The sequence below is a fragment of the Helianthus annuus genome, chromosome 10 (genome assembly GCF_002127325.2).
Source record: "Helianthus annuus cultivar XRQ/B chromosome 10, HanXRQr2.0-SUNRISE, whole genome shotgun sequence".
In the NCBI taxonomy this organism is placed as follows: domain Eukaryota; kingdom Viridiplantae; phylum Streptophyta; class Magnoliopsida; order Asterales; family Asteraceae; genus Helianthus; species Helianthus annuus.
In genome coordinates this window covers 116,406,807-116,478,895 of record NC_035442.2, presented here as the reverse complement: position 1 = coordinate 116,478,895, position 72,089 = coordinate 116,406,807, and the positions used below count along the sequence as shown (strand labels likewise).

General features: G+C 38.7%; 2 non-coding genes across 2 annotated transcripts; both read right to left on the bottom strand.

The window, feature by feature from the left end:
* Positions 1 to 49,356: 49,356 nt before the first annotated feature.
* On the bottom strand, positions 49,357 to 49,463 carry LOC118483492. The gene has a single exon (XR_004870781.1). It is a non-coding gene; the product is annotated as a small nucleolar RNA R71 (small nucleolar RNA).
* Positions 49,464 to 55,457: 5,994 nt separating this feature from the next.
* Positions 55,458 to 55,564, bottom strand: LOC118483411. Its single transcript, XR_004870699.1, has one exon. It is a non-coding gene; the product is annotated as a small nucleolar RNA R71 (small nucleolar RNA).
* Positions 55,565 to 72,089: the final 16,525 nt, after the last annotated feature.

The following is a 72,089-nucleotide window of genomic DNA, read 5'->3' as shown; positions in this document are numbered from 1 at the left end:
CTTATCTAATACTCATAGTAAATGATTACGCGACTAAGTGGGAGAATGTAAGATTAAATATATTATTATGTTGTATTTAATCTAGTAGCGATTATAATCATTTACATTATATAGATCAAAATATATAACAACCTATTAAATAATTAGTTGGTAATTGTTGATGGACCATATTACCCATATTAACTAATTAGGTTTCCTATTGGGTGCATATATAAGGAGATTATTATAGAGGTTACAAGTTTAGCAATCTTGATTACTCAATAACATCATAATATCGCCCCTCTCTCCATCCGAATTACCCTTTATTCATTTCTTCATCACCATCATTAGTTTGCACCCTAAGGAGGAACCAGATCAAGCTGACAATCATGTCAAACTCTATTACTGCGTCTCCATCTAAATTCTTTGCTGGCCAGCTATCTGCTGCATTAGGTATGTTATTCATGTTTTCCATTATGTTTAAACAGAACTGATCAACAAATCTATCTCGCCATAACAAGACTTGATTTAACCTATTGGTGTGCTTGATCTCTAGTTTTATGGCAAAACCAAAGGAAGAGCATATGCAAATTGCAAAACGGGTTTTAAGATATCTTGTGGTTGGTTTTATGAGATAAGCTTAACAATGACGCTTAAGGCATATGCCAATAGTAATTGTGCATGAAACGACGAAGACGTTTGATATACATAGGGATATGCTTGCTTATTCATTAATGTAACAATACGTTGGAGTTCAAGAAAGCAAGACATTGTTGCCCTATCTTCAATGGAAGCAAAATATATAGTTGCAACTTCTTGCGTGTCACTATGTCTGGTTAAAAGGATTATTAGAAGACTTAAATGAAACACTAAATGTTTAGGTGACATTAGTTTAAGGGAAAAATTGTTGGAAATGGTCTTACCGAATATTTGGATTTGAGACCATGTTTAGGATTTAGTTATAGTGAACTTCTTGAGTCCAGTATGTTGAATCAGTTTTATGTTTGTTCTTTATCTTATGCTTTTTGTTGGGTCTTTCGTTGTGTCATGTAGCCTATTTATAGCCATCATTTTTAGTTAGGGATGGTAATAGGCGAGTATGAGTTGAATATTGTTAGTTTCAACCCCATAGACACTTGTAATAGCATGTCTCATATCCATCCAAGTATATGTCGGGTATTTAATGGGTAATTATTGTCAGGTATCGGGCATACTCGTAGATATCAGGAATACCCATTAGTTTTAAAAAAAATTACTAGTTGAGTTTTTCAAGTATTTTTTTTTTCCTTTCCATTCTATTATTTATATAATTTTATGTTTTTAAAAACTACAATAAATTAAAATATGATAAATTACATACATATCGTCACTAAAAAAATATTTGAAAGATCTCAAATATGTAAATTTCAAACTAATATATATCTTAAATAATAATTCTGTATCTCATAGCATACGATTATAAATAATTTTCTCAAAATATGTATATATAGAAAAGTCTATTTTCCAATGTGATGAAACTACAAGCATAAAGGATTGCTAAACAAGGATAAGTAAAAATAATTTAAAGATTCGTGTATAGTTTCAGATAAACGGGTGTATAATTTCTGATAATCGAGTCAGGTATCACCTAATCTGAACCTATGATTTCTTGTTCAGTCACATACTTGAATAGACGTCCCAATACCCATCTTAAATGTTTGAGACATTCCCGTTGAGTCAGGTTTTTTCCAATCTCTATTTTCATTAAATAAGACAACACAGAATATTTAAGAGATTCAATTGATACTTGCTTTGAGTTCATTCTGTTTGTGATCTTTGTGACTTTATCTGATTTCTCTAATTTTGTTTTTATACTTCTACTCCCTTCATTATGTCTATGTGTGTATACCCTTATTTCGTCACCAACACAGTGGCTGAATAAAATAAATAATATTTTATTACTACACAAACTTTTAACTTTGAATTTTGAAATTAAGTTTAAACGTTTTAACCACCTTCTTTTCTTTGGACTAAAGAATTATATTCCACAAGTGACTTGATGTTTGAATTTAAACCTTTAACAAGTATCAAATAGTTAAGTATTTAATATGAATTTTAAACAACTATGCGAGTGTTTAATTGGAACATAGCTATGATCATAATCTGACCTTAATTAGCTACATTATAAGTGATTGGGACGCCCATCACTTATCACTTATCACTCACTCATAGCTTCTAATCAAGTTACGCTATGTCATCAATCATTATTCCATCACTAGTGATGGATTTTAGTGGAAATGCCCATCGTTCCAATTTTTAATTTGAAACGATAACATTAAAACGGTCAACAACCCACAACGTTCCAATTTTTCAAAGTTTCACGCGTGAAAAACTTGACGCGTGATAAGATCCACGCGTGAAAAAATTGACCGGCGGCGGTGCTTTGTTTCCATCCATGCGTGATGGGGTGGTGACCACGGGAGCCCCGTCCCCCCTAAAACCAGTTTTTTCACCCGTTGCGCGTTGTGGATGCGCCATACGTGACGTGATAAATTATAGACTACAATCAACATGTCTCATTTTCGAACTAAATTTACGTTGAAACGTAGAGTAATCCAAATGCATACCGTTGAATGAAAATGTATTATATTTGACCCAACTTGTTTTCAAACAAAATTTACGTCGAAATGTGTCACACCCCCAAAATCCACACGCGGAGTATCACCGCTTGGGAGCGTGACCGACCAGGATCAAGCCACCAATCATATTGAACATGTAATTAATATTAAGTAAAATAAATGTAAACCATCCATTCAATACGATAGGTGTTCAAAACATAACCATAGTTTCAAAGTGTAGCGGAAGCATAGTAAATAAACCAACAATAGTTAATAGTTTTAAATGTCATAATAGTTCAACGTAGAAACCACGATCCTTGCCCACAACGACCCGCTTCTCCAGTGCAAGCTCCAAGTACCTAACGATCTGCAAGGCATGTAACAGAATGATCAACAAACTAGTTGAGCGAGTTCACAGTAAGTAAATGCGTAACAGTAAGTAACGGGTGGCTCTACAGGGCCAATAGTAGGTTATACAGGTGGGGGCTTCCCATGTTATGTGACCACTAGACTATTCGTATTATCCCTGTTCTTCGTCCGAGAACAGTAGCGCGTATGGGGTGTGCGTAGGTTTTACGCACGTATCCTTCATAACCGAGGATAGAAGTAAGTAATGCGTACACGTAGGTTTTACGTGCGTGCCTGACATCCGAGGCAGTAATTGGCATGTGACCACGTAGGTGTTATCCCAACCTACGGAACCGTCCTGACATCCGAGGACCATGATAGGTGATAGTCTAGGAAAAGCATATATATGTTCTTAGTCAATGATAACCTTTAACCCATTCCCATGACCCGGGAATCCCATGCCTTAGTAGGAGTGTGAACTCACCTTGGTTTGCTCGGTATGCTAGGTTATGCACTCACAAGTAATTAATCACGTCCTATTGTATGCACGTATAACAAATCAGTTCATGTTCGCAATGATACGCATGCAATCTAATGTCACATAGTGCTTGAAAGCCAATATCATGCATCAATCATGTATCACATAACAGTCAGTTTGCATATCGGTACAACACGTATCATTTCACATTTAATCATCAGCTAGTGTACACGAATACAAATGTTAACATTCATCACCAAGCATGGCATGCCAAATAAATCAAGCATACATTCCATCATTCAAAGTATGTTTATAACCCCCCATTATCTTTCGACCCAACTGTTATCTTTCGACACAACAGTTATCTTTCGACATATTAGTTATCACAGTTATCTTTCGGACCAATTGTTATGCTTCGAACCAAATGTCATCTTTCGACCACGCTGTTATCTTTCGGTCAACACTACTATGGTTCGGTCAATGCTATCCTTCGGTCAACACTACTATGGTTCGGTCAATGCTATCCTTCGGTCAACACTACTATGGTTCGAAGGACAAGTATCTTTCGGTCACAACAACTATGTTTCGACTAACAAGTATCTTTCGGTCACAACTATGTTTCGAATAACTAATATCTTTCGATAAATATCAGTTACGTTTATTCAAAGTTTCCAAGTTTATCCGTGATTATCAATTAACACAAATTCAAGTATTCAGTTACCTCAGAATCGATCAAACAGGGAGTTTCATATTAAACCTCATGAACCCTAATTTAACCACATGAACAATAATAACACTTAATCATATTATGTTCCGGTTCCATGAACAATAAAAATTCCGAATTGCATAATATCACAGCCGATCCACAAAACATTATCATTAAACATCATCACAACAGATCCGATTAACATACACATCCGATTAACATCCATATCCGATTAACATACATATCCGGTTAACATCCATATCCGATTAACATACATATCCGGTTAACATACAAACAACATATTGCAAGACAATTGATAAATCATGAAATCATATACACTCAAAGCATCATCTATTAACATAAACAACATCACACACTAACCGGAAAATCTGGATTACGGAACGAGATCTTCGAACAGAGAATGGGTCTGCTATGCCGTCACACACACACAATGGAACTAGGGTTTTTTTTTTTTTTGAAATCACTGCCGACTTACATGCATTCACGTATATAAAACGTATCACAGGAATGGGCCAAGCCCATTAGAAAGACTGGGCCGAAAGATGTCGAAGGATCCTATCTTTGTTCGAAGGATAGAGTCCTTGGTCGAAGGATATGTTTCGTGATCCTTCGAACCGAAAGTTGATCCTTCGAATCGAAGGTTATCTTTCGTGATCCTTCGATCTGTAAGTCATGTTTCGTGATCTAGACTAAGCGTTTTAATAATAATTCTAATATTATTTTCTACCACAGCAAGTAATCACATATAGGCAAAACGACAATACGTTTCATTAAAACACAACGCGTACAATTTCAAGTCCACAATCCAAACAACTAAACAGTCAAAGTCAACGCGCATCTAATGCGAAAGTGAAAGTCAGAAACTCGAGTTGTCACATTATCCCCAACTTAAAAGAAATTTCGTCCCGAAATTTGGTACGCACTCACTGAGGAAGCTAGGTAAGTTACATCGTTCACTGGTTTTCCTGGGGTGTCACATCATCCCCCCGTTGATTTGGAATTTCGTCCCGAAATTCAGTAGTAGCAGCTTCAGCCTCAGAAGTGGATGCATTGGTTTCGAATAGCTGGGGGTACTTTTCTTTCATCTGGTCTTCGCGTTCCCAGGTATACTCTGGGCCACGCTGGGAGTTCCAACGAACTCGAACAAGAGGGATTCTCTTGTGTTTGAGGACCTTAACATCCCGGTCCGTGATTTCAACTGGTTCCTCGACGAACTGCAACCGCTCGTCGATAGTGAGTTCCTTAAAAGGAACTATAAGGGTCTCATCTGATAGGCACTTCTTCAGATTCGACACGTGAAATACATTGTGAACTGCACCGAGTTCAGCTGGTAGGTTTAATCTGTAGGCTACTTTGCCAATCTTTTCTAAGATTTCGAATGGTCCGACGTACCGCGGATTCAGTTTGCCTCGTTTACCAAATCGAACCACACCCTTCCAGGGTGAAACTTTCAATAAAACCCGGTCCCCGACCTCAAATTCCAATGGCTTTCTACGCTTGTCCGCGTAGGCTTTCTGACGGTCGCGTGCTGCCGCCATGCGTTGTCGTATCTGCGCAATCTTTTCTGTGGCGTCCACTACAATCTCTGGACCCGTAATTTGACTATCCCCCACCTCTGCCCAACAGAGAGGTGACCGGCATTTACGTCCGTACAATGCCTCGAATGGAGCGGCTTGAATGCTGGTATGATAGCTGTTATTGTATGAAAACTCCACTAAAGGGAGGTGCTTTTCCCAGCCGTTGCCGAAATCGATAACGCACGCTCGAAGCATGTCTTCTAGAGTTTGGATAGTTCGCTCAGACTGCCCATCCGTCTGAGGATGATATGCTGTGCTCATGTCTAGTCGTGAGCCGAAAGATTTGTGCATCGCTTGCCAAAGCTCTGACGTGAATCATGCATCGCGATCCGAAATAATAGAGGTGGGCACTCCGTGCCTCGAAACAACTTCTTTAAGATAGACGTCTGCGAGAGTGGAGAACTTGTCCGTTTCCTTGATCGGCAGGAAGTGTGCAGACTTGGTGAGTCGATCAACTATGACCCATATTGTATCGTTCCCACGCTGAGATCTAGGTAGACCTGTAACAAAATCCATGGAAATTTCTTCCCATTTCCATTGCGGTATCTTAGGCTGCTGAAGTAGACCAGCTGGTTTCTGATATTCAACCTTGACTCTCGCACAGGTTAAGCATTTTCCAACGTACGTAGCGATGTGAGCCTTCATACTAGGCCACCAATAAGTAGTGCTGATGTCGTGGTACATTTTATCCGACCCTGGATGTACCGAATAGCGAGACTTGTGAGCTTCATCCATTACAAGTTCGCGTAAACCGCCATAAAGTGGGACCCAAATACGCCCCGTTACATAGTAGGCGCCGTCTTCCTTTTGTTCCATGCGTTGCCTTGAGCCGCGTAAGGCTTCAGCTTTGACGTTTTCGGGTTTCAGTGCTTCTAACTGAGCAGCTCGTATCTGTGCAGGAAGACTGGACTGAATAGTAAGCTGTAGCGCTCGCACGCGCTTAGGTAGAGTGTCTTTCCGACTGAGGGCATCCGCCACAACATTGGCCTTGCCTGGATGATACTTGATGGCGCATTCATAGTCGTTTAGAAGTTCAACCCATCTCCGTTGACGCATATTCAAATCCTTTTGCTTAAGAATATGCTCGAGACTCCTGTGATCGGTGTAAATCGTGCACTTGGTACCGTACAGGTAGTGTCGCCATATCTTAAGCGCGAAAACAACAGCTCCCAGTTCTAAATCGTGCGTCGTGTAGTTCCGTTCATGAACCTTGAGTTGCCGCGAAGCGTAGGCAATAACTTTATCCCGCTGCATCAATACACAACCAAGCCCCTGTATCGATGCGTCACAATAAACCACGAAGTCATCCGTGCCCTCTGGCAATGAGAGAATAGGTGCGCTGCAAAGCCTATCCTTTAAGTACTGAAAAGCGGTCTCTTGCGTATTACCCCATCTGTAAACGACACCTTTCTGTGTTAGCATAGTAAGTGGTTGCGCGATCTTTGAGAAGTCTTTAATAAATCGCCTGTAGTAACCCGCCAAACCCAAGAATTGGCGTATTTCTGTCGGTGTACGTGGTGCTGGCCAGTTTCTGATCGAATCAACCTTGGATGGATCGACATGAATCCCATCCTTGTTCACCACATGGCCTAAGAAGTGGACTTCACGAAGCCGGAAGTCGCATTTTGAAAACTTTGCGTACAATTGCTCTTTTCGAAGAAGTTCCAAGATAAGACGTAAGTGCTGCTCGTGTTCCTCCTGACTCTTGGAGTAGATCAGAATGTCGTCGATGAAAACAATGACGAACTTGTCGAGATAGGGTTTGCACACCCTGTTTGTCACACCCCCAAAATCCACCTGCGGAGTATCACCGCTTGGGAGCGTGACTGACCAGGATCAAGCCACCAATCATACAGAACATTGTATAAAGTAAAAGTAAACACATTATAATCCAAACCATTTCCATATGAAAGGTGTTTCCAAAACATAAGTAAGTTAACATTGTTTAGCGGAAGCGTATTATTGTAAAACCCATAGCAAGTAAGTATCAAACATCAAAAGTGTTTAACAAGGTGATCACGATCCAAGCCCCACAACGACCAGCTTCTCCGTGTGCAAGCTCCAAGTACCTAACGATCTGCAAGGCATGTAACAGAATGATCAACAAACTAGTTGAGCGAGTTCACAGAAAGTAAATGCGTAATAGTAAGTTCGTTTGTAACAGGTGGCTCTACTGGGCCGTAATAGTGATCAGTATAGGTATCCTGCACATCCGAGGATAGTGATCAGTATAAGTATCCTTCACAACCGAGGATAGTGATCAGTATAAGTATCCTTCACAACCGAGGATAGTGATCAGTATAGGTATCCTTCACAACCGAGGATAGTGATCAGTATAGGTATCCTTCACATCCGAGGATAGTAATATAGTAACCTAGTCATAGTGTCAGTAGTATATCTATTCAACCTTATCCTTTCAATCCCATTCCCAACACCCCGGGAATCCCATGCCTTGGTAAGAGTGTGAACTCACCTTGGTTTGCTCGGTATGCTAGGTTATGTACTCACAAGTAATTAATCAAGTCCTATTGTATGCACGTATAACAAATCAGTTCATGTTCGAAATGATACGCATGCAAGTCAAGTGTCACACAAATACAAATGTAAACATTCATCATCTAGCATGGCATGTCAAATAGTTCAAGTATACCTTCCATCCTTCGAAATATGTTATAACCCATTATCTTTCGAAGGATGTCTATAATCCTACAATATCTTTCGAATCCAGCCTTATCTTTCGACGCACATCCACCTTTCGGTTCATGTGTCATCTTTCGGTCAAACAGTTATCTTTCGGTCTCAACTATGTTTCGTATACTAACATCTTTCGGTCAAAGTTATCCTTCGGTCAACACTACTATGGTTCGAAGGTCAAGCATCTTTCGGTCACATCTATGTTTCGACAATAAGTATCTTTCGACAATAACTATGTTTCGAGTAGACAAGTATCTTTCGACACAATCAGTTACGTTTTCACAATCAGTTACGTTTTCACAGAAACAGAAACAGGAACCCTAATCGTCTGCAGCCGTCATCATCATTAACAATCATCAGAATTCATTTAGCACATCTCATCACAACGCAATCATCCTGAAATCATTGTCTAGCATGAACCCTAGTTTAAACGTATCCCAAAACCGACTAACACACAATATCGACACTAACAAAAATAATGGCCAATTCCAGATTAACGGCACTCATAAATCAGTATTCAACCGTAACGAGTTTCACATAGAATCATATATATATATATCCGACAACAACAATCCTATGGGAAATCTATATCCTCAATATCGTAACAAGAACCCTAATATTTAACATAAATTTCAGATTACATCAACAATCAAAACACACGACACGTGAGCACATACGCAGAGGAACGAACGATCAAATCAAATAGATTTACTAACCGAGATGAGGGTTTGGTCACGCAAAGGTTTCCGGTGGTTTCTGGTTTGCCGTCACAGTGAAATAGTTCTAGGGTTGAGAAAAAATGACAGTCGACTACGTGCATTCACGTATAAATACGTATTACAGAAATGGGCCAAGCCCATCTGAAAGACTGGGCCGAAGGATCTGAATTCCAGTCGAAGGATATGCTTCGTGGCCGAAGGATGTCGAAGGATAAAGTCCTTGGTCGAAGGATATGTTTCGAGATCCTTCGAACCGAAAGTTGATCCTTCGAATCGAAGGATATGTTTCGAGATCCTTCGATCTGCATATCATGTTTCGATCTAGACTAAGTGTTTTAATAATATTTCTAATATTATATTCTACCACAGCAAGTAATCACATATATGCAACACGACAATACGTTTCATTAAAACACAACGCATACAATTTCAAGTCCACAATCCAGACAACTAAACAGTCAAATTCAACGCGCATTTAATGCGAAAGTGAAAGTCAGAAACTCGAGTTGTCACATTATCCCCAACTTAAAAGAAATTTCGTCCCGAAATTTGGTACACACTCACTAAGGAAGCTAGGTAAGTTACATTGTTCACTGGTTTTCCTGGGGTGTCACATCATCCCCCCGTTGGTTTGGAATTTCGTCCCGAAATTCAGTAGTAGTAGCTTCAGCCTCAGAAGTGGATGCATTGGTTTCGAATAGCTGGGGGTACTTTTCTTTCATCTGGTCTTCGCGTTCCCAGGTATACTCTGGACCACGCTGGGAGTTCCAACGAACTCGAACAAGAGGGATTCTCTTGTGTTTGAGGACCTTAACATCCCGGTCCGTGATTTCAACTGGTTCCTCGACGAACTGCAACCGCTCATCGATAGTGAGTTCCTTAAAAGGAACTATAAGGGTCTCATCTGATAGGCATTTCTTCAGATTCGACACGTGAAATACATTGTGAACTGCACCAAGTTCAGCTGGTAGGTTTAATCTGTAGGCTACTTTGCCAATCTTTTCTAAGATTTCGAATGGTCCGACGTACCGCGGATTCAGTTTGCCTCGTTTACCAAATCGAACCACACCCTTCCAGGGTGAAACTTTCAATAAAACCCGGTCCCCGACCTCAAATTCCAATGGCTTTCTACGCTTGTCCGCGTAGGCTTTCTGACGGTCGCGTGCTGCCGCCATGCGTTGTCGTATCTGTGCAATCTTTTCTGTGGCGTCCACTACAATATCTGGACCCGTAATCTGACTATCCCCCACCTCTGCCCAACAGAGAGGTGACCGGCATTTACGTCCGTACAATGCCTCGAATGGAGCGGCTTGAATGCTGGTATGGTAACTGTTATTGTACGAGAACTCCACCAAAGGGAGGTGCTTTTCCCAGCCGTTGCCGAAATCGATAACACACGCTCGAAGCATGTCTTCTAGAGTTTGAATAGTTCGCTCAGACTGCCCATCCGTCTGAGGATGATATGCTGTGCTCATGTCTAATCGTGAGCCGAAGGATTTGTGCATCGCTTGCCAAAGCTCTGACGTGAATCGTGCATCGCGATCCGAAATAATAGAGGTGGGCACTCCGTGCCTCGAAACAACTTCTTTAAGATAAACGTCTGCGAGAGTGGAGAACTTATCCGTTTCCTTGATCGGTAGGAAGTGTGCAGACTTGGTGAGTCGATCAACTATGACCCATATTGTATCGTTCCCACGCTGAGATCTAGGCAGACCGGTAACAAAATCCATGGAAATTCCTTCCCATTTCCATTGTGGTATCTTAGGCTGCTGAAGTAGACCAGCTGGTTTCTGATACTCAACCTTGACTCTCGCACAGGTTAAGCATTTTCCAACGTATGTAGCGATGTGAGCCTTCATACTAGGCCACCAATAAGTAGTGCTAATGTCGTGGTACATTTTATCCGACCCTGGATGTACCGAATAGCGAGACTTGTGGGCTTCATCCATTACAAGCTCGCGTAAACCGCCATAAAGTGGGACCCAAATACGCCCCGTTACATAGTAGGCGCCGTCTTCCTTTTGTTCCATGCGTTGCCTTGAGCCGCGTAAGGCTTCAGCTTTGACGTTTTCGGGTTTCAGTGCTTCTAACTGAGCAGCTCGTATCTGTGCAGGAAGACTGGACTGAATAGTAAGTTGTAGCGCTCGCACGCGCTTAGGTAGAGTGTCTTTCCGACTGAGGGCATCAGCCACAACATTGGCCTTGCCTGGATGATACTTGATGGCGCATTCGTAGTCGTTTAGAAGTTCAACCCATCTCCGTTGACGCATATTCAAATCCTTTTGCTTAAGAATATGCTCGAGACTCCTGTGATCGGTGTAAATCGTGCACCTGGTACCGTACAGGTAGTGTCGCCATATCTTAAGCGCGAAAACAACAGCTCCCAGCTCTAAATCGTGCGTCGTGTAGTTCCGTTCATGAACCTTGAGTTGCCGCGAAGCGTAGGCTATCACTTTATCACGTTGCATCAACACACATCCAAGACCCTGGATGGATGCATCACAGTATACCACGAAGTCATCTGTGCCCTCTGGCAATGAAAGAATAGGTGCGCTGCAAAGCCTATCCTTTAAGTACTGAAAAGCGGTCTCTTGCGTATTACCCCATCTGTAAACGACACCTTTCTGTGTTAGCATAGTAAGTGGTTGCGCGATCTTTGAGAAGTCTTTAATAAATCGCCTGTAGTAACCCGCCAAACCCAAGAATTGGCGTATTTCTGTCGGTGTACGTGGTGCTGGCCAGTTTCTGATCGAATCAACCTTGGATGGATCAACATGAATCCCATCCTTGTTCACCACATGGCCTAAGAAGTGGACTTCACGAAGCCAGAAGTCGCATTTTGAAAACTTTGCGTACAATTGCTCTTTTCGAAGAAGTTCCAAGATAAGACGTAAGTGCTGCTCGTGCTCCTCCTGACTCTTGGAGTAAATCAGGATGTCGTCGATGAAAACAATGACGAACTTGTCGAGATAGGGTTTGCACACCCTGTTCATAAGATCCATAAATACTGCAGGCGCGTTTGTAAGCCCGAACGGCATAACCAAGAACTCGTAGTGACCGTAGCGAGTTCGGAAAGCGGTTTTGGAGACGTCCTCATCCCGGACTCTCAGCTGATGATACCCTGACCTTAAATCAATCTTGGAATAGTAACACGACCCTTGCAACTGGTCGAATAGGTCATCTATGCGCGGAAGAGGATAACGGTTCTTCACCGTCACCTTATTGAGTTCGCGGTAGTCGATGCACATCCTGAACGTACCGTCTTTCTTCTTCACAAATAACACTGGAGCTCCCCAAGGCGAAGAGCTTGGACGAATAAAGCCCTTTTCCAAGAGCTCTTGTAGCTGCTTCGACAGTTCTTCCAGTTCGGTTGGAGCTAAACGATACGGTGCGCGGGCTATTGGTGCTGCTCCAGGAGCTAACTCAATCTGAAACTCAACTTGACGATGAGGAGGTAAACCAGGTAAATCTTCAGGAAACACTTGAGGAAAATCACGCACAACTGGTATATCCTCCAGCTTCTTTTCCTTTGTTGATGCGTCAGTGACAAGTGCCAGAATGGCAGTATGTCCCTTTCGTAAACATTTCTGCGCCTTTAAGTAAGAGATGATGCCAACCACAGCACCACTCTTGTCACCTTGTACTTCGAGAGGTTCTTGACTGGAGCGAGGAATACGAATAACTTTTTCTTTGCATAAGATCTCCGCATGATGTTGGGATAACCAATCCATACCGATGACGACGTCGAAACTACCCAAAACTATGGGTATGAGATCAATCGGGAAAGTCTGACCCGCTAGAACAATACTACAACCCTTGACTATATGCGCGGCTTCTACACTTTTACCATTGGCTAGTTCTACGACGTGTTTGGTGTCTAGAGGTGTTGGTGTACGTTTTAATAATTTACTCATTTTCAAGGACATATAACTTGTATCAGCACCCGAATCAAACAAGACAGTAACATAAATATCGTCGAGAAGAAACTTACCCATAACCACATTGGGATCATTCACTGCATCTCCTCGACCCAACACAAAAGCACGACCACGAGCTTCATTGCCGTTGTTGTTGTTGTTTCCCCCGTTGTTGTTGTTACCATTACCCTGATTGTTGTTATGGTTGTTGTTGTTCTGGTTTCTGTTCAGCTGAGGGCAATGCCTTTTGAAGTGACCCTCTGCACCGCAATGAAAACACCCTTTGTTACCCTGCTGCTGATTCTGCTGTGCTTGAGGTTGCTGCTGATTCTGGTTTGCAGGTTGAGGGCTTCTACAATCTTTGGCCTCATGACCCGTCTGGAGGCATCTTTGACAACGAACCTGGTTACACTGGCCACGATGATGCTTGTTGCAGGTGTTACACTTCGGAAGATTTCCTCGATACCTTCCCTGTCTGTGGCTGCCTGAGGAGTGCTGACTTGGACTCTGGTAACTGTCTGTCTTTCGCTGTTGAGCTTGTGACTGCACTGAAGCTGATCCCTTGCTAGAATCCCCATCCCATTTTCTCTTACTTTCACTGGGAGTAGCAAGTGTAGTAGAAGCAGTAGCGGTAGCAGTAGCACTGATACGCTTAGGCAGTTTATTCTGATCCACTGCCTGATCGGTGATGCGGTGAGCGAGACGCTGGATTTCCTGGATGTTGTTGAGATTAGCCGAGGTAACGTGGCTCTGTATTTCTGGTGCCAACCCTTTGAGATACAACTCAATACGCTTGTATGGAGGGTCCACCATAGTTGGACATAACACAGCCAACTCATTCGATCTCTTGGTGTAAGCTTCGATTTCCGAACCAACCATTTTCAAGTTATACAACTCATCCTCCAACTTGTGAATGTCTTCTCTAGTGCAGTATTCCCTCTTGATCAATTCTTTGAAATCATTCCAGGGTGTGGCGTTAGCAGCTGCCAACCCTAAGATCTGCACTTGTGCGTTCCACCAAGTGAGCGCAATCCCTTCAAGTGTGCCAGTGGCGAACTTCACCCTGCGAGCCTCAGGGCATTCACACATTTCGAAAACCGACTCGAGCTTTTCAAACCAGTGGAGGAGTCCAACTGCTCCCTCCGTGCCACTGAACGAGCTAGGACGACATTCCATGAAATTCTTGAAGGTGCACCCAGGCTGTTGCTGAGCGGGTTGACCTATTGTGTACGAATAGGGCAAAGTTAAGTACGAGAATTAATGTAGGATCTAAAGATCCTAGTGTCTATACTGCAGGGTATACTACCTGCTTGGGCGGCTGCAACTGCCGCAGCAACGAGAGCCTCTAGCTGGGCTTGAGTCATGGTAATTCGTGCGGCCATTGATCTTCACATCAAAGGCAACATAAGTGAGAAAGGTTCGCGAACAGTGCGATGACAGAAGAGTGTAAGCACATAAGTATTCTCATGCAATGACAAGTTGTGAGCAAGGTAATGTAAGCATACTACGAGCAAAGTTCTATGCAAATTCTAGCATGTAGGCAATAAACATAAACCTTATTACCTAGGAAGTTGAGTCTTGCACGTGGAGCGAAGCGTCGTTGTGGATCGTTGAGAGCACTGTTCTGGTTATAGTCTGGTTTTAATAAAAACGTTTTCCCATATTAAAACCAAGTTCTCTATAACCAATGGCTCTGATACCAATCTGTCACACCCCCAAAATCCACCTGCGGAGTATCACCGCTTGGGAGCGTGACTGACCAGGATCAAGCCACCAATCATACAGAACATTGTATAAAGTAAAAGTAAACACATTATAATCCAAACCATTTCCATATGAAAGGTGTTTCCAAAACATAAGTAAGTTAACATTGTTTAGCGGAAGCGTATTATTGTAAAACCCATAGCAAGTAAGTATCAAACATCAAAAGTGTTTAACAAGGTGATCACGATCCAAGCCCCACAACGACCAGCTTCTCCGTGTGCAAGCTCCAAGTACCTAACGATCTGCAAGGCATGTAACAGAATGATCAACAAACTAGTTGAGCGAGTTCACAGAAAGTAAATGCGTAATAGTAAGTTCGTTTGTAACAGGTGGCTCTACTGGGCCGTAATAGTGATCAGTATAGGTATCCTGCACATCCGAGGATAGTGATCAGTATAAGTATCCTTCACAACCGAGGATAGTGATCAGTATAAGTATCCTTCACAACCGAGGATAGTGATCAGTATAGGTATCCTTCACAACCGAGGATAGTGATCAGTATAGGTATCCTTCACATCCGAGGATAGTAATATAGTAACCTAGTCATAGTGTCAGTAGTATATCTATTCAACCTTATCCTTTCAATCCCATTCCCAACACCCCGGGAATCCCATGCCTTGGTAAGAGTGTGAACTCACCTTGGTTTGCTCGGTATGCTAGGTTATGTACTCACAAGTAATTAATCAAGTCCTATTGTATGCACGTATAACAAATCAGTTCATGTTCGAAATGATACGCATGCAAGTCAAGTGTCACACAAATACAAATGTAAACATTCATCATCTAGCATGGCATGTCAAATAGTTCAAGTATACCTTCCATCCTTCGAAATATGTTATAACCCATTATCTTTCGAAGGATGTCTATAATCCTACAATATCTTTCGAATCCAGCCTTATCTTTCGACGCACATCCACCTTTCGGTTCATGTGTCATCTTTCGGTCAAACAGTTATCTTTCGGTCTCAACTATGTTTCGTATACTAACATCTTTCGGTCAAAGTTATCCTTCGGTCAACACTACTATGGTTCGAAGGTCAAGCATCTTTCGGTCACATCTATGTTTCGACAATAAGTATCTTTCGACAATAACTATGTTTCGAGTAGACAAGTATCTTTCGACACAATCAGTTACGTTTTCACAATCAGTTACGTTTTCACAGAAACAGAAACAGGAACCCTAATCGTCTGCAGCCGTCATCATCATTAACAATCATCAGAATTCATTTAGCACATCTCATCACAACGCAATCATCCTGAAATCATTGTCTAGCATGAACCCTAGTTTAAACGTATCCCAAAACCGACTAACACACAATATCGACACTAACAAAAATAATGGCCAATTCCAGATTAACGGCACTCATAAATCAGTATTCAACCGTAACGAGTTTCACATAGAATCATATATATATATATATCCGACAACAACAATCCTATGGGAAATCTATATCCTCAATATCGTAACAAGAACCCTAATATTTAACATAAATTTCAGATTACATCAACAATCAAAACACACGACACGTGAGCACATACGCAGAGGAACGAACGATCAAATCAAATAGATTTACTAACCGAGATGAGGGTTTGGTCACGCAAAGGTTTCCGGTGGTTTCTGGTTTGCCGTCACAGTGAAATAGTTCTAGGGTTGAGAAAAAATGACAGTCGACTACGTGCATTCACGTATAAATACGTATTACAGAAATGGGCCAAGCCCATCTGAAAGACTGGGCCGAAGGATCTGAATTCCAGTCGAAGGATATGCTTCGTGGCCGAAGGATGTCGAAGGATAAAGTCCTTGGTCGAAGGATATGTTTCGAGATCCTTCGAACCGAAAGTTGATCCTTCGAATCGAAGGATATGTTTCGAGATCCTTCGATCTGCATATCATGTTTCGATCTAGACTAAGTGTTTTAATAATATTTCTAATATTATATTCTACCACAGCAAGTAATCACATATATGCAACACGACAATACGTTTCATTAAAACACAACGCATACAATTTCAAGTCCACAATCCAGACAACTAAACAGTCAAATTCAACGCGCATTTAATGCGAAAGTGAAAGTCAGAAACTCGAGTTGTCACACTGTTCATAAGATCCATGAAGACTGCAGGCGCGTTCGTAAGCCCGAATGGCATGACAAGAAACTCGTAATGACCGTAGCGAGTTCTGAAAGCGGTTTTGGAGACGTCCTCCTCGCGGACTCTCAGCTGATGATACCCTGACCTTAAATCAATCTTGGAATAGTAACATGACCCTTGCAACTGGTCGAATAGGTCATCTATGCGCGGAAGAGGATAACGGTTCTTCACCGTCACCTTATTGAGTTCGCGGTAGTCGATGCACATCCTGAACGTACCGTCTTTCTTCTTCACAAATAACACTGGAGCTCCCCAAGGCGAAGAGCTTGGACGAATAAAGCCCTTTTCCAAGAGCTCTTGTAGCTGCTTCGACAGTTCTTCCAGTTCGGTTGGAGCTAACCGATACGGTGCGCGGGCTATTGGTGCTGCTCCAGGAGCTAACTCAATCTGAAACTCGACTTGACGATGAGGAGGTAAACCAGGTAAATCTTCAGGAAACACTTGAGGAAAATCACGCACAACTGGGATATCCTCCAGCTTCTTTTCCTTTGCTGATGCGTCAGTGACGAGTGCCAGAATGGCAGTATGTCCCTTTCGTAAACATTTCTGCGCCTTTAAGAAAGAGATGATGCCAACCACAGCACCACTCTTGTCACCTTGTACTTCGAGAGGTTCTTGACTGGAGCGAGGAATACGAATAACTTTTTCTTTGCATAAGATCTCCGCGTGATGTTGGGATAACCAATCCATACCGATGACGACGTCGAAACTACCCAAAACTATGGGTATGAGATCAATCGAGAAAGTCTGACCCGCTAGAACAATACTACAACCCTTGACTACCTGTGCAGCTTCTACACTTTTACCATTGGCTAGTTCTACGACGTGTTTGGTGTCTAGGGGTGTTGGTGTACGTTTTAATAATTTACTCATTTTCAATGACATATAGCTTGTATCAGCACCCGAATCAAATAAGACAGTAACATAAATATCGTCGAGAAGAAACTTACCCATAACCACATTGGGATCATTCACTGCGTCACCCCGACCTAGCACAAAAGCACGACCCCGAGCTTCGTTGCCATTGTTGTTGTTGTTTCCCCCGTTATTGTTGTTATTGTTCCCGTTGCCCTGATTGTTGTTGTTGTTCTGGTTCCTGTTTAGCTGAGGGCAGTGTCTCTTGATGTGACCTTCAGCACCACAATTATAGCACCCCTTGTTGCCCTGTTGCTGATTCTGCTGTGCCGGTGGCTGCTGCTGATCCTGATTCGCAGGACGAGGGCTTCTACAGTCTTTGGCCTCGTGACCCATCTTGAGGCATCTTTGACAACGGCCCTTGTTACACTGGCCGTTGTGGTGCCTGTTGCAGTTGTTACACTTTGGAAGGTTTCCTCGGTATCCACCCTGCCTGTGGCTACCTGACGACTGCTGGTTAGGGCTTTGATAGTTGCCAGTCTTTCGCTGCTGATTCTGGGACTGAACCGAAACTGATGCTTTGCTTGAATCCCCCTCCCATTTCCTCTTGTTGTCACTGAGGGTAACGGGAGTAGCTGAAGGAGTGACTGTAGCAGTAGCGCTGACGCGCTTAGGCAGTTTATTCTGATCCACTGCCTGATCGGTGATGCGATGAGCGAGACGCTGGATTTCCTGGATGTTGTTGAGGTTAGCCGAGGTAACGTGGCTCTGTATTTCTGGTGCCAAACCTTTGAGATACAACTCAATACGCTTGTATGGAGGGTCCACCATAGTTGGACATAACACAGCCAACTCATTTGATCTCTTGGTGTAAGCTTCGATTTCCGAACCAACCATTTTCAAGTTATACAACTCGTCCTCTAACTTGTGAATGTCTTCTCTAGTGCAGTATTCCCTCTTGATCAGTTCTTTGAAATCATTCCAGGGTGTGGCGTTAGCAGCTGCCAACCCTAAGATCTGCACTTGTGCGTTCCACCAAGTGAGCGCAATCCCTTCAAGTGTGCCAGTGGCGAACTTCACCCTGCGAGCCTCAGGGCATTCACACATTTCGAAAACCGACTCGAGCTTTTCAAACCAGTGGAGGAGTCCAACTGCTCCCTCCGTGCCACTGAACGAGCTAGGACGACAATCCATGAAATTCTTGAAGGTGCACCCAGGTTGTTGCTGAGCGGGTTGACCTATTGTGTACGAATAGGGCAAAGTTAAGTACGAGAATTAATGTAGGATCTAAAGATCCTAGTGTCTATACTGCAGGGTATACTACCTGCTTGGGCGGCTGCAACTGCCGCAGCAACGAGAGCCTCTAGCTGGGCTTGAGTCATGTTAATTCGTGCGGCCATTGATCTTCACATCAAAGGCAACATAAGTGAGAAAGGTTCGCGAATAGTGCGATGACAGAAGAGTGTAAGCACATAAGTATTCTCATGCAATGACAAGTTGTGAGCAAGGTAATGTAAGCATACTACGAGCAAAGTTCTATGCAAATTCTAGCATGTAGGCAATAAACATAAACCTTATTACCTAGGAAGTTGAGTCTTGCACGTGGAGCGAAGCGTCGTTGTGGATCGTTGAGAGCACTGTTCTGGTTATAGTCTGGTTTTAATAAAAACGTTTTTCCATATTAAAACCAAGTTCTCTATAACCAATGGCTCTGATACCAATCTGTCACACCCCCAAAATCCACACGCGGAGTATCACCGCTTGGGAGCGTGACCGACCAGGATCAAGCCACCAATCATATTGAACATGTAATTAATATTAAGTAAAATAAATGTAAACCATCCATTCAATACGATAGGTGTTCAAAACATAACCATAGTTTCAAAGTGTAGCGGAAGCATAGTAAATAAACCAACAATAGTTAATAGTTTTAAATGTCATAATAGTTCAACGTAGAAACCACGATCCTTGCCCACAACGACCCGCTTCTCCAGTGCAAGCTCCAAGTACCTAACGATCTGCAAGGCATGTAACAGAATGATCAACAAACTAGTTGAGCGAGTTCACAGTAAGTAAATGCGTAACAGTAAGTAACGGGTGGCTCTACAGGGCCAATAGTAGGTTATACAGGTGGGGGCTTCCCATGTTATGTGACCACTAGACTATTCGTATTATCCCTGTTCTTCGTCCGAGAACAGTAGCGCGTATGGGGTGTGCGTAGGTTTTACGCACGTATCCTTCATAACCGAGGATAGAAGTAAGTAATGCGTACATGTAGGTTTTACGTGCGTGCCTGACATCCGAGGCAGTAATTGGCATGTGACCACGTAGGTGTTATCCCAACCTACGGAACCGTCCTGACATCCGAGGACCATGATAGGTGATAGTCTAGGAAAAGCATATATATGTTCTTAGTCAATGATAACCTTTAACCCATTCCCATGACCCGGGAATCCCATGCCTTAGTAGGAGTGTGAACTCACCTTGGTTTGCTCGGTATGCTAGGTTATGCACTCACAAGTAATTAATCACGTCCTATTGTATGCACGTATAACAAATCAGTTCATGTTCGCAATGATACGCATGCAATCTAATGTCACATAGTGCTTGAAAGCCAATATCATGCATCAATCATGTATCACATAACAGTCAGTTTGCATATCGGTACAACACGTATCATTTCACATTTAATCATCAGCTAGTGTACACGAATACAAATGTTAACATTCATCACCAAGCATGGCATGCCAAATAAATCAAGCATACATTCCATCATTCAAAGTATGTTTATAACCCCCCATTATCTTTCGACCCAACTGTTATCTTTCGACACAACAGTTATCTTTCGACATATTAGTTATCACAGTTATCTTTCGGACCAATTGTTATGCTTCGAACCAAATGTCATCTTTCGACCACGCTGTTATCTTTCGGTCAACACTACTATGGTTCGGTCAATGCTATCCTTCGGTCAACACTACTATGGTTCGGTCAATGCTATCCTTCGGTCAACACTACTATGGTTCGAAGGACAAGTATCTTTCGGTCACAACAACTATGTTTCGACTAACAAGTATCTTTCGGTCACAACTATGTTTCGAATAACTAATATCTTTCGATAAATATCAGTTACGTTTATTCAAAGTTTCCAAGTTTATCCGTGATTATCAATTAACACAAATTCAAGTATTCAGTTACCTCAGAATCGATCAAACAGGGAGTTTCATATTAAACCTCATGAACCCTAATTTAACCACATGAACAATAATAACACTTAATCATATTATGTTCCGGTTCCATGAACAATAAAAATTCCGAATTGCATAATATCACAGCCGATCCACAAAACATTATCATTAAACATCATCACAACAGATCCGATTAACATACACATCCGATTAACATCCATATCCGATTAACATACATATCCGGTTAACATCCATATCCGATTAACATACATATCCGGTTAACATACAAACAACATATTGCAAGACAATTGATAAATCATGAAATCATATACACTCAAAGCATCATCTATTAACATAAACAACATCACACACTAACCGGAAAATCTGGATTACGGAACGAGATCTTCGAACAGAGAATGGGTCTGCTATGCCGTCACACACACACAATGGAACTAGGGTTTTTTTTTTTTTTTTTGAAATCACTGCCGACTTACATGCATTCACGTATATAAAACGTATCACAGGAATGGGCCAAGCCCATTAGAAAGACTGGGCCGAAAGATGTCGAAGGATCCTATCTTTGTTCGAAGGATAGAGTCCTTGGTCGAAGGATATGTTTCGTGATCCTTCGAACCGAAAGTTGATCCTTCGAATCGAAGGTTATCTTTCGTGATCCTTCGATCTGTAAGTCATGTTTCGTGATCTAGACTAAGCGTTTTAATAATAATTCTAATATTATTTTCTACCACAGCAAGTAATCACATATAGGCAAAACGACAATACGTTTCATTAAAACACAACGCGTACAATTTCAAGTCCACAATCCAAACAACTAAACAGTCAAAGTCAACGCGCATCTAATGCGAAAGTGAAAGTCAGAAACTCGAGTTGTCACAAAATGTAGTCCAACTCAAAACATACATAAAAATAAAAATTGTATAATTGACACGACTCGTTTCCAAATAAAAATTATGTTAAAGCGTAGACGAATTCGAATTTATACCGACACGTACAAAAAAAATAAAAAACGAAAGAAATTAGTTTTAGAGTAAACTCAAAACTTTAGAAACATGACGGGGTTAAAATGACATTTACAAAGTTAAAGAGTTAGTTTTGACATTATCACAAAGTTGAAGGGTAGAATGGGTTATGGTTTTACCACCGACCTTTGTGTTTAAGGTATTAAAAATTTTTACATGAGAAAAATGCAATTTGCGTCCCTGTGGTATGTCCCAAACATCAACCTGAGCCCCTAAATTCATTTTTTGGTTTTTTTGAGCCCCTGAGCTTATGAATTTATAACAGTTTGAGTCCCTGCCGTCAGTGTTCCGTCAGTTTGACCGTTTGACAAGTGTGAAAAGTCCTTTTTGCCCTTGACCCTTAACATCTACACTTAATAGCAGTGGCAGATCAGTTCCATCATCTTCCTCACACTTCTCAACAAGATCTCCCAACTCCCAACACCTTCATCTTCATCAATAACAATCCATCATCTCCCAACTCCCAACACCTTCATCTTCCATCATCAGTTCCATCATCTTCATCTTCATCGATAACAATCCATCATCTTCCTCACACCTTCATCTTCCATCATCAGTTCCATCATCTTCATCTTCATCGATAACAATCCAAGGTAAAATCAACACTATGTTTTGTGTGAAAATATTGTTTGTATTGGTTTTGTTTGATTCTTGTGGGTTTTTGTCTCGGATATCAAAACAGAGGGTTATCTTCATACGGGTTAGATAACTCATATACGGAATGAATACGGTACTAAATTCATTATACGGTTTGATTCTTGTGGGTTTAGGGTTTAGGGTATCAAACACAGAGGTTTTGAATGTGTTTTGGTTTTGATTCTTGTGGGTTTAGGGTTTAGGGTATCAAAACAGAGGTTTTGAACGTGTTTTGGTTTTGATTCTTGTGGGTTTAGGGTTTAGGGTATCAACTGGGTATATTGTTCAAAATGCATCAAAACAGAGGTTTTCAATGTGTTTTGGTTTTGATTCTTGTGTGTTCATCATATTGATTTTTGGTTTGATTCGATTATTTGGGTTCCTCATATTAAGAACTGATCGGGTCAGTTTCGGATTGATGTGTTCCTCATATTAATTTTTGGTTTGATTCGAATGTGTTCCTCATTTGAATGTGTTTTGTTGTACAGAATGGCTGCGGATGTAAAGATAAGCAAAACATCAACTACGAAGACGAGAACACTTGACAACCTCCTAGAAGATGGTGTGGTGCACATAAGGAAGTGATTGATATGAATGAATATAACCCCAGTGTAGCTCTTCGATTTTCCTTGAAATTCCAGAGCTCGCTAATTACATATCTACCACTTGGGTTATATTCATTCATATGAATGAATATAACCCCAGTGGCTGATATGTTACCTACACTGGGGTTATATTCATTCATATCTGCTACATTCCGAAGTGCACCCGTCAGTAAAGATCCACAATTGCTTGTGGTGGTATGACGTTTTGTCTCTGTATTGTATGTTACGGTCTTTTGCTATCGAGTCTGTAAGTTCCGTCAAGTCTACGAAGTTGGTATGACGTTTTGTCTCTGTATTGTATGTATTAAAAGTTTACATTTAATATACAATTTAGGCTTTAATAATTTGTTATATATAGTATACATTTAATTATTAGATTGCATTTATTTAAAAAGAGTTAATTATTAGATTGCATTTATTTAAAAATAAACGAGTTAATTTGAATTATTAGATTTCTTAAGAAAAAAGCAAAAAAATGAATTTAGGGGCTCAGGTTGATATTTCACTCATACCATACGGACGCAAAGTGTTATTAATATATGGCAAAAGACGGTCTTACCCCTGCCTCAAACAGTCAAACTGACGACAGGGACTCAAAGTGTTATGAATTCATAAGTTCAGAGGCTCAAAAAACCAAAAATTTAATTTAATGGCTCAGGTTGATGTTTGGAACACACCACAGGACGCAAATTGCATTTTTCTCTTTTTACATTGTCACAAAGTTTAAGGGTAGAATGAGTCGATGGCAAAATATCAATCTATTAATATTACTTGTACTACATGCATCTAGACATGTACATTGAACTAATACCACCCTATGGAAATGCATCATCACCAAATACCTCATGCTTATCTCATCCAAGTCTTGTGGAGTGTGATTCAGATGACCATATGAGATGGGTAGGTGGGGGGATATCCATAATCTGTGCATCTTATAATCTTGCCAACTTATGTGGCCCACAACTTGGGAGTGCCCTTAAAACCAATTATTACCATGATCAAACAATCTACAAGTAAATGCCTTCCATTTTCTTTTGGTTGGCTTTTATTTTGTGTTCTTTTGCATATAACACATATACGATATTTTCTATGGCAGAACTCATCACCTCGCTATTGTATATTACAATGATTTAAAAATTTTGAAGTCGCAAGCCAATTCACACACATATTATGTACTAAATAAAAAAAAAATATTTTTAAAAACCTCATTTGTTACACGTGTTGAGTAAATATAGTTTTATACATTAAATAATAAAAAAGTTTTATCTATAAGAACCATATTGTATGGGTTGAATAAATCTAATTTTATATATCAAATAATAAAAAGTTATATACTAAAAAACTTCATGTATTACATGGGTTGAATAAATGTAATTTTGTATAGTAAATAATAAAAAAGGTATATCTTTAAAAAAACCACGTGTATTACACGGGTTTAATAAATCTAATTGTATATACCAATAATAAAAAAGTCATATCTTTCAATAACTAATAGATAATACTCGATACGCGATGGATATTGTGATTGTGAAGATCAGAGCCGGCCCAAGGGTAAGCCAAATGAGGCTTGGGCCTTGGGCCACCAAAACTATAGGGCCTCCATTATTTGATGAAACCACAGTCCATTTATAAAAGATTTAGGGTGTGGGTTATCAACAAATTGATGGTTGGTAGTGTAGTGGTTTTGTGTATGTATGGATGTTTGTGATACTCAGGTTCGAATCCCTTGTTCAACATTTTTTTCTTATTTTTTAAATTTTAACACAATCTTTCAAATAATTACACTTGGGCCCTTCAAGTTTAACTTTCAATTACATACATATTTTTTAGGAAAAAGGCCACAAAATTTTACTTCGCCTTAGGCCACCAAAATGGTTGAGCCGACCCTGGTGAAGATGGTTCTTGAAAAGAAAATATGTTATTCAAGAAAGCAAATCAACGTCTATTTGAGTGATAAAATGTTGGTACCAATTCCGACAAATTGATTTATAAATTATGTAATAAAATTGATATAATAATTTTTTAGTAATGAAAATAAAAATATTTCATATATTAATACAAAGTTATATAGTTTAGTATAAATTTAACCTTTTATTTGAAACTTGAAATGTAATGGAGTCTCAATAAATTTAACCCTTTATTTAAAACTTGTAAATATAGAAATGATAAATAATATTAGTTAATTTTATTTGAAGTTTCGTAAAATCTATTTGATACCAAACTAAACAAAAAGTTCAAATATATAGTTAATATCAAGAGTAAATTACGATTTTGGCCCCTGTTGTTATATAACTTTTACTCTTTTAGCCAAAAAAAGAATCATTTTCTAACCCTTTTGGCCCCTAGCACTAACCCCATCCATTTACTTTTAGGGGCCAAAAGGGTTAGAAAAAATGACGTTGGGGTCCAAAAGGGTTAGAAAAAAAAAGGTGTTGAGGGCTCAGATCTTAAAAAAAAAATATTTTTGAGCTAAAAGGGTAAAAGTGATATAACCATAGGGGTCAAATTCGTAATTTACTCTAATATCAAATTAGATAACTAAGTTTGAATTTGAAGTAACTAGATAAATATAAAAGTAATAATTAAACTAAATAATATTTTGTAGGAGGATTATCTATACTTAATTAGAAGAGATTAAACTAAAATAATAATTATCTATAAGACATGGCTTAATATGATGACAAGTGTCCCAAAATTGTTTTCTTTTATTATATAGTATAGATTTAAAAATTTTGAAGTCGCAAGCCAATTCACACACATATTATTATTATTATTATTATTATTATTATTATTATTATTATTATTATTATTATTATTATTATTATTATTATTATTATTATTATGGGTGGCAAAATGGGTGGGTTGAGTAGGATAGGTTTGGGTTACGATGAGTTAATTAAGAAATGGGTTAGGATAGGGGTGTTCAAAAGTGGATATCCGAAATTTCGGATGATTTTGAACACCCCTAGGTTAGGATGGGTTTAGGTCAAGATTGGTTTTTGTCAAGATGGATTTGGGCATGATAGGCTAAAAATATAAACAAATAAAAAAAATTTAAAAATCAAAAAAATTTAAAAAATAAAAAAATCATAAAAATTAAAAAAAATCAAAATATTAAAAAATTAAAAAATAAAAAAAATGTAAAAATGTTTAAAAAAGATTCAATGCTAATTGAGTATTATACGTCACGATAAACTTCATTTGATAGCGGGTACCGGTACCGATCCGTACCGGTACCGTACTAGTACCATCAAATCAGCATGTCCAGCATAATTGTAACCCTTAGTTGTCCAAAAGGACATAATAGACTTAACTGGGTGATGGGTTTTAGTTTCATGCATTCGATGACATTTAATTTTATACGATTATAAAAAGTTGTAAAAATATAAAAAAATTCAAAAAAAATCCTAAAAAATCAAAAACAATTCTGTAAAGTAAAAAAAAATTCTAAAGAATCAAAAAATTCTAGAAAGTCTAAAAAATCAAAAAAACCTTAAAAATCTTAAAAATTCAAAAAAATATAAAAATTCTATAAAAATAAAAAAAAAAAATATAAGAAATCAAATAAATTCTAAAAGATCAAAAAAAATTCTAAAAAGTCAACAAAATTCTAAATTAAAAAATTAAAAAAATTCTAAAAAAAAAATATCATAAAAATTCTAAAAAATCCAAAAAATTCTAAAAAACATAAAAATAATCTAAAAAATCAAAAAAATCAAAAAAATAAAAAAAAACTGTTTTTCTACAATTTTTTTGGATTGTTTATAATTTTTTGGATTTTTTTAATTTTTAAGAATATTTTGGATTTTTTATTATTTTTTGATTTTTAGAATTTTTTGATTTATTATTATTTTTTTGATTTTTTAGAATTTTTCAGAATTTTTTGGATTTTTTAGAATTTTTTGGACTTTTTAGAAATTTTTTGATTTTTTAGAATTTTTTTATTTTTTTAGAAATTTTTGGATTTTTTTTAAATTTTTTTTAGAATTTTTTGGATTTTTTATTATTTTTTGATTTTAGAATTTTTTGATTTTTTAGATTTTTTTTTATTTTTTTATTATTTTTTATTTTTTAGATTTTTTTATTTTTATTATTTTTTTGATTTTTTGATTTTTTTTTAAGTTTTAGATTTTTTTGGATTTTTAAGAATTTTTTTGATTTTTCTGATTTTTTAGAAATTTTTTATTATTTTTAATTATTTTTAAATTTTTTTTATTTATGAAGCCAACGTCTACGAACACTCGAATATGATGAAGAATCTGCCTGTGATGTTCTTTTTTGAGTTACCCATTTACCCAGCGTAGTACCCATCCTGACCCACGAATTATTTTAAATAGATATTATACAACCTATCCTGACCCATCCTTAATTATTTCTTAACTCATCCTTACCCATCCTCATTTTTAAAATGACCCAAAATAACCTAAATGGGTTTTTATTGCCCGGCCTAATTATTATTATTATTATTATTATTATTATTATTATTATTATTATTATTATTATTATTATTATTATTATTATTATTATTATTATTATTATTATTATTATTACTATTATTATACACATACACTCAAAGTAAAGATACATACGAAAATACAAACACACACAAACACATAGAATTACATATACCAACTCTGATGGCTAGATAGAATGCTTTTTCGTCATATGATACAAACATACAAACACACACACAAACACATCAAGTAAAGATACACATACATACAGATTAAGAATCCTGTAAAGAGTGGCAAGTGTGTGAGAAGCGTTAAAAGAAATATGGTAATGACACGTGACATTAACTAAACATTGAGATTAAGGGTATTTGGGTAATTTCATGTAAAATTCAATGAATTTCAAAACTTAAAAGATAAAATCTCATGTAACCGCTTTAGAAGTAATTTTAGGAGATAAAATTTTATTTTTTACGTGATATCCTTATGATTAATAACTGATCTTCATCGACATTATGTGTGGTGTTTTGCACCTACAATTCCAGTAGATCTTCTTCTATGGTGTTTTAAACCTGCATTCCAGTAGGTGTTCTTGGTATGATGTTTTACACCTTGATTCATGTTGTTTTACACATGCATTCCAATAGTTGTTCTTCGTATGGTGTTTTACACCTGCATTCATAGTGTTTTACACCTGCATTCTAGTAGATGTTCTACGTATGGTGTTTTAAACCTACATTCCAGTAGGCTTCATATCATGTTATACATAACTTTTTTCTCTATATAAGTATAGAAATAAAGTACTCATATTAAAGATAAAAAACTCGTTATTATGGTGTATTTTTTTAACAAATTATGTATAAAAAGTTATTGACGTTCAAAAAAGATGAGTAGAACTTGCATGTGCATTGAGGTTGATGGCAGTTTCTTTATTTAAACAATACAACATAAAAAGACACTATTACCCCTAATCTAGCCAAATTAGTCTATAAAATAAAACATAATTTACATTTTAAGCCCTTTTCGATCTCAACCATTGACTACAAGATCTAAGAGCTTAAAACACTTCTTACACTTTTCACAAAACCACTCCTTTTACACTAACCCAACCCATACATATGTACATTTATATATTCCCTAATCTATATATGTGCGTACATCGCCGAACTCCAATGGCTAGATGCAGACTCCCTACAATGGTGTCCTCACCAATGTTCTTCCATGAACATCGATGGCTAGATGTGGGCATCCAAGCAATGTTTTCCCACCATTGCCAAATGTGGCCATGAACTCCAATGGCTCCAAGTAGAAAGTAGGACCTAGGTTCACATTATGAGGCCATTAATTCTAGCACATTAAGATATCTCATCGTGAGATTAAGGAGACAATGAAAGGTTTTTAAATTCGGAGATCAACGATTCCAGCTAACTCGCTAGCAATGGTCTTCAATATTAACTCGGTGACATGTCATCGGCCAATTAAGTTCATACCATAGTCACAAGGTTCACGCTATCCTCTAGTACAGGAACGTGGAAAGGGGTCGCAATTCACTAGATCCTTAAATTCGGTACGAGAAAGAGTAGGTGAAGGGTACAGTGTGGAAACTTTAATAATAAATGGAAAAAGACCATTGTACCCTCATGTGTATTGCACATGACAAGAATTAACTGAGATTTCTAACTACGTTTGGTCTAAAGGACAAAACGTGCAAGATTTTGGAAGGTTAAGGATACAACCTGTAAACTTTTGGTCAAAAGGACAACGCCTGCAATTTGATGTAAACATAAAGGACAAACTTGTAATTTACTCGAAAATTTTAATAATAAAAGTAGGAAGATTACACACCCATGAATTTTAGAGGTTCTAATTTAAACTAGTGATTTTTCCCCGCGCTTCGCGGCGGGAGTTCGGTTGGTATCTATTCAGTTCGTTATGGTACCGACACTTATTATAGTAAACGAAATAGAAAACCTTACATCGATCGAAAACAATAAAAACAATTATCGACACCGGCATCGATGTTGTTTAGTTGATATTGGTTCGGTTGGTTTGCGTTCTATGTTTTTTGTTTCAAAATTGTCATATAAACTTTATTGAAAACCACTATTGCATTGCTATTGTACAAATCCGAACAGAACCCGACTGAACAACATTTGTATCGGTACCAGTATTTATTTTTATTATTTTAGCTTTCGATAAATTAAGATCGTATCGCTACCATACCGTACCGAACTGAACAACTTCGGTACCGGTATGTATTAATTTTTACGGTTTTTTGTTTGATAACAAATATCCTGTCGCTACCGTTGTGAACAGAACCAAAACCGAACAAACAACGAAAGTTTGGTATCGGTATTTATTTTTATTGTTTTTTTTCGATAAACTAACATCGAATCGCTAGCATATTGTACCAAACAACATCGGTACCGTTGTTATCCGTACTCATATTTAGGGTGTCCGATTTCAAAAAAAAATTATTATACAACTCTGCCTGTGATGATAATTGAATATCGGTACCAGTACCGTCATAATTTGAACCGATCTATACCGTTTGAACAACATCGGTGTCGGTATCGGCTACCGTTTTTATCGTTTCGGTCAATGTAAAACAAATGTTGATTTCTATACCGAGTACATGAATATACCGGTACTGTAACTAACGAAATCGATACCCATCCAATGTCCGTGCTAACGTACCATCACAATGCGCGAGCAAATAACTTGGAAAGTTAAAAAAAATTAAATAAACATAAACGCAGATTTAGAATTTTTTTTTTAAAGTTAACGAACGTAAGTTATAATAATAAAAAACAAATTAAATGCTAAATATAATGCTACTAATGAAAATAATGAAACAATTACATGAGAATTATAAATTACTATTTATTATTGAAAAATCAAATGAATAATAGATAAAATACTATTAAAAATAAAAACAAATGTATAAAAAATTAAATGCCAAATATAATAAACAAATACCTAAGAATTTTCAAATACTATTTATTATTAAAAATAAAATAAATAATAGATAAAATATTACTAAAAATAAAAATAAATAGTTAAAAATTTTCAATTACTATTCATCACAACTTTCTATTAAATGTATAAAAAATTAAATGCCAAATATAATAAACAAAGGGGTAGGCTAAATATACCCCCTCTTATTACTTTTTATACCCCCTTTCTATAAAATCACATTAAAACTTTTAATATTTACCCCCTACACAAATTATCATTTAAAAAATTATTCTTTTTGTTACAAAACAAATTCAAAAGTGTAAAAAAAATTACTAACGTTTTTTTAAATATTTATTTTTTAATTTTTATTTAAATCATATTTTTTAAAGTTTTCATATATTGTTTCTAAAGACACTTTCTTAAATAGTATTTTGATTATGTTTTTTTATTGAACATCTTTACAAATAAATAATAACATTTTTTCTTATAAAAATAATAAAAAATGTTTTGAACTTTCTTTTTGAAAAAAAAGTCTATATTATGTTTTTTCCTCGTCTAGTTTGTATTTTAAAGGTCTTACTTTTATAATTTTTAATACTTTAGACGTGTTTACAAAATAATTAACAATTTTTATTTATCAAAAAAGTAAAAAAAAATATTTTAAAATAGCGTTTACAGCCCATCTATGTAAGTGAACAAATAAACAATAGATACTAAAATTATTTTATCAAACTATAAATTAACAATCTATATAAATTCAAATTTAATTAGTGTAAAGAATATATGTTATAAACCTGTTAAAACCAGTTTAAGACTTAGATCGAAGTGAACACTTTTCTAAAGCAAAACAAATGGATAGGGTTGATTCACAAATATTTTTCTCTTCTTCATTTAAAAAATATATCAAACTGGTTGATTTCAAAAATATATATGGATTTTTTTTGTAATCAAAAGTAGGTCATTCGAAACCAAAAATCACGTAAAAGCATAAACATAATTACGAATAATAATTGGTTTTCGACTACGCATCAGATACCCACTTCAGGTCGTTCCAAAATAAAAAAAAAACATTTTAAAATATTAAAAAATAATAAATATAAGACATTTAAAATACAAACTAGACGAGGAAAAAAATATAATGCAGACTTTTTTCAAAAATAAAATTCAAACATTTTTTATTATTGTTTTTATATGAAAAACGTTATTAGTAATTTGTAAAGATGTTTAATAAAAGAAAACATAATCAAAATACTATTTGAGAAAGTGTAAAAAATATCTGAAAACCTTTTAAAAAATATGGTTTTTTAAATAAACATAAAAATATTTTTTAAGAACGTCTATATTATATTTTTACACTTTTGAATTTGTTTTGTAACAAAAAAGAACACTTTAAAAAATATGACTTTTTAGGGGGTAAATATGATAAGTTTAAATGTGATTTTATAGAAAGGGGGTATAAAAAGTAACAAGTGGGGGTACGTTTAGTAGCCCCCTAAACAAATACCTAAGAATTTTCAAATACTATTTATTACTAAAAACTAAGATAAATAATAGATAAAATATTACTAAAAATAAAAATAAATACTTAACAATTTTCAATTACTATTCATCACAACTTTCTATTAATATATATAATATATATAATAGAGGATGCGTTTAATATCGTACATTTTTGTGATCTAATTTTATAAGTTTTCAAAAAAAAAAAAAAAAAAAAAAAAAAGAACCTTGTGGCTTACACAAAACGTAAAATCAGGGATCTAATAAATGTATACAACTTTAGTAAGTTAAAAGGTGTTGGAGTAAAAACAATTTTGATCAACATTGTCTCAGTTAAAATGGACTGTTTCATATATATGAGTTTGGGTATCCTTAAATTAGTTAAGCACCGAACAAGTGTAACCTTTTTATGTGGAGGGCGAGTATGGATAGAATCCCGACACAAGAAGCTCTTCGTCGAAGGAATATAAGGGTTGGCAATGGCTTATGTGCTTTGTGTGGTGAAGCGGAAGAGACTTCGGACCATCTATTGTCGGCGTGTCGTTTTATTGATGGAGTTTGGAGCGCCATTGTATCGTGGTGTAAGTTACCTCCGATATATGTGTTCTCGACTAAAGATGTGTTGCAGATTGCTAATTATGTGGGGTGATCGAATATGAAGAAAGATATTTTATATGGGGTTATTATTTTGGTTTGTTGGCGAGTTTGGAAAGCTAGGAATGAGAAGATCTTTACAAACAAAGACACGAATGTGGCGCAAATTGTTTCGGATGTTAAGTCATTGGATTTCCTTTGGTTTAAAAGTAGATATAAAGGGGGATCGGTAGAATGAAGAGATTGGTGTAATTTTAATTTCTCTTTGATATAATTGTTGTTTCCGCAGTTTTCTCTAGCTTGGAGATTTCCGCTTGGTTTGTTTAATGAAATTCACCTTTTAAAAAAAAAAGTTAAGCATCGAACAATATATACGTGTTAGATTCATGGTAATATGAGTCAATAGGGTTGTCATAATTCAAGTACAATATTTTTTAAATACTTGCAACCATTGGCAACTAGTCTCGTGCAAGTCTAAAATCACCCAGAAAAATTATGTAGAAATACTTGCGACTAACATGACCTAATTAACAATCCTTGTTTGTCAATATAACCGTTGTTATATATATGCAAAAACGAATTATACTAAGAGGTAGTTATTTTTCATCCTGTAAAGATGGGTACACGGATGCCATGCAGACCAACAATACGTACATGATCAGCATTATTAGTGATGGATTCTCTATCAATAGATTTCAAAAAATGAAAACCAATAGAGCGACATTTTTAATATGTTTGTAACGATGTTTGACCTGTTTTTGATAATTATATAAATTTTAGCTTGATATTCTTTTATTTTACATGACCCGACCCGACCAGAACTGAACCGACCTGATATGAACCGAATTTTTTTTATATACCTAGGGGCCTAGCATCTTTAAAATATTCCGCACCCCCATGAAAAAAATTCTTGAGTCCGCCACTGATTCTTCATCTAGGAGAACCGGGTACCCACCTTCCTCTCTCCTTTTTAATGTTTTGGTGTTTTTGTTCATGTTTACGTTTTAATGTTTGAGAACGTTTTTTATTTGATATTAATGTCTGACCCGACCCGACCCGAATCGAATCACCGATATCCGATCCGAACATATCACCTCGAAACAACGCGATAGAAATTTTTTTTTTAGGTCCGGTACCATCCGACCCCCTGATGGAAATTTTCAAGCTTCGCCATTGTCAGTCCCTAAATCTATTGCTATTACTTATTAATTGTATAAACCCGTCGCAAAACCATTTCTATTTGGTCCCTAAATCCGCTATTCTGATTCGGTCTGAAAAACATCTATATATGCTAAAGTCACAAGTTCGACCGTGTGCAGTTGAAAAGGCCGTGGCAAACTCAAGCCGTTGCTAAATCATCATGAAGTGCTTTGCGGCAGTGACGAAGCTTGAAATTTTTTATGGGGGGGGGGGGGGCGAAAACGTATATACCCAAAAATTTCTATACGAAAACTACATATATAACATTACTGGCCGAAAAGTTCGGGGGGTCGGGCGCCCTTCCCGGCCCCTTCAAAGCATCGCCCCTGCTTTGCGGCGACCAAAACCGTTACAACCACGTATTTACAACGGTTTTGACGTTTGCAAATGTTCGAGTCCAGGGGCGGACCTACCTTGTAACTAGGGGTAACCTCCGTTGCCCCTTAACGTTCTGACGGTATGCAAATTTGGAAAAAGATTGACGTGTTTTCAATTTCGTTACCCATTTTTTGAAACGTTGCCCTTATAAGAATTTTCTAGACCCGCAAGTGTTCAGATAGTAATTCATGATGTAGTTACCATCATACCCTTGTAGCTCATTCATTCACGGCAAATTCAAGCCGTTGCTAAATCATCATGAAGTGCTTTGCGGCGACCAAAACCGTTACAACCACGTATTTACAACGATTTTGACGTTTGCAAATGTTCGAGTCTAGGGGCGGACCTACCTTGTAACTAGGGGTAACCTCCGTTGCCCCTTAACGTTCCGACGGTACTGCAAATTTGGAAAAAGATTGACGTGTTTTCAATTTCGTTACCCATTTTTTGAAACGTTGTCCCTATAAAAATTTTCTAGATCCGCAAGTGTTCAGATAGTAATTCATGACGTAGTTACCATCATACCCTGGTACCTCATTCGTTCCACCATAATAGTTCCAAAACATATAGCAACCGTGCATATAGAACAAGAAAATTATAATAGAGTAAACTTTTGTTTTGCTCCCTGTGGTTTGGTCACTTTAACGGTTTTGCCCAAAACCTTTAAAAATAGTCATTTTCCTCTAATAGTTTGCTATGGGGAGCAAAATGGAAAAACAGACAATTTGGATGGAGTTAGAGACGGGGAGCAAAATAGAAAAACCATAGCAAACTATTGGAGGAAATTGGCTATTTTTAAAGGTTTTGGGCAAAACCGTTAAAGTGACCAAACCATAGGAAATAAAACGAAAGTTTACTCATTATAATATAAGAAAGGACATGAAAGAATTTTAAAATTTGTGCACGAGAGACTTTTTAATGGAAAACAACAAATGTGGGAAACAGAGAATATTAACGGCAGAACCCAAGCTAGGTTTCTCTTCTCCATAGTCACGGGCACCTCAAACCCTACCATATCGCCATCTCATATAATAATCCACAAGTTTCATCATTATGGAACCACCAATCTTCTCAGCATTATTTGACATGACTTGCTATAAACATCACACATGCTTGGTTTTTAGGTCCATATCCATGTATCGTTTTTCTTACAACAAAAGATAAAAATCATGTTATTTTTGTCTTTTTTTTTTTCTAATTTTAAAATTTTTTTTTTGGTTTCAATCGAAGTAGTGCTATTAAATCCGTACATTGCTCCGGAAATTCTCGCGTTGCGCCCTGGGTAGTTACTAGTTCGTTTAACTTCGGTACTGACACTTGTTATAGCAACTAATAGAGAAAAAAAATCATGATATGACCAAAAAATATACCAACAACACAGCGGGAATTTGATCGGTATTGGTTTCTTTTGTTACGCCACCTACACTCGTTACAACAACCCATAGAGGAAAAAAAAATCTTGATATGAACAAAAAATACCGACACGTGATTTATATCGATAAAAAACAAACGCAAGTTATATAAGATATATATAAAAAACCACTAAATAACACATAAAAAAACCTTTAAAACAAAGAATTACTATTCATTCAAGTTTCTCTATTAATAGTATAGAATATAGAATAGAATAGAATAGATTCAAGTTTCTCTATTAATAGTATAGAATAGAATAGAATATAATGGCTTTGATTAAATGGCAAGGTAAAATATTATTCATCAAAAGTGTGGAAGGTTGAACTTCGAAGTCCACGTATATCACTGAGACACCGAATTATGAAGATTCAGTTACTTGTTTTACATATATAAAGAACGGGTGAGATCAAATAGAAAGTTTATTTTAACAAGGAAGGGCAGGAAGCAATAAGATTAGAATATGTGGCAAAATTTAAAATAAATAGGAAGGGTATTTTAGTTAATCTTATCCTTTCTTCTTCCTTCTTCTCTCTAGTAACTTCAAAACCCACCATCTTCAACCATTTCTTCACTTTCTATCTCAATAATCACTACATTATAGTGCGATTTTCGTCACCAATCAATGATTCAAACACCCGATCAACATGTTCTTCAGTTTTTTTGAAGAAAACCAAGTTTAATTTCATACAAAATGTCATCTTTTCCGGTGATTTTGAAGATAATCACTCGATCCGTTCGATTCGATCGCTGATAAGTGTTTCAATCATTCAAATTTCGTCAATCGTTGAAGAAATCGGCTTCGATCCATGTAATTTCATTTTTACGATCTGGGTTTTTAATTTCGTCATTGCGTTTTACGATCTTGGCGGGGGTCCGAGGGCAGCGCCCCTGGTAGCAAGGTCCAAGGGGCGGCAGCCCCTGGCGGGGTCCTAGGGCTGCATTCGTAGACAACCTTTTGATCTCCTACTTCCTGGTTCAGACAATTCACAGACAAAACTATTGTCCTGGTTCAATGCGTTTTAGAGAGAGAACACTTTCTTTGGTGTTTTTAAGCCATTGCATTTTAGAACTAAGACATTTTTATGTGTTTTCTGGCCATTGCGTTTTAGAAAAACACATTTTTAAAGTGTTTTTAGTCATTGCGTTTTAGGTAAAACATATTTTTAGGTGTTTTCAGTCCATTGCGTTTTAGAGAGAACACTTTCTTTTGTTTTTTTAGGCCATTGCATTTTAGAAAGGAGACAGTTTTAAGTGTTTTCTGGCCATTGCGTTTTATAAATATGACATTTCTTTGTGTTTTTGGTGCATTGCGTTTTAGGTAAAACACATTTTTATGTGTTTTCAGTCCATTGCGTTTTAGAAAACAGACATTGTAAGTGTTTTCTGGCAATTGCGTTTTAGAAATAAGACATTTCTTTGTGTTTTTTGTGCATTGCGTTTTAGGTAAAAACACATTTTTATGTGTTTTCAGTCAATTGCGTTTTAGAAAGTACACTTTCTTTTGTGTTTTTAGGCTATTGCGTTTTAGAAATAAGACATTTCTTTGTGTTTTCTGGCCATTGTGTTTTACAAATAAGACATTTCTTCGTGTTTTTGGTGCATTGCGTTTTAGAAAAATGTCATTTTTTAGGTTTTTTTTTCCGTTGCGTTTTACACAAGTGGGTTTTTTCCATTGCGTTTTACGCAACTGGGTTTTAGAAAAAAAGTTTTTGAAAATATAGCAATAGTATACTCGTTTTAAAGATAAAAAAACGCTCGTTTTTTGGTGCAATATTTATAAAAAAAATATAATGTCGTATGAAAGAGTTATTAACGTTTAAAAAATGGGGGGGGGGGAATTGGAGGAGAGAAAAACTATTGCGTTGGATTGACTAGAATCTCCCTAAACAAACTCACACGCCTCTTTTCTTCCGTTCAATTTCCCTCATTTAATCTTAGCCCTTGATTAAATAAATGGATGGTCAAGATTATTTCCTAGCCTTCTTAGTCAAATAAACTTCCTATTATATATTCTAACCCTATAAAAAACACCATCTTTATTAAATTGTAATAAAATAAAAATAAAAAGTAAGATGAAACTTAAGTTTCTTTGTTTTAGATTTACATATAAGTTTATGAACAAATTTATTTTAACATATTAAATTGTAATAAAATAAAAACAAAAATTAAGATGAAACTTAAGTTTCTTTGTTATAGATTTACATTAAATTGTAATAAAATAAAAATAAAAATTAAGATGAAACTTAAGTTTCTTTGTTATAGATTTACATATAAGTTTATGAACAAATTTATTTTTTACAACAGACAAATTACAAATTAAACCTAACTGTTCATGTTATGTGCAGTTGAACTATAATTTTATCCATTGAAATAAAAGAACAACATTTAAGACCTGTCATCTATGATAAGGCTAGAGGGTATGGTGCCCATCCTCCCTTGGAGGATGATCCGCCACATAGGCGCCACATCATAGTCCTCCCAAAGATGGTCCATCCCACAAAACTAGAGGGTATGGGAGGATGGTCCTAGATTATCCTACCCCACCACTTTTATGTTTTTTATTTATTTTTTTTAATTCATCTTTTTTTTAATGGCCACAAAGGTTCAACAAGAAGACTATAGAAGACTTATAAATTTAACTGATATTTATAGCATTCATCGAATCAACTTTCAACCATACATGACACACTTTTGACCCATTCACTTCTGAGTGAAACCATTCGGGTTATTGTTATCCAAAGAGGTTGAAAGAAATTAGTAAAAAACAAACAGGTAGAATAGGTCAAACTGATTTAAAGGCACTCAAAATTTATTTTCATTGACGGAAATAGACTATTATTCAAAAAATACGAATTCTTGTTCCATACAGAAGTCTCAAGTTCTCTCACTCGGAAATAAGTATACACATGCATAAAAATAGATGAGAATGACGCTAAAGGAAGCATTAAAAATATGCTCTGTGCACTATGCCATTATACTGCATTTTTTCCTAAGGTGTATTAATATCAAGAAACTGCAAAACAGGGACATGAGAAGCTAATACTTGTACATACCAAACTATCTTGAGATCCTGGACCAAAATCAAGCAAGATAAGAGCATACCAATAGTTCATGCTTACATGGATTAAACCAGTAATTTCCCTAAATTGAAAAAGTCAATTTGACCTCTAAATAATCCATACTAGTTAACAGATCAAATACTGGAATTATTCTGATTCTTCTTGCGCATGTAACCATATCACATACAAATAACAGAAAACACCTATGTTAGCTACACATATAACTAAGTGTACCAAGGGTATGATCGGTTTGTGAAGTCGGAACAACAGTGAAGTATATGCCATAGGATGAATATACGTTATTAATCGTACATGAAAAGTGGATCAGATAATGATGAAGATGACGATAATCCATACCTGATGATTCGCGAGTGAAGAAGCAACGTGATTCAGATTTGAAATAAAAAAACCCTAAGAATCGATTAGAACTAAGAAGGCGTAGACCACACCCAACTACAATCCAAACACTCGCAGATGTTAACGAATTGTAAATATTTTCAACCCAGACCTGCTTTCCATTCCCAGGAATATTCTCGTAAGCATCGTAATTGATACCGTCATTCATAGGTGGTAGGCTACCATTTGATACAGCAGGAGTAACGGCTTGCTGAGATGCAGCTGCCTTGTTACGAGGATGCGGTGGTGCGTAAGCGGGCTTAACAGGCGCCCCCGAAGGATTATTTTCGTAATTTTCAGGTCCTGAAGGTGCATTATCAACAACATCCGCCCAAGAAGTACTCATGATGTTTATAATATCTCGCAAAACCACGAATCACTGTCCATTTCTTCAATAATGCTAAAATACACTGCTCCAAATAGCTCGAAACACCAATTACATCTATAAATTAACCTTCTAACCAAAAGATCAATCCCTGAGAATATCAAACAGCATAACAATACACAACTTCATCACTTCTATCAAATTATCACCTAAAAGTTAGCAAACAGGCTTATGATGAAGAAGGAGTTGAATTGATTAACATCAAATTCATTTAATCATAACCTAACATCAATTTCATTAATTCAAGTATTCAACCATAACCTAACATTAAATTCGTTCAAAAACCTCCATATGTAACCTAATTTCTACCTTCTAGACCTAGATTCACAAAAAACTAAACACACAGAACAAAATTGAACACAAATTGCAACCGTACCTCTCTCTAAACTCACAACGATCGATAATACGTACACATGTGAAGGAATAGCTGATAAATTGACAAAAAGTAGGCGATTAAAGATGTGTAGCAATTGTTGTAAGATCTGGAAGCAATAAACAGCGAATAAACGGAGAGGATCGTTAACCTAGGGTTTGCGATTACGAATAGTGTTGAATTATGTTCTGAGATTCAGATTCTTCAATTTTGTTGTACAGAGAGAGGTTGAGAGAGACTGAAGAGGGCCAACGACAAGGACGTTTGGTTGTTTTGTCTTCTAGTGGGTCGTCGAGGACGTCTGATTGTTGCCGTTCGGGATGACGACGGGGTGGGGGGAAATGGAGGGCGGGGCGGCGACGGAGGAGGACGAGGCGGGGACGAAGCCCATACCGCACAGCCTAATATTATAGTGCTCATACAATAAAGAGAAGAATTTATTGCAACTTCATATGGAAATAGAGTGTTCAAACTTATAACATATCTGATAATTATGTAAAACAAAAATAGTCACTTATGTCCAAAGCTTTTATGTCCAGTGCAATAGCACCTTATCAGTAAAAGGTGTTAACTGTTATATTTAAGATGATTTTCATAAAGTATTTCAGAATATGATGACATCTTTTTCTTATTTTAAATCTAGGATTTTGCTTTTTCTTTCTTCCTTTTTTCCTTCTTATTTTGTCCTTTTCCATATTTAATCCATTTTTATATATATTTTTTTTTTATTCAAGTTCAGTTTTACTTGTTCTTTATGTTTTATTGGTTTGCTTTTAAAATTTTTTAACTTCAACCATTTTGTTTTATACTGTAGTTCATTTACTTTCAAAAATTGTAACCTAAGTATAATACTCTATATATGAGTACTACGTAGAAGTTAATGAAATATTATGTGAATTAAGCTCACGTTGATGAGATTACGATTCGAATGGTTTTAAATAAATCATAGAAAGTTGAACAAAAAAATATTGGAAAACTCAAACTATGAAGTGGATTAAATTAACATGAATATTAATTTTACTTGGGAAAACCTAACCAATGCAAATTTAAGCACTCTTTTATTTCGTTTCTCTTGTTAGCTGTCACACCCCGGTCGCGTATAACATGCAACCGCAGCGGAAACGCCGGGGAGTGTTGGGACAGAATTAATTGTTTCATAAACCATGGAAATTAAAGTTACATTTTATTTATCAACAAACGTGTTACATTGTCTTCAAACAGGAAACAAAGAGTTTATAACATAATTAACTAAGTCTATCATCATTTTTAGTCTCTAAGGCACAGGTCCGCCCTAGTGTCACCATTGTCATCCTACACGATAGCTCCTGAAAACACATGTGAAAGTAGGTACGTCAGCATAAAAATGCCTGTGAGATACATAGGTTTGGTGAAAATGGGATTCATGACTTGAGTTTAACGAAAACGTTTAATAACAGTCAGTCATGAACCTTGTAAATTGTTTTGTTTTGTAAATCGCTTGAAAAACGATAAGTTCAGATGATACGTATAAATAAAGTGTAAGGTTATATGTATAACCTAGTAAAATGAATTTGTATAAGATAAGTTGTTTGTAAAAATAATGCCTTGTGAAGAATATGTTATTTGGGTAAAACGTAATATGTCTAAACAGAAACGATTTAGATAACGCCACGGTATGTAATATCATACAAACACTTATATACAGGAAGTACCAGCGGCGTATCCACCATGTTTGTATCATATTACATACGCCACGTTACTCAAACCATTTACCCAAACCAACCACCATGTAAATTGTTCATGTATAAATCAAGTGTTAAGTGTTATTGTGTAAACCATATCGAAATGTCTATGTTCAATGTAAACCACCAAATGTATATATCAATGTCAGAATGGTTATGTTTAATGTAGATCATGTAATGTGTACCCAAAATATATCATGTATGGTAAGTGAAATGTATCAACTAAACCATATGTAAAATGCACAAAAACAAGGTATTGAAGTAAAACATGTTTTAAATCAAAGTTATGTTTTATGGAACAAATGCATGCTATACTGATACAAACATTTATGCGGTATTGTGAAATATGCATACATCCAAGCCTTGAGACTGTGGCGATAAACCCTTAAACAAATTAAAGGTTTATCTAAATTATGTGTATCGAATTCGGTCATTCCTTTCATCCAAACCAAACTAGGATGTCCGGAACGGGAGTTGTCAATTCCTATGGTACCACTACCTACTAACGAACGGCGTAGCTAATGTTAATGAATGTATTGTTCCATGTTAAACAAACCAAATGTTATACCAAAATGAAGGCATGTGATGTAAACAATTGTACTAAGTATGCACACAATGGGCATAAATAGCATGAAATGCAATGTGAAACAATGTACTAAGTACGCACACAATGGGCATACATAGCATGAAATGTAATGTAAAGCAATGTACTAAGTACGCACACAATGGGCATTCATAGCATGAAATGTAATGTAAAGCAATGTACTAAGTACGCACACAATGGGCATACATAGCATGAAATGTAATGTAAAGCAATGTACTAAGTACGCACACAATGGGCATACATAGCATGAAATGTAATGAAAACATGTACTATAATGTACTAACGAACATAGCAGGTATATGATGTGAAAACAGGGAAAGCAAGAAAGTAACAAGTAGGCACATGTGTTTCACCCCAAAACAGTTTGGAAAACAGTAAATGCGGGGTTCAATGTACTCACATGAACTCCTCGAAAACATGTAAAAGATGGGGTTCTATGTACTCACCTGAGATTGCTTTGTAGTTCTTGTATAACAACGAAATAATGCTAGAGATCACGGAATATCAAACGGTACCTAATAGGTAGCTATATTAATACACCGTACCAAAATCGGAAGGATCGGATAGTATGCGGGTTCGTAAACCAAACGAGTATGGAGACTCGTGTAATATGGTTTAACAAAGCCTACATACTAAAATGAAACCTAACCTAAGTGCTTGCGACCCATTACGACCCGTTTAGGTAGCTTATGCTACCTTAACGCGTCGTTCGCGTAGAACGCGTTTGGAACGCCTAACATTGTGGCCATAAGGTATAACCTCGGAAGGTTATAGCTATGGTCACCTAATTTGTTTGGTTGGATCCTAATGATTGACCAAATGGGTCGGGTTCGAAAGTATAAGCGATGGTTTAGATCGCTTACCTTACGACCCTATATGAGCACTATACTAAAAGTGACGAGCTAAGCATGTTAGAACATGCTTAACTAAGTTTAGAAAACAGGTTTTGGCATCAAAACAAACGGCTTTGATGCTCATGAGTAGTTTGGTTACAAAATACGCAAGAATGCGCATTTTGGCCGAAACTACGACTCGTCACTGAGCCTAGATAACGTGGTAATCAGTAGGTATAGTCACTACGGACTATAACCATCGTGATCACGCTCACGTTATGAAGTTCCAACGAACTTCGTGTTGACCATAGGCTGGTCAACGCAGAAAGTCAAACAAAACATTGACTTTCGGACTCGAAAAGCGAATAAAAGAACGAAAGAACACTTACGAAGGGTCCTCGAAAGCTAAACTTGATCCAGGAGCTCAGGTATGAAGCAATGGCATCAACTTAGAGCTCTTTGATCAGTTTTGTGGGTTTTAACACAAATGGGGGGGGTATTTATAGGAAAAGTAAAGCCGTTAGGATCGTTTCTTGAATATCGTGCCACGATCTTATGCGTACACTTGTCAAGATGTTGTGGTGGCTCATAATGACCCTTAACTCCTGAGATTGTGAAAGGGCATTGCCCTTTGGAGTGTTTGAAAGGCCAATCTTCAGCCAAAAACAAGTTTCTGCATCTGCAGGGGCCATGCAGCCCGCGTAAGGATTTGGTCAGGGCTTACGCGCCCCGCCTAGCCTTGTCTGATCTGCACCACTTGCAGAATTTACAGTTTAGGTCCCTGTCACGTATTTAAGTCATTTTCAGCACTTCTAAGGCCCGTAAAGCCAACTTTAAGGCCCTAAAATGATGCCTAAACATTGTGGACATGAAACAAGCTCAAAAATATTCCGGATGTTGGTTCGTTTGGCCGTACGATCGCGATGTTCTGTTAATTACGACGGAATGCGCATAAGCGCGAAAGACGATCCAAATGACGCGACGAATGGATTTTTCTCATGCCAAACACTAAGGCATAATATAAGGATGCTTACATAAATTTTTGGATGTCCGGATGTATTCAGAACGTAAGTTATGTGCGAAAGTGCAAACTTGTGCGCTTTTTGACACTTTTAGTCCCTGAATGACCCAAAAGTTTATTTTAGCACACCAAACCCCTCAAAGCCTATTTCTAAGCTATGTAAAGGATATTTATGGTATGTTTAACTTATGGACATGTTCCGGAATGTTTGTTACAGTTCAAATTGGCATACTTTCGTAGTTTGTCAAGTTTAGTCCCTGTAAGCGAATTAGCTTGTTTTTGCCATACCAAAGCCTTCAAAACTTATTTCTAAGTTATGTAAAGGTTATTTAAGGTATGTTGAGTATATGTTGATGTTCCGGAGTATTTTTCGCACTAAACTGAGTACGTTTACGCACCAGTTTGCGTATAACTCTCCAGAAAGCGATGTAGAGTTTGAAATTGAACAAAAGTCAAAACATGAAAAATGTAAAACACAACCAAACAAACATTGGGATCAAATAACATTGTTTTATTGATAACTGAACTGTTCACAATGATTACAAGCACAAATGTTACAGTCTCCCCTACTTGTGAAAATTTCGTCCCAAAATTTATTTAGAGGAAACTCGTGGAAAAAGATGCGGATATTTTGCCTTCATTTGATCTTCGCGTTCCCAAGTAAAATCGGGTCCACGCTTAGATTCCCAGCGAACCTTGACCAAAGGAATGCATTTGCGTTTAAGCCACTTGACTTCACGTTCCATGATTTCCACCGGTTTTTCAACAAATTTCAGTGTTTTGTCAACACGAATTTCGTCAAGCGGTATGTGGAGGTTCTCATCAGCTAAACACCTCTTGAGATTGGACACGTGAAAGGTTGGATGAACATTTCCAAGTTCAGGAGGTAACTCAAGTCTGTAGGCTACCTTACCGATTCTTTCGACGATCTTGAATGGTCCAACGTATCTAGGTGCAAGTTTTCCTTTCTTTCCAAATCTGATCACACCTTTCCAAGGCGAGACCTTAAGTAATACACGATCACCGACTTGAAAATCCAAGGGCTTGCGTTTTAGGTCCGCGTAACTCTTTTGACGGCTTCTAGCTGTCTAAAGGTTATCACGAACTTTCTTTACCTTATCTGTTGTCTCTAAAATGAGGGCAGGTCCAGTAAGTTAAGCCTCGCCAATCTCATTCCAGCAGACTAGTGAACGACATTTTCGACCATAGAGAGCCTTGAAAGGAGCCATGTTGATGCTGGAGTGATAACTGTTGTTGTAGGAGAATTCAATTAACGGAAGATGTGAATCCCAACTACCACCAAAATCGATCACACAAGCTCTAAGCATATCCTCCAGTGTCTGGATTGTTCTTTTAGATTGACCATCCGTTTGCGGATGATAAGCTGTGCTCAGATTAAGTTGGGACCCCATAGCAGATTGCATGGTTCTCCAAAAATGAGAAGTGAAATGAGCATCTCTGTCAGAAATGATGTTCAAAGGAACACCATGTCGAGCTACAATTTCATCCACGTAGATTTGAGCAAGTTTGTCAGCCGAAAAATCCTCACGGATTGGCAAGAAATGCGCTGACTTGGTAAGACGATCAACGACTACCCAGATGGCATCGTGACCTTTCTTTGTGCGCGGGAGTTTAGTAATGAGATCCATAGTAATGTTTTCCCATTTCCAAACTGGGATCTCTGGTTGCTCCAATAAACCAGAAGGACGCTGATGTTCGGCCTTAACCTTAAGACAAGTAAGGCATTTTGATACATATAAGGCAATGTCTTTCTTCATACCAGGCCACCAATACTGAATACGAAGATCCTTATACATCTTATCTGAGCCAGGATGAATATAATAACGAGACTTATGGGCTTCATCCATAAGCAGGGTACGAAGATTATCTTGGCTCGGGACCCACAAACGGTCCATGAAGTAATACGATCCATTGTCCTTCAGTTCAAGGGCAGGTGTTATGTGATAAGGAAATTCCTTATCCATCAAACCTTGTGAAACACAAGATTGTTGAGCCTGAGAAATTCGGGCTTGGTTATCGGATTGAGCTTGAATAACAGATTGGACACGAACACAATGAAGCTTAGTACGTTCCTTGCGACTCAAAGCATCGGCCACGACATTCGCCTTACCAGGATGGTAGCGAATTTCGCAGTCATAGTCATTTAGAAGTTCAACCCAACGTCGTTGCCTCATGTTGAGTTCTTTCTGATTGAAGTTATGCTAGAGACTTTTGTGGTCAGTGAAAACCACACATTTTGTACCGTACAAATAGTGTTTCCAAACTTAAGAGCGAAGACAACTGCACCCAACTCAAGATCATGAGTGGTGTAGTTCTTCTCATGTATCTTCAACTGCCTTGATGCGTATGCTATGACTTTGTTTCTTTGCATCAGGACGCAGCCAAAACCTAATTTAGATGCGTCGCAATAAACGACGAAATCATCATTGCCCTCAGGCAATGTTAGGACAGGCGAGTCGCAAAGCTTTTGTTTCAAAGTCAGAAACGCTTCCTCTTGTTTGACTCCCCAATCAAATGGCTTATTCTTCTGAGTTAGAGCAGTTAGAGGAACTGCAATCTTTGAGAAGTTCTCAATGAAGCGGCGGTAATAACCCGCTAGACCAAGAAAAGAACGAACTTCAGTAGGAGTAGTAGGTGTATCCCAATCCTTAATCGCACTGATCTTGGAGGGATCTACATGAATACCTTGTTGATGTGGTGAAAATGCAACATATAAATTACATCAAATGAGGCATAAAAACTAACCCTTTTTAAAGTACTAATGTTTGGAAAAGAGTGTTTTTGTCTTCCTTTTGTATTTTCAGGATGAAATGAGCTCAAATTCACAAAAGAAGCAAAAAGACAGCTAATTCTTAACATAAATACAAGAAAAGGAATAAAAGTTAGACTGCCCGAACCCTCAACGGCATCCTCCCAAGCAAAGAAGAGAAAACAGAAGACTGAACACGCCCCGTGCTCAGCCAGCACGGGGCCGTGCCCAAGAAGCAGCAGAAAAGACAAAACAGCAGGCGCATTAATTGTAATTGCGAATTACAATTAATGAAGAGAGAGAGTGTCAGACGGGCATGGGGGCGTGTCCAGCGGACACGGGGCCGTGCCCAGCCTTCTGTTCAGCCTATAAATAGGAGTGCTTGGTTTCATTCCAACTCATCCCTTGGCACACCACCTCTCTCACACTTCATCCACCACCCACCACCACCATAACACCATCATCCACCACCATCATCCATTGTCCATCGTAGAGTGTGTGAGTTGTCTCGGGATCCAAGATTGATCGTAAGAGTTCTTGACAATCAAGGCCATGTTTGCCTAAGTCTCTTACATCACTTGGTGAAGATAAGTGTTTAGTATAATACTTTTTATTTTTAATCTTTTGCACTTTTTAATTTGGTTTTGTATTAATGACTTTAATAACTAGTTGCTTATGTTGAAGGTGATCTTTCCTTATCGTTTGTCCGTGGTGTCTTGGCATTATTTTACTGTCTATATAAAATAAAAGACGGTTATATGGAGGGTATGTTGGCTACCTGGTCGGGGGTTAAGGGAACGGTTTGGTAGGGTCTTGCCCTTGTTCAGCGTTTAGAGGTCCTGCAAGGGACCTGAGTCAAATTTAGTAGGATCTCCTTCAATGCCCATAGGTATTGGATGGCGGGGATCCCAAACTCTTTGACCCCCTCATAAGTTAACTACTATTAATACTATAACCCGGCTATTTAGGACTGTATCCCTGCTGACGTCAGGACTACTTAGCCGAGGGTAATGTCACCGCCAAAAGCGGGGCCTACCACAATTTGCATTAATAACTTAATTCATTATCTTCCAATAATCCAACCCTTTTAGATTGTATCCTTGCTGACTCAAACTACTGGGTTGAGGGTAACGTCGCCTTCAAAAGAGGGGCCTACTACAAATAACTAAGATAATCTCTTAAACAAGTGCAAAAGTGCGAAAATAATCAAAGGTTATACTAATACACGAGTCGGATCCAAGTATTCATCTTCATCTTGTCTATCTGTTTTTTATTTTATTTTTATTTTTCAGCATTTAGCTAGTTTTTATTTTCTAGTTTAAAAACCTTTTTTCTAACTTTTTGATTTGATTAGATAAACCGTACTAAAAGCTCTTGTGTCCTTGGACGACCTCGGTATCTACCAACGCTATACTACGTCCACGGATGGGTGCACTTGCCCATATGTGTGTTTAGTGTTGTAAATATCGTGTTTTATAAATTTAAAGCTTGGCTAAAAGTGTAAAAGGGCTTAAAATATACATAAAAAATATAAAACACTTCACACGCATCAAGTTTTTGGCGCCGTTGCCGGGACACAAGGATTTTAAGAAAGTTAGGAATCAACGGCCTAATCATATTTTATTTTTTTCTTTTAAATTTTAGATTTTTCATAATTTTTCAGCTTCTGCAGAGCTCAGCACGGGCCGTGCCTGGTCGGACACGGGCCGTGCCCAGCATCGTTACTGACAGTTTTTAGTTTAGGTGCCTGGGGCCGTGTCGGTGCAACACGGGGACGTGTCCAACTTCCAGTAACTGGGATCTGGAAAACAATCACTGTAACTTCGACCACGGGCCGTGTTCGCTGAACACGGGGCCGTGGTGAACCTTCTGACCAACATTCTTTTCTGTTTTTATTGCAGGACTTGGAACCAGACGCCAATCCTACATAGTGTATGAGCTCCAGTTCTAATAAGGACATAAAAGAACCTCTAGAAGAACCCGAACGCTTTCTCAGAAAAAGATTAAAAGCTAAAAACCAAGAGAAAGTTTTGGGTGATCCACCTCCAATGGCGGACCAACATACCCTCATGGATTATCTACGACCCACCGTAGGTAACCTAGGCACCACTATCAATGCTCCGAATGTTGAAGCTAATAACTTCGAACTTCGGCAGCATTTGATACAAATGCTCCAAAACTCCGCAACCTTCCATGGGCCTGCGGACGAGGATCCCCATCTACATATTACTAATTTCTTAGAAATATGTGATACCTTTCGGATCAATGGAGCATCAAATGACGCCATCCGCCTCCGAATGTTTCCTTTCTCACTAAAGGACCGAGCGAAAGCTTGGCTCAACGCCCTCCCAGCTGGATCGGTAAACACCTGGGATGAACTAGCCCAAAAATTTCTATATAAGTATTTCCCTCCCGCTAAAACGGCTAAATTAATGACTGAAATTAATACATATTCACAAGAGGACGGGGAATCCTTATATGAAACTTGGGAAAGGTACAAGGAACTATTACGCAAGTGTCCACATCATGGCCTTGCGATATGGCAACAAGTATCCACTTTCTATAATGGACTGTTGCCACACACAAGGCAGACACTTGATTCTAGCTCCAGGGGACTTTTAGGTAATCGACGCCCGCATGAAATATATACCCAAATTGAGGAAATTGCTCAAACCAATTTTCAATGGCACACCCCCCGAGGCAATAAATCTATTGCCCCGGGCGCCCATAAGGACGATGAAAGCGCTTCTTTACAAGCCCAAATTGAGGCCCTTTCTTCAAAAATAAAAAAATTAGAAATGACAAAAACAGTCTCGGTTATGGCTTGTGAAGGGTGTGGTGGGCCACATGAAAATTGGAGTTGTATGAAAGAAACGGACGACCAACAGGAATCGGTAAGCTACATTGATAATAGACCTAGGCCGTCGGGTCCTCCAACGGGCACTTACAACCAAGGATGGCGAAACCACCCAAACCTTGGTTGGAGAGAACCCGGCAATAGTAGTAACCAACAAACCCAACGAACAAACTTTCAACAACCAAGAAATGAGTCACAAAATTTCACTCAACAACAAAGTGGACGAGAAAGGCTTGAAGATACTGTGTCTCGCCTCATCTCCGACACTGAAAAGAAAAACTCGGAAAGATTTCTACAATTTGAATCAAATTTTAGAAATCAACAAGCTAGTATTCAAAACATAGAAAAACAATTGAATCAAATAGCTCAAAATTTTGCCGAGAGACCACAAGGCGCATTACCTAGCAATACCGAAACAAACCCAAAAGTGCAAGTTCATCTCATCACGCTACGAAACCGCACCGTGGGGCCTGCAGAAGCGCCGCCGCCGACAGAAGGAACAGTACCCCCACCTCTGCAGGAGAAGAACTCCCCTCCGTCTCCAGAGCCTACCAAGGCTCCTCGAGTTCCGTACCCCGGTAGGTTAATTCGTCAAAAGACCAATGAGCAATTCGCAAAGTTCGAAAGTCTATTAAAGCAATTGCATGTCAATATTCCTTTTATTGATGTCCTAACCCAGATGCCCAAATACTCTAAGTTCATGAGGGACTTCCTCACTCATAAAAAGAAAATTAAAACTTTGCAATTAGTTAAATTAGGCGAAGAATGCTCTGCCCTCGTACTCAATAAACTTCCCCAAAAGAAAATCGATCCCGGAAGCTTCACGATTCCCTGCTCAATCAGGGGGTCCCCCGTTCGTAATGCACTAGCCGACCTTGGGGCTAGCATTAACCTCATGCCCTCATCAATGTTTAAAAGACTCGGCCTAGGAACAACGAGTCCTACAAAAATGAGCATACAACTTGCTGATCGATCCGTCAAATTTCCGTAAGGTGTCATTGAAAATGTCTTGGTAAAGGTAAGCAAATTCGTCTACCCAGCCGACTTTGTCATACTCGATATGGAGGAAGACACCGAGGTCCCCCTCATACTAGGGAGACCATTTCTTGCCACCGCACAAGCGGTGGTAGATATGAATGACGGAACACTCACCTTGAGGTATGGGGATGATGAAGTAAAATTCGGAGTTGGGAAGAGAATAGAGGACGACGACCCGGTCAACTACATGAAGGTTATTGATTCCAGTTTGGATGCTGCTCTCCGACGGTGTAACATGGGACGCCAAACATCCCACTCAGAAAATATATAACCTCACATTGGGTCTAGCCAAGGACCCTTATAAACGTGGCGCGCCACAGATGCATTCCGCGGAACTATCCTTAGTTTAGTTTAATCTTTTAGTTTTAATTTGCAGGAATAAAACAAACTCACGGTGGTAAAGGATGAAAAAGGGAACGAGAAAAATGGTCCCATGCACAATAACGAGGCAACCCGACACAAATCTCCATTACAGAAGGCTCAACACGGGCCGTGCTCAACCAACACGGCCCCGTGCTGAACCACCTGCAGAAAAACGCCCAGTTCAGGTAACTGGACACGGGCCGTGTTCAACAGACACGCCCCCGTGTCCAGGCTTCTGTCTCATTTCTTTAATTTTTGTTACTGGCACCTGAACACGGGGCCGTGTCCGGTCCCCACGGGGCCGTGTCCAGACTGCCAGTAACATAAATCTTTGCTTTTTAACACCACATTACACATCCAATCAACCTAAAAATTTATTTTTGGGACACATTGAGGACAATGTGTAATTTAAGTGTGGGGGGGAAGCTAACACCTTGAAATTTTGCAAGTCCTAACAACAAGCCTTACACAAAACTCTATTGGAACTGCTAAACACCCCAAGTTTTTTTCAAAAATTTTCATTTTTACTTGTCTAAAGTTTAAGTTAGGAATCCTAAGATTAATAAGGTTTTATTTTTAAAATTTTACAACCGAGAGCGTCGTGATAACAAGAACCAACATAAGAAAATTATGAAACGGCATAACAAGTACAGTTAAAATTTGATTATATATACTTGATCACATTAAAAACCCATTCCCACAAAAGTGAGTTTTGAGCCTTTATTGAGCATACAAATTTACATCCTTAGACTAAATGCTCATTTTTCATTTCTTGTGTGAATAGCCGCTTGGTTCTTACAACTCTAGAACTTGCCACGACGATTCATTCCCGGTCCTTACCAACTTAAACCCAAGTAAGTAAATGATGGAGGCATTAGGACTAACCATTTTTCTTTCTACGCCATTATTTTTTCATTTTTTATACCACCTACCCAAAATCCCCCTAGTTAACCCCTTTGAGCCTAAACCTTTCGTTTCTTTACCCTAAACCCTTTTCACCCACCAAAAACCCTTTTTATTTTTCACCCTTTATTTTAGTAACAAGCTCGGTTTTTCGCAAGCTCGTTCTTTTATGTGACTTAAAAAAAAAATTTTGAATGATGAAGTTAAAAACAAACAAAGCTATGCAAACAAAAGATTGTTTGGAGAAATACTTCAAAATAAAAAGTCACTAAAAACAAAGTGTTTTACGAAAACCGAAGCTTTTTACACTTTTCGCCCTTTTACTAACCACTAACCCAACCACCCACCTTTAGCCCAAGCCTAACCCTTCACCCAAAAAGTCCTCTTGATATTTACAAAGGTATAAAGTTAAAAAGGAGGAGGATTGATTGCTTGGCAAGCCTATGGTAGGCGTAAGTTCCATGCCGCTCTCGAGTGATTCACTAAAAAAATACATCTTCGGCCGAGTGTTGAGTGATTTCTCCCGTGAGGTATGTGAACTTGTATATAAATGAAATTTTAAAAAGGCATGTTATGCCCAAATAAGTAATTTATCTTATGAAACGTTCTAAATAAATCATAACGAATAGGATTGTAAATAGATAAAAATAAAACCCAAAAAAATCTTGGATTCCCGACACTCTATGACAAGCCATAAACCTTCTCTTCTACCCATTCCATTTAGGAGTGTAAGCCACATTTAAAGAGTTTTGCTTAAGGACAAGCAAAAGTTCAAGTGTGGGGGTATTTGATGTGTGTAAAATGCAACATATAAATTACATCAAATGATGCATAAAACTAACCCTTTTTAAGTACTAATGTTGGAAAAAGAGTGTTTTTGTCTTCCTTTTGTATTTTCAGGATGAAATGAGCTCAAATTCACAAAAGAAGCAAAAAGACAGCTAATTCTAACATAAATACAAGAAAAGGAATAAAAGTAGACTGCCCGAACCCTCAACGGCATCCTCCCAAGCAAAGAAGAGAAAACAGAAGACTGAACACGCCCCGTGCTCAGCCAGCACGGGGCCGTGCCCAAGAAGCAGCAGAAAAGACAAACCTGTAGAAGCTTCTATTGCCCACCACGGAGCCGTGTCCTGTGAGCACGGGGGTGTGGCGAAAGTACAGCAGGCGCATTAATTGTAATTGCGAATTACATTTAATGAAGAGAGAGAGTGTCAGACGGGCACGGGGGCGTGTCCAGCGGACACGGGGCCGTGCCCAGCCTTCTGTTCAGCCTATAAATAGGAGTGCTTGGTTTCATTCCAACTCATCCCTTGGCACACCACCTCTCTCACACTTCATCCACCACCCACCACCACCATAACACCATCATCCACCACCATCATCCATTGTCCATCGTAGAGTGTGTGAGTCGTCTCGGGATCCAAGACTGATCGTAAGAGTTCTTGACAATCAAGGCCATGTTTGCCTAAGTCTCTTACATCACTTGGTGAAGACAAGTGTTTAGTATAATACTTTTTATTTTTAATCTTTTGCACTTTTTATTTGGTTTTGTATTAATGACTTTAATAACTAGTTGCTTATGTTGAAGGTGATCTTTCCTTATCATTTGTCCGTGGTGTCTTGGCATTATTTTACTGTCTATATAAAATAAAAGATTTTCACCATTCATGTCTCCACGGTCTATATGGAGGTATGTTGGCTACCTGGTCGGGGGTTAAGGGAACGGTTTGGTAAGGGTCTTGCCCTTGTTCAGCGTTTAGAGGTCCTGCAAGGGACCTGAGTCAAATTTAGTAGGATCTCCTTCAATGCCCATAGGTATTGGATGGCGGGGATCCAAACTCTTTGACCCCCTCATAAGTTAACTACTATTAATACTATAACCCGGCTATTTAGGACTGTATCCCCGCTGACTCAGACTACTTAGCCGAGGGTAACGTCACCGCCAAAAGCGGGGCCTACCACAATTTGCATTAATAACTTAATTCATTATCTTCCAATAATCCAACCCTTTAGGATTGTATCCTTGCTGACTCAAACTACTGGGTTGAGGGTAACGTCTCCTTCAAAAGAGGGGCCTACTACAATAACTAATATAATCTCTTAAACAAGTGCAAAAGTGCGAAAATAATCAAAGGTTATACTAATACACGAGTCGGATCCAAGTGATTCATCTTGTCTATCTGTTTTTATTTTATTTTTATTTTTTAGCATTTAGTTAGTTTTTATTTTTCTAGTTTAAAAACCTTTTTTCTAACTTTTTTGATTTGATTTGATAAACCGGTACTAAAAGCTCTTGTGTCCTTGGACGACCTCGGTATCTTACCAACGCTATACTACGTCCACGATGGGTGGACTTGCCCATATGTGTGTTTAGTGTTAGTAAATATCATGTTTTATAAATTTAAAACTTGGCTAAAAGTGTAAAATGGCTTGAAATATACATCAAAAATATAGCACACTTCACACGCATCAAGTTTTTGGCGCCGTTGCCGGGGACACAAAGATTTTAAGAAAGTTAGGAATCAACGGCCTAATCATATTTTTATTTTTCTTTTAAATTTTTAGATTTTTCATAATTTTTCAGCTTCTGCAGAGCTCAGCACGGGCCGTGCCTGGTCGGACACGGGCCGTGCCCAGCATCGTTACTGACAGTTTTTAGTTTTCCAAGTTACAGAAAGTTGACCACGAGGCCGTGTCGGTGCAACACGGGGTCGTGTCCAACTTCCAGTAACTGGGATCTGGAAAGCAATCACTGTAACTCTGACCACGGGCCGTGTTCGCTGAACACGGGGCCGTGGTGAACCTTCTGACCAGCATTCTTTTTTGTTTTTATTGCAGGACTTGGAACCAGACGCCAATCCTACATAGTGTATGAGCTCCAGTTCTAATAAGGACATAAAAGAACCTCTAGAAGAACCCGAACGCTTTCTCAGAAAAAGATTAAAAGCTAAAAACCAAGAGAAAGTTTTGGGTGATCCACCTCCAATGGCGGACCAACATACCCTCATGAATTATCTACGACCCACCGTAGGTAACCTAGGCACCACTATCAATGCTCCGAATGTTGAAGCTAATAACTTCGAACTTCGGCAGCATTTGATACAAATGCTCCAAAACTCCGCAACCTTCCATGGGCCTGCGGACGAGGATCCCCATCTACATATTACTAATTTCTTAGAAATATGTGATACCTTTCGGATCAATGGAGCATCAAATGACGCCATCCGCCTCCGAATGTTTCCTTTCTCACTAAAGGACCGAGCGAAAGCTTGGCTCAACGCCCTCCCAGCTGGATCGGTAAACACCTGGGATGAACTAGCCCAAAAATTTCTATATAAGTATTTCCCTCCCGCTAAAACGGCTAAATTAATGACTGAAATTAATACATATTCACAAGAGGACGGGGAATCCTTATATGAAACTTGGGAAAGGTTCAAGGAACTATTACGCAAGTGTCCACATCATGGCCTTGCGATATGGCAACAAGTATCCACTTTCTATAATGGACTGTTGCCACACACAAGGCAGACACTTGATTCTAGCTCCGGGGGACTTTTAGGTAATCGACGCCCGCATGAAATATATAACCAAATTGAGGAAATTGCTCAAACCAATTTTCAATGGCACACCCCCCGAGGCAATAAATCTATTGCCCCGGGCGCCCATAAGGTCGATGAAAGCACTTCTTTACAAGCCCAAATTGAGGCCCTTTCTTCAAAAATAAAAAAATTAGAAATGATAAAAACAGTCTCGGTTATGGCTTGTGAAGGGTGTGGTGGGCCACATGAAAATTGGAGTTGTATGAAAGAAACGAACGACCAACAGGAATCGGTAAGCTACATTGATAATAGACCTAGGCCGTCGGGTCCTCCAACGGGCACTTACAACCAAGGATGGCGAAACCACCCAAACCTTGGTTGGAGAGAACCCGGAAATAGTAGTAACCAACAAACCCAACGAACAAACTTTCAACAACCAATAAATGAGTCACAAAATTTCACTCAACAACAAAGTGGACGAGAAAGGCTTGAAGATACTGTATCTCGCCTCATCTCCGACACTGAAAAGAAAAACTCAGAAAGATTTCTACAATTTGAATCAAATTTTAGAAATCAACAAGCTAGTATTCAAAACATAGAAAAACAATTGAATCAAATAGCTCAAAATTTTGCCGAGAGACCACAAGGCGCATTACCTAGCAATACCGAAACAAACCCAAAAGCGCAAGTTCATCTCATCACGCTACGAAACCGCACCGTGGGGCCTGCAGAAGCGCCGCCGTCGACAGAAGAAACAGTACCCCCACCTCTGCAGGAGAAGAACTCCCCTCCGTCACCAGAGCCTACCAAGACTCCTCGAGTTCCGTACCCCGGTAGGTTAATTCGTCAAAAGACCAATGAGCAATTTGCAAAGTTCGAAAGTCTATTAAAGCAATTGCATGTCAATATTCCTTTTATTGATGTCCTAACCCAGATGCCCAAATACTCTAAGTTCATGAGGGACTTCCTCACTCATAAAAAGAAAATTGAAACTTTGCAATTAGTTAAATTAGGCGAAGAATGCTCTGCCCTCGTACTCAATAAACTTCCCCAAAAGAAAATCGATCCCGGAAGCTTCACGATTCCCTGCTCAATCAGGAAGTCCCCCGTTCGTAATGCACTAGCCGACCTTGGGGCTAGCATTAACCTCATGCCCTCATCAATGTTTAAAAGACTCGGCCTAGGAACAACGAGTCCTACAAAAATGAGCATACAACTTGCTGATCGATCCGTCAAATTTCCGCAAGGTGTCATTGAAAATGTCTTGGTAAAGGTAAGCAAATTCGTCTACCCAGCCGACTTTGTCATACTTGATATGGAGGAAGACACCGAGGTCCCCCTCATACTAGGGAGACCATTTCTTGCCACCGCACAAGCGGTGGTAGATATGAATGACGGAACACTCACCTTGAGGCATGGGGATGATGAAGTAAAATTCGGAGTTGGGAAGAGAATAGAGGACGACGACCCGGTCAACTACATGAAGGTTATTGATTCGAGTTTGGATGCTGCTCTCCGACGGTGTAACATGGGACGCCAAACATCCCACTCAGAAAATATATAACCTCACATTGGGTCTAGCCAAGGACCCTTATAAACGTGGCGCGCCACGGAGGCATTCCGCGGAACTATCCTTAGTTTAGTTTAATCTTTTAGTTTTAATTTGCAGGAATAAAACACACTCACGGTGGTAAAGGATGAAAAAGGGAAAGAGAAAAATGGTCCCATGCACAATAACGAGGCAACCCGACACAAATCTCCATTACAGAAGGCTCAACACGGGCCGTGCTCAACCAACACGGCCCCGTGCTGAACCACCTGTAGAAAAACGCCCAGTTCAGGTAACTGGACACGGGCCGTGTTCAACAGACACGCCCCCATGTCCAGGCTTCTGTCTCATTTCTTTAATTTTTGTTACTGGCACCTGAACACGGGGCCGTGTCCGGTCCCCACGGGGCCGTGTCCAGACTGCCAGTAACATAAATCTTTGCTTTTTAACACCACATTACACATCCAATCAACCTAAAAATTTATTTTAGGGACACATTGAGGACAATGTGTAATTTAAGTGTGTGGGGGGGGGGGGGGGAAGCTAACACCTTGAAATTTTGCAAGTCCTAACAACAAGCCTTACACAAAACTCTATTGGAACCGCTAAATACCCCAAATTTTTTTCAAAAATTTTCATTTTTACTTATCTAAAGTTTAAGTTAGGAATCCTAAGATTAATAAGGTTATATTTTTAAAATTTTACAACCGAGAGCGTCGTGATAACAAGAACCAACATAAGAAAATTATGAAACGGCATAACAAGTATAGTTAAAATTTGATTATACATACTTGATCACATTAAAAACCCATTCCCACAAAAGTGAGTTTTGAGCCTTTATTGAGCATACAAATTTACATCCTTAGACTAAATGCTCATTTTTCGTTTCTTGTGTGAATAGCCGCTTGGTTCTTACAACTCTAGAACTTGCCACGACAATTCATTCCCGGTCCTTACCAACTAAAACCCAAGTAAGTAAATGATGGAGGCATTAGGACTAACCATTTTTCTTTCTACGCCATTATTTTTCATTTTTTTTACCACCTACCCAAAATCCCCCTAGTTAACCCCTTTGAGCATAAACCTTTCGTTTCTTTACCCTAAACCCTTTTCACCCACCAAAAACCCTTTTTATTTTTCACCCTTTATTTTAGTAACAAGCTCGGTTTTTCGCAAGCTCGTTCTTTTATGTGACTTAAAAAAAAATTTTGAATGATGAAGTTAAAAACAAACAAAGCTATGCAAACAAAAGCTTGTTTGGAGAAATACTTCAAAATAAAAAGTCACTAAAAACAAAGTGTTTTACAAAAACCGACGCTTTTTACGCTTTTCGCCCTTTTACTAACCACTAACCCAACCACCCACCTTTAGCCCAAGCCTAACCCTTCACCCAAAAAGTCCTCTTGATATTTACAAAGGTATAAAGTTAAAAAGGAGGAGGATTGATTGCTTGGCAAGCCTATGGTAGGCGTAAGTTCCATGCCGCTCTCGAGTGATTCACTAAAAAAAAATACATCTTCGGCCGAGTGTTGAGTGATTTCTCCCGTGAGGTATGTGAACTTGTATATAAATGAAATTTTAAAAAGGCATGTTATGCCCAAATAAGTAATTTATCTTATGAAACGTTCTAAATAAATCATAACGAATAGGATTGTAAATAGATAAAAATAAAACCCAAAAAAATCTTGGATTCCCGACACTCTATGACAAGCCATAAACCTTCTCTTCTACCCATTCCATTTGGGAGTGTAAGCCACATTTAAAGAGTTTTGCTTGAGGACAAGCAAAAGTTCAAGTGTGGGGGTATTTGATGTGTGTAAAATGCAACATATAAATTACATCAAATGATGCATAAAACTAACCCTTTTTAAGTACTAATGTTGGAAAAAGAGTGTTTTTGTCTTCCTTTTGTATTTTCAGGATGAAATGAGCTCAAATTCACAAAAGAAGCAAAAAGACAGCTAATTCTAACATAAATACAAGAAAAGGAATAAAAGTAGACTGCCCGAACCCTCAACGGCATCCTCCCAAGCAAAGAAGAGAAAACAGAAGACTGAACACGCCCCGTGCTCAGCCAGCACGGGGCCGTGCCCAAGAAGCAGTAGAAAAGACAAACCTGTAGAAGCTTCTATTGCCCACCACGGGGCCGTGTCCAGTGAGCACGGGGGCGTGGCGAAAGTACAGCAGGCGCAAAAATTGTAATTGCGAATTACAATTAATGAAGAGAGAGAGTGTCAGACGGCCACGGGGGCGTGTCCAGCGGACACGGGGCCGTGCCCAGCCTTCTGTTCAGCCTATAAATAGGAGTGCTTGGTTTCATTCCAACTCATCCCTTGGCACACCACCTCTCTCACACTTCATCCACCACCCACCACCACCATAACACCATCATCCACCACCATCATCCATTGTCCATCGTAGAGTGTGTGAGTCGTCTCGGGATCCAAGATTGATCGTAAGAGTTCTTGACAATCAAGGCCATGTTTGCCTAAGTCTCTTACATCACTTGGTGAAGACAAGTGTTTAGTATAATACTTTTTATTTTTAATCTTTTGCACTTTTTATTTGGTTTTGTATTAATGACTTTAATAACTAGTTGCTTATGTTGAAGGTGATCTTTCCTTATCGTTTGTCCGTGGTGTCTTGGCATTATTTTACTGTCTATATAAAATAAAAGATTTTCACCATTCATGTCTCCACGGTCTATATGGAGGTATGTTGGCTACCTGGCCGGGGGTTAAGGGAACGGTTTGGTAAGGGTCTTGCCCTTGTTCAGCGTTTAGAGGTCCTGCAATGGACCTGATTCAAATTTAGTAGGATCTCCTTCAATGCCCATAGGTATTAGATGGCGGGGATCCAAACTCTTTGACCCCCTCATAAGTTAACTACTATTAATACTATAACCCGGCTATTTAGGACTGTATCCCCGCTGACTCAGACTACTTAGCCGAGGGTAACGTCACCGCCAAAAGCGGGGCCTACCACAATTTGCATTAATAACTTAATTCATTATCTTCCAATAATCCAACCCTTTAGGATTGTATCCTTGCTGACTCAAACTACTGGGTTGAGGGTAACGTCGCCTTCAAAAGAGGGGCCTACTACAATAACTAAGATAATCTCTTAAACAAGTGAAAAAGTGCGAAAATAATCAAAGGTTATATACTAATACACGAGTCGGATCCAAGTGATTCATCTTGTCTATCTGTTTTTATTTTATTTTTATTTTTCAGCATTTAGTTAGTTTTTATTTTTCTAGTTTAAAAACCTTTTTTCTAACTTTTTGATTTGATTAGACGTTGAGGATAAACCGGTACTAAAAGCTCTTGTGTCCTTGGACGACCTCGGTATCTTACCAACGCTGTACTACGTCCACGATGGGTGCACTTGCCCATATGTGTGTTTAGTGTTAGTAAATATGGTGTTGTATAAATTTAAAACTTGGCTAAAAGTGTAAAAGGGCTTAAAATATACATCAAAAATATAACACACTTCACACGCATAACTTGTTCATTGACAATATGCCCTAAGAATTGAACCTCTTTAAGCCAGAATTCACACTTGGAGAATTTGGCGAAAAGTTGCTCTTTCTTTAGGAGTTCCAATGTAAGACGAAGATGTTGCTCATGATCAGCTCGCGTCTTAGAATATATCAAAATGTCATCAATGAAAACAATGATGAACTTATCCAAATAAGGCTTGTAGACCCTATTCATCAAGTCCATGAAAACAGCAGGAGCATTAGTCAAACCGAATGGCATGACTGTGAACTCATAATGTCCATAACGAGTGTGGAACGCTGTCTTGGGAATATCTTCTTCATGCACACGAAGCTGATGATATCGAGATCGAAGATCAATCTTTGAAAAATAAGAAGCGCCTTGCAATTGATCAAAGAGATCATCAATGCGAGGTAGGGGATATCGATTCTTGATGGTGAGCTTGTTAAGCTCACGATAATCAATACACATCCTAAAAGATCCATACTTCTTCTTTACAAAGAGAACGGGAGCACCCCAAGGTGAAAAGCTAGGACGGATGAAACCTTTGTCAGAAAGTTCCTGCAGCTGTTTAGACAACTCTTGCATCTCGGACGGTGCAAGATGATATGGAGCTCTGGCAATGGGATTTGCACCAGGTACGAGGTCAATACGGAACTCAACTTGGCGTGCTGGAGGTAGACCAGGTAACTCTTCAGGTAAAACTTCAGATAATCCCGAACGACAGGAATATCTGAAATAGACTTACCTTTGCCTTTATCTGCTATAACATGTGCTAAGAAAGCCACATAGTTCTTCCGTAGATACTTCCGTGCTTTAAAACAAGACATAAGTTTGAGACCACCGGCAGGCTTCTCACCACGAACCTGTAGGATCTCGCCTGTCGACAGCGGCACACGAACAATCTTCTCAGAACAAACTATCTCTGCGCAATGCTTAGATAACCAATCCATACCCACTATAACGTCGAAGCTTCCAAGTTGCATAGGCGTGAGGTCAATAGGAAAAAGATGGTTGTTAAGGTTCAACTGGCAGTTGCGGAGAACAGAATCAAGAACAATAGGTTCACCGCTCGCCACTTCTACTGTCAAAGGTTTACCTAGTTTCGTTCTTGACACGAGAAGCATTGGCTCAAAAGACAATGACACAAAACTCTTGTCGGCACCCGAATCAAAAAGAACAGATGCTGGCTAATTATTAATAAAGAACGTACCGTTCTCCACTTCATTGTCTGCCTGTGCCTCTTGAGCATTCATGTTGAAGACTCGCCCTCGATCCTGAGCCTGATTCTGGTTTGCATTCTGATTGTGGTTGGCTAGTCTTGGGCACCGGTTTCTGTAATGGGTCAGACCCCCACAGTTATAACAAGCACCTGGTGGGTATTGTGGTCGTGCAGCTTGACCCTGTTGCTGAGCATGAGGCTGAGCAACTTGCTGAGCCGGGTTCTGAACTGCGCGATTTTGAGCAAACCGACAAACATCGGCAAGATGACCTGACTTCCCACAGTTAGTACAGAAACGGCATTGATGTTGCGGCTGATGGTGACTGTTGCATCGATTGCACAAAGGTGCACTTCCTGAATAGGGCTTCTTTGCTGGAGGCTGTGCGGGTTGGTTGGGAGCTGCCTGGTTAGCTTGGGCAGTGACAACATAGTTTTGGGAAGCCTTACGCTTCTTTGCCCTTTTTGATGAACCAGAATCCTTTCCATTCTTATTTTGACCTTTCTTGCTATCTTCCTTGTCAGACGACTGTTTCTTGCCCTTGTCACCCTTCCTGTGTAATTTATTCTTTCGAATCTGCGACTCAGTCAGCGTCGCTGATAACTCGATTGCCTGACGGAGTGTGGTAGGGTTGCTACCAATAATAATGTCTTGTACCGAGTCAGGCAGGCCGTCGATGTACCTTTCGATAGCCTTGTCAAGTGGGGCGACCATAGTCGGGCAAAACAGACTCAACTCCTCAAACCTATCAGTATATGCCCTGTGCTCGCCACTATCTTGTTTCAAGTCATCAAACTCCTTCTCCAACGCTCATTGTTCATGACGAGGACAAAACTCCCTCATCATAAGAGCTCTTAGCTCAGCCCATGTCTGTGCTAGAGCAACTTCTGCACCACGGTCTCTCATTACCCCATTCCACCATGTGAGAGCCCTCTTTTGAAACACGCTCGAAGAAAACTCGACCTTGCGATTATCCGGACACTGAACGTGGCGAAAAGTATTCTCAATGCTCTCGAACAATTGAAGAAGCCCAGTTGCTTCTTCGGAACCACTAAACTTGAGTGGTTTAGCCGAGTTAGAATTCTTGAAATTGCATGGAGCATTGTTGTTGTTGTTGGCTTGGTTCCATTGAGCAAAGAGGTTTGGGAGTGCAGCAGCCATCTGCTGTGCAATAATTTCTGCCAGTTCGGCATTTGCTACCTGATTGTCGCGTCGAGGAGGCATTCTAAAAGAGGAAAACATGAAAGGAAACGAGTGAGATGATTGGATGAAGAGAATGAGATGAAACAGAATCAACAAAAGCAAAGATGGTGGTTACGCATCGCAAAGCAAACAAGCGACACGAAATGTCTAGTCAAAGTAAGTGGGTCAAAAATAATGTATCGCGAAGACATGTTCACCTATAAGTGAACACTCACCCCAAGAGTTCCCAGGTAAGAGTGACTGGTCCGATTATGTGGATTTGTACGAACACTCTAGCCTTAGACAGAAAACTCAGGGTACAGGCATTCACTCTTCCAGTTCGCACGTGTTCACACTATTAAAACCCGAAAACCTTGACGAGATTTTTTTGAAAATCCAAAGGGGTTCAAAACCTTATAACAGAGGGTTCAAAACCTAGTAATCAATCATCCTCGAACAGACGATTAATTTTCAAAGCGGATTCGGAATCGAAGTTCCCGTTGTGGTTATCACGTAAGGATAGGTGAAGTGCATGTTTTAAAAACCTAAACACAAGATAACTTGTGTTAGGGTCCTAGAAAGTTATAGTCTAGGTCAAAGCATTACTAATAACCTAATTCCCTATAACCATTGGCTCTGATACCAACTCTTCTGTCACACCCCGGCCGCGTATAACATGCAACCGCGTCGGAAACGCCGGGGAGTGTTGGGACAGAATTAATTGTTTCATAAACCATGGAAATTAAAGTTACATTTTATTTATCAACAAACGTGTTACATTGTCTTCAAACAGGAAACAAAGAGTTTATAACATAATTAACTAAGTCTATCTTCATTTTTAGTCTCTAAGGCACAGGTCCGCCCTAGTGTCACCATTGTCATCCTACACAATAGCTCCTGAAAACACATGTGAAAATAGGTACGTCAGCATAAAAATGCCTGTGAGATACATAGGTTTGGTGAAAATGGGATTCATGACTTGAGTTTAAAGAAAACGTTTAATAACAGTCAGTCATGAACCTTGTAAATTGTTTTGTTTTGTAAAGCGTTTGAAAAACGATAAGTTCAGATGATACGTATAAATAAAGTGTAAGGTTAAATGTATAACCTAGTAAAATGAATTTGTATAAGATAAGTTGTTTGTAAAAATAATGCCTTGTGAAGAATATGTTATTTGGGTAAAACGTAATATGTCTAAACAGAAACGATTTAGATAACGCCACGGTATGTAATATCATACAAACACTTATATACAGGAAGTACCAGCGGCGTATCCACCATGTTTGTATCATATTACATACGCCACGTTACTCAAACCATTTACCCAAACCAACCACCATGTAAATTATTCATGTATAAATCAAGTGTTAAGTGTTATTGTGTAAACCATATCGAGATGTATATGTTCAATGTAAACCACCAAATGTGTATATCAATGTCAGAATGGTTATGTTTAATGTAGATCATGTAATGTGTACCCAAAATATATCATGTATGGTAAGTGAAATGTATCAACTAAACCATATGTAAAATGCACAAAAACAAGGTATTGAAGTAAAACATGGTTTAAATCAAAGTTATGTTTTGTGGAACAAATGCATGCTATATTGATACAAACATTTATGCGGTATTGTGAAATATGCATACATCCAAGCCTTGAGACTGTGGCGATAAACCCTTAAACAAATTAAAGGTTTATCCAAATTATGTGTATCGAATTCGGTCATTCCTTTCATCCAAACCAAACTAGGATGTCCGGAACGGGAGTTGTCAATTCCTATGGTACCACTACCTACTTACGAACGGCGTAGCTAATGTTAATGAATGTATTGTTCCATGTTAAACAAACCAAATGTTATACCAAAATGAAGGCATGTGATGTAAACAATTGTACTAAGTATGCACACAATGGGCATAAATAGCATGAAATGCAATGTGAAACAATGTACTAAGTACGCACACAATGGGCATACATAGCATGAAATGTAATGTAAAGTAAAGCAATGTACTAAGTACGCACACAATGGGCATACATAGCATCAAATGTAATGTAAAGCAATGTACTAAGTACGCACACAATGGGCATACATAGCATGAAATGTAATGTAAAGCAATGTACTAAGTACGCACACAATGGGCATACATAGCATGAAATGTAATGAAAACATGTACTATAATGTACTAACGAACATAGCAGGTATATGATGTGAAAACAGGGAAAGCATGAAAGTAACAAGTAGGCACATGTGTTTCACCCCAAAACAGTTTGGAAAACAGTAAATGCGGGGTTTAATGTACTCACATGAACTCCTCGAAAACATGTAAAAGATGGGGTTCTATGTACTCACCTGAGATTGCTTTGTAGTTCTTGTATAACAACGAAATAATGCTAGAGAACACGGAATATCAAACGGTACCTAATAGGTAGCTATATTAATATACCGGACCAAAATCGGAAGGATCGGATAGTATGCGGGTTCGTAGACCAAACGAGTATGGAGACTCGTGTAATATGGTTTAACAAAGCCTACATACTAAAATGAAACCTAACCTAAGTGCTTGCGACCCATTACGACCCGTTTAGGTAGCTTATGCTACCTTAACGCGTCGTTCGCGTAGAACGCGTTTGGAACGCCTAACATTATGGTCATAAGGTATAACCTCGGAAGGTTATAGCTATGGTCACCTAATGTGTTTGGTTGGATCCTAATGATCGACCAAATGGGTAGGGTTCGAAAGTATAAGCGATGGTTTAGATCGCTTACCTTACGACCCTATATAAGCACTATACTAAAAGTGACGAGCTAAGCATGTTAGAACATGCTTAACTAAGTTTAGAAAACGGGTTTTGGCATCAAAACAAACGGCTTTGATGCTCATGAGTAGTTTGGTTACAAAATACGCAAGAATGCGCATTTTGGCCGAAACTACGACTCGTCACTGAGCCTAGATAACGTGGTAATCAGTAGGTATAGTCACTACGGACTATAACCATCGTGATCACGCTCACGTTATGAAGTTCCAACGAACTTCGTGTTGACCATAGGCTGGTCAACGCAGAAAGTCAAACAAAACGTTGACTTTCAGACTCGAAAAGCGAATAAAAGAACGAAAGAACACTTACGAAGGGTCCCCGAAAGCTAAACTTGATCCAGGAGCTCAGGTATGAAGCAATGGCATCAATTTAGAGCTCTTTGATCAGTTTTGTGGGTGTTAACACAAATGGGGGGGGGGTATTTATTGGAAAAGTAAAGCCGTTAGGATCGTTTCTTGAATATCGTGCCACGATCTTATGCGTACACTTGTCAAGATGTTGTGCTGGCTCATAATGACCCTTAACTCCTGAGATTGTGAAAGGGCATTGCCCTTTGGAGTGTTTGAAAGGCCAATCTTCAGCCAAAAACAAGTTTCTGCATCTGCAGGGGTCACGTGGCCCGCGTAAGGATTTGGTCAGGGCTTACGCGCCCCGCCTGGCCTTGTCTGATCTGCACCACTTGCAGAATTTACAGTTTAGGTCCCTATGGCGTATTTAAGTCATTTTCAGCACTTCTAAGGCCCGTAAATCCAACTTTAAGGCCCTAAAATGATGCCTAAACATTGTGGACATGAAACATGCTCAAAAATATTCCGGATGTTGGTTCGTTTGGCCGTACGATCGCGATGTTGGTTAATTACGACGGAATGCGCATAAGCGCGAAAGACGATCCAAATGACGCGACGAATGGATTTTTCTCATGCCAAACACTAAGGCATAATATAAGGATGCTTACATAAATTTTTGGATGTCCAGATGTATTCAGAACGTAAGTTATGCGCGAAAGTGCAAACTTGTGCACTTTTTGACACTTTTAGTCCCTGAATGACCCAAAAGTTTATTTTAGCACACCAAACCCCTCAAAGCCTATTTCTAAGCTATGTAAAGGATATTTATGGTATGTTTAACTTATGGACATGTTCCGGAATGTTTGTTACAGTTCAAATTGGCATACTTTCGCAGTTTGTCAAGTTTAGTCCCTGTAAGCGAATTAGCTTGTTTTTGCCATACCAAAGCCTTCAAAACTTATTTCTAAGTTATGTAAAGGTTATTTAAGGTATGTTGAGTATATGTTGATGTTTCGGAGTATTTTTCGCACTAAACTGAGTACGTTTACGCACCAGTTTGCGTATAACTCTCCAGAAAGCGATGTAGAGTTTGAAATTGAACAAAAGTCAAAACATGAAAAATGTAAAACACAACCAAACAAACATTGGGATCAAATAACATTGTTTTATTGATAACTGAACTGTTCACAATGATTACAAGCATAAATGTTACAGTCTCCCCTACTTGTGGAAATTTCGTCCCAAAATTTATTTAGAGGAAACTCGTGGAAAAAGATGCGGATATTTTGCCTTCATTTGATCTTCACGTTCCCAAGTAAACTCGGGTCCATGCTTAGATTCCCAGCAAACCTTGACCAAAGGACTGCGTTTGCGTTTAAGCCACTTGACTTCACGTCCCATGATTTCCACCGGTTTTTCAACAAATTTCAGTGTTTTGTCAACACGAATTTCGTCAAGCGGTTTGTGGAGGTTCTCATCAGCTAAACACCTCTTGAGATTGGACACGTGAAAGGTTGGATGAACATTTCCAAGTTCAGGAGGTAACTCAAGTCTGTAGGCTACCTTACCGATTCTTTCGACGATCTTGAATGGTCCAACATATCTAGGTGCAAGTTTTCCTTTCTTTCCAAATCTGATCACACCTTTCCAAGGCGAGACCTTAAGTAATACACGGTCACCGACTTGAAAATCCAAGGGCTTGCGTTTTAGGTCCGCGTAACTCTTTTAACGGCTTCTAGCTGTCTGAAGGTTATCACGAACTTTCTTTACCTTATCTGTTGTCTCTAAAATGAGGGCAGGTCCAGTAAGTTGAGCCTCGCCAATCTCATTCCAGCAGACTGGTGAACGACATTTTCGACCATAGAGAGCCTCGAAAGGAGCCATGTTGATGCTGGAGTGATAACTGTTGTTGTAGGAGAATTCAATTAACGGAAGATGTGAATCCCAACTACCACCAAAATCGATCACACAAGCTCTAAGCATATCCTCCAGTGTCTGGATTGTTCTTTCAGATTGACCATCCGTTTGCGGATGATAAGCTGTGCTCAGATTAAGTTGGGACCCCATAGCAGATTGCATGGTTCTCCAAAAATGAGAAGTGAAACGAGCATCTCTGTCAGAAATGATGTTCAAAGGAACACCATGTCGAGCTACAATTTCATCCACGTAGATTTGAGCAAGTTTGTCAGCCAAAAACCCTCACGGATTGGCAAGAAATGCGCTGACTTGGTAAGATGATCAACGACTACCCAGATGGCATCGTGACCTTTCTTTGTGTGCGGGAGTTTAGTAATGAGATCCATAGTATTGTTTTCCCATTTCCAAACTGGGATCTCTGGTTGCTCCAATAAACCAGAAGGACGCTGATGTTCGGCCTTAACCTTAAGACAAGTAAGGCATTTTGATACATATAAGGCAATGTATTTCTTCATACCAGGCCACCAATACTGAATACGAAGATCCTTATACATCTTATCTGAGCCAGGATGAATAGAATAACGAGACTTATGGGCTTCATCCATAAGCAGGGTACGAAGATTATCTTGGCTCGAGACCCACAAACGGTCCATGAAGTAATACGATCCATTGTCCTTCAGTTCAACGGCAGGTGTTATGTGATAAGGAAATTCCTTATCCATCAAACCTTGTGAAACACAAGATTGTTGAGCCTGAGAAATTCGGGCTTGGATATCGGATTGAGCTTGAATAACAGATTGGACACGAACACAATGAAGCTTAGTACGTTCCTTGCGACTCAAAGCATCGGCCACGACATTCGCCTTACCAGGATGGTAGTGAATTTCACAGTCATAGTCATTTAGAAGTTCAACCCAACGTCGTTGCCTCATGTTGAGTTCTTTCTGATTGAAGATATGCTGGAGACTTTTGTGGTCAGTGAAAACCACACATTTTGTACCGTACAAATAGTGTCTCCATATCTTAAGAGCGAAGACAACTGCACCCAACTCAAGATCATGAGTGGTGTAGTTCTTCTCATGTATCTTCAACTGCCTTGATGCGTATGCTATGACTTTGTTTCTTTGCATCAGGACGCAGCCAAGACCTAATTTAGATGTGTCGCAATACACGACGAAATCATCATTGCCCTCAGGCAATGTTAGGACAGGCGCGTCGCAAAGCTTTTGTTTCAAAGTCAGAAACGCTTCCTCTTGTTTGACTCCCCAATCAAATGGCTTGTTCTTCTGAGTTAGAGCAGTTAGAGGAACTGCAATCTTTGAGAAGTTCTCAATGAAGCGGCGGTAATAACCCGCTAGACCAAGAAAAGAACGAACTTCAGTAGGAGTAGTAGGTGTATCCCAATCCTTAATCGCACTGATCTTGGAGGGATCTACATGAATACCTTGTTCATTGACAATATGTCCTAAGAATTGAACCTCTTTAAGCCAGAATTCACACTTGGAGAATTTGGCGAAAAGTTGCTCTTTCTTATAGGAGTTCCAATGTAAGACGAAGATGTTGCTCATGATCAGCTCGCGTCTTAGAATATATCAAAATGTCATCAATGAAAACAATGATGAACTTATCCAAATAAGGCTTGCAGACCCTATTCATCAAGTCCATGAAAACAGCAGGAGCATTAGTCAAACCGAATGGCATGACTGTGAACTCATAATGTCCATAACGAGTGCGGAACGCTGTCTTGGGAATATCTTCTTCATGCACATGAAGCTGATGATATCGAGATCGAAGATCAATCTTTGAAAAATAAGAAGCGCCTTGCAATTGATCAAAGAGATCATCAATGTGAGGTAGGGGATATCGATTCTTGATGGTGAGCTTGTTAAGCTCACGATAATCGACACACATCCTAAAGATCCATCCTTCTTCTTTACAAAGAGAACGGGAGCACCCCAAGGTGAAAAGCTAGGACGGATGAAACCTTTGTCAGAAAGTTCCTGCAGCTGTTTAGACAACTCTTGCATCTCGGACGGTGCAAGACGATATGGAGCTCTGGCAATGGGATTTGCACCAGGTACGAGGTCAATACGGAACTCGACTTGGCGTGCTGGAGGTAGACCAGGTAACTCTTCAGGTAAGACTTCAGAATAATCCCGAACGACAGGAATATCTGAAATAGACTTACCTTTGCCTTTATCTGCTGTAACATGTGCTAAGAAAGCTGTGACAACTCGAGTTTTCAAGATTTACACTTTGCGTTAATCGCACACTAATTGTTTGTTTGTTTGCACGACTGGTTTGTTTCACAACTGTACACGTTTTTAATACGTTCAATCGTATTGTGTTTGATTTGAGTATTTGAGGTGCAACATAACTGCATTTGTTGATATATGTTTGTATGGTTATATTGTTAGCTCACTTAATAACTAGATTTATTAATAAAGTGGAGCCATAGCCGAATGCCCCAACCCCCTACCCACGTAAACTCAAGTGATGAAAACACTTTAACTATTTTCGCCCACTGCTACTGTCAAAAACACACACCTCACGAATACACCTAAGTGTTTTCGTCCCAAATGGTGGCCAACGAAATCCAAATGGGCCTTGGCCCACTTCCGATTTAGTATATATGTTTTGATTTGAGACTTTACGTGATAACTCGGGATCGGCAAAACCCTAGAGCACCTCTTTGACTTTGACGGCAACTGCAAGCCTGCGGAGCCTTCGTTTTCGATCCATCAATTAGTTTTCCCATCTCGGTTAGTTCACACTGTTGCCGGATTCTTGTATGGTTTCTTAGAAAATCAATGCATGGCTGTATATTATGTTCGTTTAGATGACGAGATTGCTATATCAGATTGATAAATTATTGGGTTGTTGATAGGGTGACATTTGCTGTTGTGAATCATTAGGCCAGATCTGATTTTATTGCACCACTAATCATATTTGACTGAATGATACGGGTTATGTGAAACAACGATCTGTTAACTTGTAATACATGCTAGGGAGGTTGGTTGTATGAACAGGTCTGAGGATTGTTAAGCCACTGTTCAGGCTAGTTAATGTTTGAGGGTTACGTTATTTGAGTATTGTATGATATTGTGCTACTGTTTTGTGAATACGTTGATGACTTGATTCAATGATTTCGTGATGATTGATGATGTAACTGTAGGTGATGATCAGGGTTTCGGCTTTGTGTAACTGTCATGTTTGTTGCTGTGATGTAGACGAAAACAAGGGCCAGACGAAAACACAAGGAGTGTTTTCGCCATACACTCATGCCCGACGAAAACACCTTGGGGATTTCGTGGCCCAAGTGTTTCGGCCCAAAAGTGTTTTCGGCTCCAAGTGATTTCGGCCCAATGTTGTTTCGGCCCAAAAGTGTTTTCGGCTCCAAGTGATTTCGGCCCAATGTTGTTTTCGGCCCATAAGTGTTTTCGATTTAATGTCTGTAGTCTCTATGTAAATCTATTTAACTCAGTTAGTTTTTAATTCTGTTAGTTGTCGACCATGTTAATTGTACAAACTCTGTTAAGTCATTAACCTTGTTAACTTGTTAACTCCGGTTAGGTTATTTGATTTTGACAAACATGTTAACACTGTTAGGTACATAACATTTCTAGTTTAGTAACTCTGTTAACTCGGTTAAACTCGGTTAAGTTGTATAACCCTGTTAGAAAGATAACTCTGTTGATACGTTAATTCTGTGGTGTCACACCCCGACCACGTAAAACGACAAATCGTGGCGGAAACGCCGGGGAGTGTTGTAACAGAATTATTGTTTCAAACCATGGATACGAAGAGTTTCATTTCATTAAATATTAAAGATGGTTTTAAAGTTAAACAAGCAAATCAAACATAGACTAATATCATTATTAAATCACTAAGGCCTCGTCCGGTCCTAAGTGAGCATGCTTCCTATTCGCAATCAACACTAAGCAACTTCACCTGAAACATATGTAAAAACAAAGTCAGCAAAGAAA